At 33.5% G+C, this 72,089-nt stretch overlaps 1 protein-coding gene across 4 annotated transcripts; it reads left to right on the forward strand.

The window, feature by feature from the left end:
• Nucleotides 1–2,872: 2,872 nt before the first annotated feature.
• Nucleotides 2,873–52,960, forward strand: LOC132110390 (disrupted in schizophrenia 1 protein-like). 4 transcript variants are annotated; one of them, XR_009424641.1, is made up of 14 exons: nucleotides 2,873–3,445; nucleotides 10,224–11,053; nucleotides 11,699–11,768; nucleotides 14,445–14,598; nucleotides 15,934–16,024; nucleotides 19,160–19,371; nucleotides 21,600–21,654; nucleotides 23,916–24,018; nucleotides 26,395–26,583; nucleotides 35,233–35,293; nucleotides 43,217–43,457; nucleotides 44,730–44,768; nucleotides 46,194–46,238; nucleotides 52,668–52,761. XR_009424641.1 is itself a non-coding variant. In XM_059516952.1 (13 exons), exons 1-13 carry the CDS (start codon nucleotides 3,352–3,354, stop codon nucleotides 52,884–52,886), a joined length of 2,364 nt encoding a protein of 787 aa, XP_059372935.1. In that variant the 5' UTR covers nucleotides 2,873–3,351; the 3' UTR covers nucleotides 52,887–52,960. The 4 variants fall into 4 exon arrangements, 2 of the variants coding, with proteins under 2 accessions (XP_059372935.1, XP_059372937.1); XR_009424642.1 differs by having other exon boundaries at nucleotides 44,662–44,768; nucleotides 52,668–52,733; XM_059516952.1 differs by lacking the exon at nucleotides 44,730–44,768 and having other exon boundaries at nucleotides 52,668–52,960.
• Nucleotides 52,961–72,089: the final 19,129 nt, after the last annotated feature.

Genomic DNA, 72,089 nt, shown 5'->3' on the forward strand with positions numbered 1-72,089 from the left:
GGTTTGAGTGTGTTTTTGGTTAAATGGCTGAAGCAAGGTTTGCGGTGAACACAAGCTCGTATTTAAGCTTACAAATCCATAAAGGTTGATTTAATTTGTGAACATTTTTGTGATGGAAAAAAACATGTAAGAATGGGAAATGTACACAAAATCATTCATTTCAACAAATGTACTGTCAGTATAGACACTGTAGCCATTGTATTCGGCATGTTTTCTTACTCAGGGTTTCTGCAGATCTTAAAATCTTAAATCAGAGAAAGGCGTTATGGCATTCTATGCACTGAACAAATATCTTCGAATCCTTAAATCAAGTTAGATTTACATTTAAGACAAATTGAACATGAAGTCTTGTTTTCTGAGAAATGAAATGAGTTTAAAACAAGGACAGATATTACCTGTATTAACTTGTTTTCTCTTTGAATTAAGTTTGTGTTTAAACCATGAACTCACATTTTGATCAGTTTCGCATTAAACAAGACTTATGATCTCCTGTTGTATTTTTCTTTTCAAGTAAATGCATCTAGATTTTAAATCTTTGGACGTTTGCACATTAAAACGAGACAAAAATAGAGAAGGAGATCACTTTTTTCACAGTGTAGACAAAAGATACAGTCAAAATTATTTATTTTTGTAACATTAATATTAATTACAAATTACTGTGAAGTGTTGCTACAGTATTTCAAGACATTCACATTGACTTCCACAATATAGGGAGGGAAAACAATGCAATTCAACTGTTTGGTTACTGCTTGGCTATTCTTTAAAATATGTTCTTCTGTGTTTAACCAAGAGTGCAACATAAGGGTGACAAAATTATTTGGTCTCAGAAAGATCATAAAAAGGCTTAAATTTACCTTCATAAACCCTGTTATTTATGCCCTCAGCTCTGAAACGTGTGGTGTAAAGAAAGTTCAGTTTCCCATTCATAATTGCAATTTTTGGGGTGGTGTTCATGTGCATTCAACTCGTCAATGTTGAATGCACAAACGAAAACTAAATAAAATGGATGGAATTGATGAATGAAAAAGAAAATCTAATAAAAAAACATACAGTTTGCATAGTTGATGGCTGTAATATTCTCTCAGTCTTTACTGTATTATTCTCTCTAGGCATCTTTCCTCTGAGAGCTCGAGATTTTGCCTGAAGTTGTACAATACTGAAGCATAGTGGCTAATTCAAGTAATTGCACAAGCAGGAGAGATCATTGAAGTATACAAATATTACAGTATGATGAGTCAATATAACAACCGTGTTCAGGTCTGAAGCCATGTTTTGATGTTTTGAAGGTTTTTTTTTTTGATGTTTTGAAGTTTTGAAGACAATTTTTTTTAGTGCTATTGATTTATACTATGCCATTTGTGTTATATTGCATATAGGCTAGTTGTGATAACTTTACTAATATCCTAAAATGTGAAAACCAGACGTAATAAATAAAATCAAACTCTTAACTGGTATTCTTTGACTTTCATGTGTCGGCAAGAGTCAGAGGTTAAAGTAGCCTATTATATATTTATACCTCATAATCATGTTCACACCGCGTGTTAGTGTCTCCTGGGAAATATCACATATTCTTACACATCAAAAAACCTGCTTCAGTGGTTCACATTGGGCCTTAAAGTCATGAGATCAGATGTTAATTAGATTTAGCTGCTTCAGTAAGAGACTTTGATTGTGACGCTCTGGGCAGTTTAGCTCAATTAAACCATTATGAGACAAACACACAGGCCTCGAATGAGACTTTCCACTGGCTATAGAGCACAACACAAAGAGCGGCTCTGTTCTCACTGCTGCTTCCTGGGCCTGAACGAGACTAAAGACAGAAAGACACACAGCAGGAAAGCAGGGCTTGGATCAGATGTCTGATTATTCCAGTTCATAATTCATTCAACAGAATGAAAACCTCTCAGTTTAACATTCATGTAAATAAATAATATACCAGACAGTTCAACCCAGACTCCTGTTTAACACAACCTGACCTGCTAAAATCTGATCTGAAGCTTCAAATATACAGATAACCAATATAATAACTCAGATCACAGGCAATGTTCTCAGAACGTTCTGGCAACGTTCTCCCGGTAACATTAATAGAACGTTCGTTCAGAGTTACATTAACTCTACAGAAACATTGTTTATGGAACACTTCTTTGAAACATTGTAGTCGGATCTTCATCTAAGTAACATTCTCAAATGGAACGTTCCCTTAATGTTGTATTTAACAATTACATAACCAAGAGAAAACTTTTTTTTTATGGACGTTTTGAACATTCAGGAATAATGTTTTAGCAAAACGTTCTTAAAAATTATTTTAGTTTATGGATTTTATGGGAATGTCTTTTGACTTATTTTTTTACTTCTGTAGAAAGTGTATGGGAAAATAAAATAATATTGTATTACTTTATTGTACTTTTGAACATATAGTAAAGATTTTACATTTATTGTTTTGTTAAATCTAAAATAATATTCCAGTGTATCCTGCATGTTTATGAATGTCACTGATAAAATATTTAGTATCTGTGTTTATTAAGTGTATCTTCTTTTTTTCTTTTTTTTTCTCGTTGTCTTTGATCAGCTGGTGTTTTGGTCATTTTTAGTAGATATAGGAAGTCAGTTCTCCTCAAGTTCACACAGCTGTCCTAGCAAAGGCACCATTTCAGATGTCACTTTCAACACTATTTATAGCGAAATCAAATCTGAAAAACGTCTGTTTTGTGAAATGTTTTGTTTTGCATGTGCATCTTTCTTTCTTTACAATAAATGCCACTTGGTTTGGTATTTTGTCATGGTTTTCAGACATTTTAGAGCTCATAAGTCACATGAGCCCGTGCAGTATGAAGTGCATGGGAGTTTTGCTGTGGTGTGAACCAGTGAAGAATCGAGGAGTCAAATTCCAGCAGACGTCACAGAAACACACCGCGTAACGGGACAAAGTGCGGCTGCAATCCGGCTCTCGTCTGCTTCCTGACAGCAATGTGCTGCTGTGGCTTCATTTTCCAAGTGGACTTAATAAAATAACAAAACAAAGAACTTTGAAACATTCGCTATGGATTAAACAGAGGAACACAAGCGCGAGCTTTCTTCAGGTTTCCCTGTGGCAGGAAACTCGCCATTTGCGTCGCAGAGTTGGATATTTAATGGATCTATTTCATCCAAGCGTCGATTAAGATTACATATCTGAAAACCCCGGACTTTAAGTGGAAAGTGTACAAAAAAACTATTATTTTTCTGAAAGAAAGCGAACGCGCTCGGTTCACGCGTAAAGCGCACGCGCAGCCCATCTGAGAATGACGCGCGCGTCGTTTGGAGTTTAACTGACCGCAACTAGTTCCGTGGATTTACCGGTTTTAACCCGTCATGATGTTCGCAGGAATGATCATGGTGGAAACCAGCTCAAAAACACCCAAAACTAACTCTGACTCCGCGTGTCACCGCTGCGCTGTGAGGACAGGTAACACAAAATACCATGGTATTCCTTCATGTATCTTCTCACTGCATGCATGAAACAACAGCTTGGCACTGGGTTCGTGATATAGTGCTGTAATAAACTGAAACAACGAATTATCAAGATACCATGGTAGTACTGTATTTTATTAGACATGATATGCTGGAAGAAGTACTATGTTTATGGACATGTGATATCATGGTAAAGTAGCTTGTGATTACCATGGTGTTGGTAGTCACTGCATGAAAATAGTTTGACTTTTACAAGTTTTACAAGAAAATTTCAGTCTTTTTGCCTTAAAATAATGTGTTTCTGTGCAATCATGTGTGAAATTCACGAGCAATTTCAGTGGTTCCAAAGCCTTTTATTTGGTATATTTGATAAAAAGTAATTTAATTTCATGCTGGTACCAGATGAACCGTAATAAATTGAGACACTTACAAAAAAAAAATATAGGCCTACTAAAGGTACCATGATATTACTATGTTTTACTGGCCATGATATGATGGCTGAGCATGGGATTCTTTACAATAGCATGTGGATACCATGGTAAATGATAGTTATTCAGCACAATGGTGTATATCAATGTCCTATGATGATGTTACCTTGTTTTTGACCATGGCAATTAATTTAGTACCATGGTAATATATATACAGTATTTCAAAATACCATCTGATATCATCACTTTGCCACTTCAGCACTTCGTACTGTGTCTAATGGGATGTTTTCTGAACTTTAAGCCTCATGTTTTGATTTCTAATGTGCAATATGATATTTGGGAACGCATTTCTTTCGCTACAATCTCTTCCCACATCAAAGCTCAGCAAACAGTGTCAGAATACACGAGGATGGTTTAGCGGTTGGATTTATTTTTAGCCATCCATCAGAAGGTTAGATAAGTCTTCACTGAGTTTAACGAACCTTTCCAATCATAACAGCCCTTTGCATTCAGATTCAGATCTGGCTTTCAGACATAATATTGTTGGTACCCAAAGCCAGGCGGCTCTGGAGAAACGTGAAACTCATGTAAAACACACTCGATTTGGAGAGCAACTTGAGCAAACATTGAGAATGAGTCTAAAAATCCTGCCTTTTCACAATCTGTGTGTATTAAAATACTTACACGGCCGCTTTGCGAGTGTTTATTAGCTGTTGGCATGCTGCTAATTGGCATGACAGAGATTAGAGTCAGTAGAAGCTTCTTAGATAGATGCATATGTGTTGTCAATCTGTTTTCACATCCATAATTCAGGTATTTAGGCCAGTTTGAGCATCTCTATCAGTTTTTGCAATGACAAAATGTGTCATTATTTATTTACTCACCCTCTCTTCGCTCCGACCTTGTTATGTCTTGTTTTCTTCTGAAACACAAAATGAGATATTTTAGACCCTTTTCCATATTACTAAAGCGAAATGGGTCTAATTCTTGCTGAAAATGCCGCTTGACATCATTCATGTTTGGAACATTTAGGACAGAATTGTCGTTTTTGGGAGAACTTTTCCTGTAACTGTTATTTCGATTCAGTTTCTGTTAAAGTTTCATAGTTCGTGTTCTCTTTTATCATCAGATTTGTTGATGTTGTTCAAAGCTGTTTATGTTCAAATAATTTGCTCTCTTCACGTGGTTTATTGTGTGTGTATGTGATTTTCAGCTGGTTTGTGTCTCGAACAGGAAGTGCGTCGAGACGTTTGCCAGAACTTCAGCAGAAGTGCAGCTGCTAAATTTAAACACAGTACGGAGGTTTTCTTTTGTTTGTCAAATTCCCCTGTGCACAGGTCCCTAACTTATCAAAGTAGACCAGAAAGTGATCCTGTTCTCTGAGAAGCTGATGATTCATTAGTAGAGTTAAATATAGTTATATATATATAGTTATAGTTGAAATTACTTGTCTAATGAGCTGAATATACTCATGCATATACAAAAAAGAATCAAGTTAGATGGTTGCAAAATCAAAGTGCACTGCATACTATAATTAAAACATAAGCATCTCGTTGCACAGCATCTGAAATGTTGTTATGGTCGTTCTTAAATGCCTGAATAAAGTCTGTTGTCAAAGTACTAACATCTTAGCAGCATCATGACCACATTTATTGTGTTACATCTTCTGTAATACAATTGAATATAATTGAAAATGATTATATTCAGTGGCTTCTCCTACTTTACTTAGTGATATTTAGTGCAGGAAGTGATGATTTAGTGAAATTTAAACGGTGCTTTATTTGCAAATGCTTTATGCGATTTTTCCAATTGTGTGCATGAGTTAAATTCGCAACTTTGGATGGAAACAGAGCTAGAGTTATTTTTGTATTGTAGTTTTAATCACTATTTTGAATTCTCTGTAATAATTTTTTTTTTCAGTTTGCCGCTTTGTTGATTTATAGTTTTATTTTATTTCAGTTTTATCTTCATCTTTCAGCTATTTCAGCAACATTTCTAATTTTAGCTTATTTTCAGTTAACACCGATGTTTTAGTTTTTAGTCGACAGTAAAAACAGCTGTCAACATGCTGTTTGTGGGCACACAGAGAGCTGAGCTTGGTCTCACTGTTATCTTGGCTGTGTTAAAAAGGAAAAGACGTGCTGAAAATGACCGTCAAACTCTCACTTCCTCAAACGCTGCCGTCACTGGACGAGTCACACTATACGTGCATGTGTAAGTGTGGTGAATCAGCTCAAATGGTGAAGTGTTTCTGAAACGGTTTGGCGTTTTCTCCTTATGCATTCCCTTTTCCTCTTCATGAACTCCTCGGCGTACCGTCGTGTGTGAGAAGCGCTTGCTAGTGAAGCAGAAGTGTGTTTGGAGAAGGCCTCTCTAATCGACTAAGGTAAACACACGTTTCTCTCAGGGCTGTCAGCTCACTGAAAAACAGTGGCTTTTTTTAAATGCATGTCAATGTTGATTGAAGCTCGTGAGGTGTTTTTGTTAGTCCTTAAACCGTTTAGCAGTAGTGTTTTGCTTATGAGTCAAACATCTATTTCTCTTGCACATAGCCTACTTGTTGTTGATGTGATCAAACCTATTTGTGCTGCAGACATAAATAATTTTTCAAGCCATGTGTGTTGTTGAGCACCATTTTCACCTGCTGGATCATGAAACGGGTGAAAAAGTCACATAGACGCACCTTCATTTTGCAAAACAGACACCGTTGTCAAAATTGAGCTGAATGACACTATCACTTTCTGTCAAGCTGCTTTACAGCTATTTTTTTTTTAACCATGATGAATTTTGCAACATTAAAGGGTCAGTTCACCCAAAAATTAGGCAGTGTTTTAGTATCTCCCGAGGCATGGTGCATATGACTTTCTTCTTTCAGACGAATCCAGTCGGAGTTATATAAAAATGTGTCTTTGATCTTTCAAGCTCTATCATTGTAGTCAGTGGGTGTTGCATTGCTTCAGTCCAAAAGAAGTTAAATAAAAAGCGCCCATCCATAAAAAAAAGTATCTCACATGGCTCCGAGGAGTGAACAAAGGCCTCCTTTAATGAATTGAAGCATTTTTGCAAGAAAAATACCCATGCATTTTACAACATTCCTCTTTATTAACGTGAAGCGGTTTTGAAACGATCTGCATTGTGTAAAGCGCTACAGAAATAAATGCAACTTGACTGGAATTGACCAGAATGTGGATTATTTTCCCTTGAGATGGTAAGAAATCATCTAGTAACTTGACATTCTGGTTCTTTTGCATAGACACTTCTATATAAACAAACCCGTATACTTCTCATCTTTTTAAAGAGGGTTTCATCTCTTCTTTTAGGGAATTGTGACAAGCATGTGTTTTTACAGTCTTGTGAGTGTTTCCTTCCCCTTTGAGGAGAAGGCAGACCTTTAGTCGGCTCAGTGGTGTGGTATCTCTGTTACTAGTCATCTGTTGAAGGTTGAGTGATCTAATACCGTGTCCGTGACAGATGGTGGATGATGGTGCATCTCAGGTGTTGTGTAATAAGAGTGCAGGTGTTCACAGAGATGGACTCGTGTCATGCAAAAATGATCTGCATTGCATGTTTGCATTCATGTTGCTGTTTTCTGTGTATTCTTCAAAATATCTTCCTTAACTTTCCACTGAAGGAAAAACAACAACAACAACATAGTGAGTGAGTAATTTTAGGTAAAGTACAGGGTTTTCCAAACTGGGGAACTACAAAGGAGTTGATGAAAAGCTAATGATTAATTTCATCATATAAATAAAAGTGAGTTGAAATGTGAACATGAAATCATAAAAATATTGTATAAATTGTTATAGAATTAATAACTAGTTTAAATCATAAATAAAGGTGACTTGAAATGTGACTCAAAGAAAGCGGATGGAGAGCTAGGATTTAATAAAATCACAAAAATGTCAACAATCTGTATTGTATAAAGTCTTATAGAAATAAATAAATACAAGCATCTGCATTGTACTGTATAATGCATGATATAAATAAATTAAATTAAATTCTATAAATATAAAAAACGATCAAAACACCAACTAAAAGCATATAAAAACAAACACATAAAAGTTAGGTTTTAAAAGGCAATTCATTATTAAGTAATATTATTGATTTAAATGCACTAATGCTATTGTCTTCTGTAGAGCTGCTTTATAGCTGACAGTGAATTTGTTTCTTAATGAGTTCTGAGACATTAACACTGAAATTTTCCTCTCTTTTTTTTTGCAATGTGAAGCTGCTTTGAAAATCTGTATTGTACTGTATAAATAAAAGTGACTTGAAATGTGACTTAAATATAAAATGGGAGAAAATAAAACTTACTAAAACCATTCATTCGTAATAGGATTTAAAATAAAAGTAATATTTAGTAGTATCTATTTACCTGCACTGATTTTAACTGATCTGGGCTGAATAATGTCACTGACTTTGCAACATCTACACTGAACTGAATTCAGTCAAAATTGAACTGAACTGAATCGACAAGTGACTGTAAATATGACACACACACACACAAAAGTCAACATCAGAGAACTATGAACATGCAAATGTGTAAATTATTGAAATTTTTAACCACATCTCAGGTGAGACTTAGTCAATATTTGGTAACACTTTATTTTAAAGGCCATTTCTTACTATTAGCATGCATATAAGCATATTGTCTGTTTAATAGTGCATGTTATGCTCATATTAATAGTTATTCTGCATGACCATATTCTAAACCACTTAATACGACGGCCCAATACCAAAACTTAACAACTACCTCACTAACTATTAATAAGCAGCAGATTAGTAGTAGGAAACTCTTAGTGAATGTGTGTTTTCTGATCTGACGTGTCTGGTAGCAAAGGTTTGTGAATCCTTACTCTACTCGACTGTTCAATTACGTCCTTTTGTTCAAGTCTTCCAGAGGATGTGTCTCTTCCTCTCTCTGGAAAACATTCTTCAGCTGTGACTTCATCTGCTCTTCATTAGCTCGGTGTAAATCATGGTGAAAGACCGCAATGCCAGGAGATACAAAGAGATTTGTTCGTTTTTTTGAAAGGAAAGCATATGCACACAGTGAAATCAGTGATGCAAGCTTCTGTTTGAAACATTTCCTTCTTTTTTGGACGTCAGGTTTTGTCTCACAGGCGTGTGAATGGACTCTCTGTTATTTCTCTCATGTGAGTTGGTTTGTGTGTTTATGTTCGAAATCTCTGCGAGAGAGACGTTGAACTGCAGCTGTTCTCTCTCTGCAGTCGCTGCAGTGAGGGATTGTGGGAAATGTCTTTAAAGAGCCAATCACAGCTGCAGACAAAGAGTCCTTTGGAGAGTATTTCCACTGATCCCTCCCTGTCACCCTGAGAACAACAGACCGATGTGTTTCGTCGACTATAGAGATGTCGAGGGGTTGGTTTTGTCTCTGCTGTTTTGAGTTCATAATTTTATGATGGCTTGTCATTTATGCATTCATTTGGGCTCATCTTAAAGTCAGTTTTACTTGCACAGAGGAAACGTTTTATTGCGCAGATATTGCTTTTTTAGTTTAGAGAGAAGATGGATCTCATCTCATAAAGCATCAAATTAGTTAAACTTGTTTAATTTACTATGAAACAACTGATTACAATATTGCAATTGCAAATTGCAATATTTAATTTTAATTAATTTAATATTTATATCTAATATGATTTCTTTTTAAGTGAAAAATCTATATATATATATATATATAGATTATATTGTTATCAGAAACAACTGAGAAGCAGGAGTTATTAGCAGAATACCTCAGTTAGCTCATAAAAATGCATTGAAGTAAATGTATTATAAATAAAGTTTTGCTAAATATTAAGAATTAAATGTTTAAATTAATTTTCCTAATTAAATTATTTTCAGAAACACTACAGGGTTCTTTTGCCAGATAAAATAATCCATTTCAAATATTGGAACACTGAAAAATGTAAAAAAAAGAAAAAAAAAAAGAATAAAACACAATTAAGTTTAAAATGTGCAAAAAAAGTGCATTTTAGTATTTGTAAAAAATAAATTGTGCAAAATGTAAAAAAAATTAAAAATACATTTTTAAATGTAAAAATTTTTTTACGTGTAAAATGTACAGAAAAAATGCAATATTTAATGATGACTGTGTTATTAAAATATTTAAATATATCTTATATTTGTTTTTTTTCTGTGCATTTCCTAAAGTGCCCATCAGTTTTCATTTCTCGACAGCTGTATTGCATTTGACACATCGATCACAGGGAGATTTCATAGCTGAAACACATGACGACAGCTGTCATGGATGCCATTGTGAGAGTTTCTCCTTTCACGGTTAATTATCAAGACTAAGAGGTTTAATCAGTAATCTGTTTTCAACAGGTGGTGCGAGTCCGACCGCTGGAGCGGGAAACCATCACAGACGGCCGGGATATCATCCGCTTAACCAGTCATGTGACTCCAAAACTCCTGTTTCTGGCTCGCCTACTACTGAGAACACTCGAAAGAACACTAGAAAGAGCGCTTCGGGTTTACCCAGCGAGCAATGGCTTAAGGATGTTTACAAGAGAGACGACAGCCAGGATTCTACCAAAACTCAGTGTTTGCGAGACGCAGAGGAAAACTCCTTGATGCCATCGTGCAACGTTTTTAATTCGAGCTTCAGTTTCATTCAGCAGTCGCTAGAAACTAGTGATCTATTAGATGCGAGCACCAACATATCTGTGTGTAAACGGTCTGAATGGGAGCGAGTGAAGACGTGTGATGCTTTTAAACCACACACTGCTTTAGGAAATCACTCGAGCCAATCAGAGAGCAGCAGTGTTTCAGCTAGCCAATCAGAACATGAGGTTTTCTCATTAAGCAATTCGCCTTGCTCGATTGGTCAGTCGGTGCGACAGAAAGGGCTGTTATTGGACCGAGAGCTGTGGCTGGTGGATCTGGACGTACCCTGGCCACACCGGGACAGACAGATTTCGTCCTCCATGGCGTCTTACGTGAAAGAAAGCATCCAGGACCCAGATTCGAGCTCTCTGGACACTGAAGTCACGTCCTCGCTCTCGATTGACTCGTCAGACTCGACCTCGGCCTCATCGGTCACGTCGGGTTACGACAGCACAACCCCGTCCGCACATCAGAGTCGGGACGGTCTGATAAAAAAGTACGAGGATGTTCTGCAAGACTGTCTGCAGAGCAATCGCACAAACACCAAGGTCAGTGCCACACAAAATACATTTCACAGGACATCTTGTGTTCGTTAGTGCTTGCCAAGCTCATAACATTGCAGAAAATGATTTGCGTACTTGTTTATTAAGCATTTTTTCCCCACTACAAAATGTGCATGTGTTTTTTGTTTTGTATTATACTGTATTTGATATATCAGGCTTTTATGGATCATATAGTGAGAATATGAAGGAGCAATTCTGCTTAATTTTATTCAGAGGCTCAAATTGAGCAAAAAAATATGAAATTTGGTGCAGGAGCTGAAACCTATATGGCCAAAAAGTAGGAAGAATTCTGATATCTTTGAATGTAAATCAATGAGATGTTTATAATAGTTCATAAAATTATATGAATGTCACTCTTCACTCTATATCTTCAGTAATATGTCTTCGTAAGATAATATATTAAAATGGATCAAAACATAAATTGCAGTGCAATCCAATGATGATTGAGAGATGAACAAGATCCCGATGATTAGATTTGAAATGCACCGATTTTTATAAAAAATGATTGATGGAGAATCAAGTAAACCTTCATCTGGAAATATTACTAATCTCAATATCAAAGTCAACCGAGGATTTTTATGTGAAGTGATGTTTTTTCTAATGTCTCACAATGTTTTCCCCTCTGTATAGATTAAGTCCATAATGACGAAGCTTCAGAGATTGAAGCACAAAGCGGTTCTGGAGGACGACTTTGACACAGGTCAGATGTTTTACACGCTCAGTGTTGCTTTGATCAGTATTTGATGAAGCAGGATGGTTTCTCTAGCAAAAAGGCTGTGTATATTAAGTGTAAATACTAAAACAGAATTGATTTCTTGTTCTAAAATAGATTAATTCTTCATCTTTTACATCATATCTCTGAATTTCAGCCCAGGTTTGTGTCCAAATGTGTCCAAAGCTGATGACAGAACACAAAGACGGTTTCATCACATTCATGTGATGCTAACACACCCAAACACTCCCAGAGGATTGATAGTGACTTTAAACTTAGCCAAAAACATGAACTTGTGATTGCTGACTTCATAGCATCAGTATTCCCTTTTTACATCCCACGTGTTAGTTTGATTGGCAGTAGTTCCTGCTTATTTTCAGCTATTACATCTGGAAATGTTGTCAGTCTAATTATATTATTTCAGTGTGCACTGAATTTATTCTGAGTAGGATCCCGTTTGAAATGAGTATCTTTGCATTAGGATTATTAGTGTTATCTGAAACCAAAACCATTTAAAAAATAATTAAACTACTACTTATTTCTTAAAATACAAAAAAAGACTAAATACATGAATAAATAAATTAAATAAATTAAATAAATAAAAATTAATGAACAGTATTTAGACTATTTCAAAAGAAACGGAATAGAAATGTAAAAAAAAAACTGAATTACTAAAAATTTGTCCATTTAAAGAAGATATTTCCGTTACTTGAAAAAAAAATGTAAAATGTAAAAAAAAAAAAAAAAACTTAACTAATAAACAATATACAGACATATTAAATAAATAAATAAATACAAATGAAAAAAAAATGAAATTACAAAAAAAATTAACTTTCAGTACATTGAGAAAATAAAGTTTTATGTAACTTTCAGTACATAAAAAAACTAAATACATAAAAATAAATATTAAATAAACCAAAAAATTATGAACATTATTTAGACTATTTCAAAACAAACGGAATATAAAGGAAAATAAATTGTTATAATATTCCTAGGAAATATTATATATTCTTATAAAAATCTTGCCAATTATTACTCCTATTATTACAATTCTTTTTCATTACATGTTACCCCAAAAACTAATTAATATGCAAATGATATACAGTGTATAAATACATTATAAGTACATAATAGGACAAAGTGTTTATGGACATTTTACACACGTTGCATTAAGTAAGATGGTATATCAAATCATTCTGTTTTATCTTTCATAACATAGTTATGAATCATTTTTATACAAAGTTTGGTATAAAAAATAAAAATGGATTGGGGATTTAAAAAGAAAAATCACTGTTTTTGCATTTTCATATCTATTTGTGTCTTTTTATATGTTGTCCTCAACAGACGACATAGAATAACATGAATAAAATATAATTTTTCAAAAATGTAATTTCCAATTTTTTTCTCATGCTCTGAACAATGGAAGTATTAAAATATTAAACTTCTGGTAGTCAGGCAGATATATGAATATCAACAATTTGATAGTTTATAATAATAATATATATATATTTTAAAATGTTTATATTTAATAATCAAGATTATTTTTTGCCAAATAAAAATAAAACCATGAAAAAAATGTTCCTTGAATTAAAATAAACATTAGCTTATTAGAAATAATATAATGTATAATAAGTGAAATGTATTATTATTTTCAGATTTTCAGTTCCTAAGGCAACATTTCCCATTTATCTAAATAAATAAATAAATATTAAATGAACCTAAATAAATAAAACATTTATAAACATTATTTAGACTATTTCAAAAAATAAATTAAAAATAGAAATAACAAACAACAACAGAATTACTAAAACTTTGAAAACAGAAACAGAAAATATCAAGATATTAGTAAATATTATTTTATTGATAACCCCCCCTCCCCATAAAATATTAAGAAAGACTTTTGTAGTATACATTTAAAAGACTGTTACACCTGTGTGTCCCATGCATCAAACAGTATCAGTGTAACTCCATGGATCTGTGTTTCAGTGCTGAACAGCGCCACCTGCTGGTCACGAGCACACTTATCATTCAGGACAGTGTGCTGTTCATGGAGTCCTGCAGCTCTGTGTCCTGGATTTATTTGACTGTGTAACTCCTTCATCCTTTGCTTCATTACTCACACTGAGTTCCTGAACTCAAAAGCTTCCCTCTCTATCTTCAGTGTGTGTCTGGAGAAACGTCTTTTAAACTTCTTCTCCATCAGATCAGATGATTGACCTACATTCGTCAGCTGGAAGTCTTTTTTCCCCCTTTTGAGCATGAAAAACCTTGTGACTGATCTCTCTCTCTGTGTCTGTCTGTGTGTGTGTGTGTGTGTGTGTGTGTGTTTTATACTGTCTCTCTTACACTCACAAACACACACTCAGACATTTCCAGAAGTGTTTTAAATGCAGATTAGAGTGCAAGTGCTTCAGATTTTTGTTGAAGAATGGGTTTTAATTGATGCATCAATGTATCTTTATATAAATGTGGCTGTTTTTGAGATCAAATAAGTTAACTGTATTAACACCAAGGTACTTCATGAATAGCTTTTAGTATTTCTGTCATGCTTTTTAATTTATTTGGACCTAAATTGAATTTAAGCATGTGTGTATATGTGTGTCTTGACTTGTGGTTTCAGGCCATGAAAGAAAGTCTGTAAGTTTATATTGTGTTTGTGTTTAGCCGAGCGTTTTGGTAAGAAGCTAGAGGAGCTGAGGAGAGAGCGAGCGATGCTGAAGCCTGGTTTACCGTCCAGACGTCCGGAGCTCGCTGGATTTCTGGAGCGTCTCAGGACGGCCGTCCACAGCGTCATCCACAGGACACACACACACTGCAGGTCTCAACACATTCAAACCCCACTCAGATATTGAGAAATATTATTTCAGTTTCAAATAAGTGTTTTCTATGTGAATATGTTATAAACTGTCATTTATTTCTGTGATGTGCAGCTGTATTTCCAGCATCATTCCTCCAGTCTTCAGTGTCTTCAGAAATCATTCTGATATGCAGATTTGTGCTCAAGAAACATTTCTGATTATTATCAGTGCTCAAAACAAAAAACTATTTTTGTGGAAACAGTGATATATTTTATTTTCCAATAAAAGGTTCAAAAGAACAGCATTTATTTGAAATAGAATCTTTTGCAACATTATTAATATCTTCACTGTCACTTTTGATCAATTTTAATGCATCCTTACTGAATCAAAGTATTGATTTGTTTTGGTCATTTTCAATTGATTATTTAATATTCTATTAATTAATTTTTTTGGTTTGTTAAATATGTCTTTTGTTTTTTATTAAGTTGAAGCTTTTAGTTATTAGTGCATCTAGAGCTTTTTCTATATCATTTTTCTATTGTATTTTATTTCAGTTAATGTTGATTTAACGTTTTGGTTTCATTTCAGATAATGTTGATTTTTATTTTAATTATTTTTTTTTTTTTCAGGGTTTTGGTTTAGTTTTAGTTAACAGTGATAATCCTGGTTATAAACACATTTTTAATTCAAATAAATTAATTTATTATAATCATTGAGACACTCAATATATCTAATATTACTAATATAATACTTATATTTTATTAAATAACTCTTTGCTTTTGTTTAGTTCTCGGTTTAATTTCAGGTGATATTTTAGTAGTTTTTATGTGCTGTTGTATTTTTAAAAACAAAAAATTCTGTATTTGCTTCCTTTTTTATTCAGTTTCAGCATTATTCATTTTAGTATTTCAACTTCAGCTCATTTTATTTCATTTAGTTACCAAGGAAACATTTCTAATCTTTTACATTTAATATTCGTATCTAATACAGTATGTGTGTGTTTTATTCCAGCTTTATTTCAATTACTGAAAATGATTATTAATAGTTTTCGTTTACGGAAATTTTATATTAGTATAACTGACTATTAAATATATCTATCTAGTTTTTTTATTAATTTTTACTTTAGGTTTAGTTGTAGTTATTTTAGTACATCAGCTTAAACTAAATGAAAGTTAGAAATGTTGCCTTGGAAACTGAAATAAAATAAGTTATTATTTCGGTTAACAGTTTAACAGCTTTTTAAATGGTTTAAGTCATATTTAAGTACTGTATGAGAACCCTGGTGCTCAATAATAACACATTTCTAGTCATGATTTGCAGTGGCTTATTATAAATCTTTTTTTTTTTTTTTACAGGCAAAATGGTGAATTGAGTGACGATCAGGGATCAGGCAGCTCTCAACCTCGAACACGAGAGACGCTTTTAGAGGAAAAACAGAGGATTCAGGTGAACTGAAATATATGATCATCACTGAAACATGAATAAAGACAGCAGAAACTTTATATTAGTTTGTCACTTGATGTTTAACATTTAGAATATTTGACTGCAGTACATAAGCAGCAATAAGCCTTTGTTGCATGAGTGTTTAACATGCACAGATAAAGATTTTCATCTAATCGTTATGGATCACTTATGAAACACTTTAAATTGCAGAAATAATGTCATCCTTGCAGAAACATTCAACTTTTGACTATCAGCATGAAATCTAGTTGCTCGTTCTGGTTTGAGACTAGGAATGTAATGATTAACAGCGAGCTGATTGAAAATTTATTCAAATATCTGATGATTCAAATTGGTTGAGATGCTAAACAAATTCATTAAGGGCCAGGAGTTTATATGAACACATGTCTGAGGGGAACTTAATGTCTTTGGAAAAGTTTGGAAAATTTTCATCTTGCCTCTGTATGAAGCATATTAAAGTTTATAAGTGCAGCGCTGCTTTGTTTACAGCGGTAACCAAGGAAACGCTTTAAGCTCCACCTGCTGCAGTGTTCACAAGTGCTTTGTTTACAGCGGTAACCAAGGAAACGCTTTAAGCTCTACCTGCTGCAGTGTTCACAAGTGCTTTGTTTACAGCGGTAACCAAGGAAACGCTTTAAGCTCCACCTGCTGCGGTGTTCACAAGTGCTTTGTTTACAGCGGTAACCAAGGAAATGCTTTAAGCTCCACCTGCTGCGGTGTTCACAAGTGCTTTGTTTACAGCGGTAACCAAGGAAACGCTTTAAGCGCCACCTGCTGCGGTGTTCACAAGTGCTTTGTTTAGAGCGGTGACCAAGGAAACGCTTTAAGGTCCTCCCGCAGCGGCGCTCATAAGTGCTTTGTTTACAGCGGTGACCAAGGAAACGCTTTAAGGTCCTCCCGCAGCAGCGCTCATAAGTGCTTTTTTTACAGCGGTGACCAAGGAAACGCTTTAAGCTCCACCTGTTGCGGTGTTCATAAGTGCTTTGTTTACAGTGGTAACCAAGGAAACGCTTTAAGCTCCACCTGTTGCGGTGTTCATAAGTGCTTTGTTTACAGTGGTAACCAAGGAAACGCTTTAAGCTCCACCTGCTGCGGTGTTCACAAGTGCTTTGTTTAGAGCGGTGACCAAGGAAATGCTTTAAGCTCCACCTGCTGCGGTGTTCACAAGTGCTTTGTTTACAGCGGTAACCAAGGAAACGCTTTAAGCTCCACCTGCTGCGGTGTTCAAAAGTGCTTTGTTTACAGTGGTAACCAAGGAAACGCTTTAAGCTCCACCTGCTGCGGTGTTCACAAGTGCTTTGTTTAGAGTGGTGACCAAGGAAACGCTTTAAGGTCCTCCCGCAGCAGCGCTCATAAGTGCTTTGTTTACAGCGGTGACCAAGGAAACGCTTTAAGGTCCTCCCGCAGCAGCGCTCATAAGTGCTTTGTTTACAGCGGTGACCAAGGAAACGCTTTAAGCTCCACCTGTTGCGGTGTTCATAAGTGCTTTGTTTACAGTGGTAACCAAGGAAACGCTTTAAGCTCCACCTGTTGCGGTGTTCATAAGTGCTTTGTTTACAGCGGTAACCAAGGAAACGGTTTAAGCTCCACCTGCTGCGGTGTTCACAAGTGCTTTGTTTACAGCGGTAACCAAGGAAACGATTTAAGCTCCACCTGCTGCGGTGTTCACAAGTGCTTTGTTTAGAGCGGTGACCAAGGAAACGCTTTAAGGTCCTCCCGCAGCAGCGCTCATAAGTGCTTTGTTTACAGCGGTGACCAAGGAAACGCTTTAAGGTCCTCCCGCAGCAGCGCTCATAAGTGCTTTGTTTACAGTGGTAACAAAGGAAACGCTTTAAGGTCCTCCCGCAGCAGCGCTCATAAGTGCTTTGTTTACAGTGGTAACAAAGGAAACGCTTTAAGGTCCTCCCACAGCGGCGCTCATAAGTGCTTTGTTCACAGCGGTGACCAAGGAAACGCTTTAAGCTCCACCTGTTGCGGTGTTCATAAGTGCTTTGTTTACAGCAGTGACCAAGGAAACGCTTTAAGGTCCTCCCGCAGCAGCGCTCATAAGTGCTTTGTTTACAGCGGTAACCAAGGAAACGCTTTAAGGTCCTCCCGCAGCAGCGCTCATAAGTGCTTTGTTTACAGCGGTAACCAAGGAAACGCTTTAAGGTCCTCCCGCAGCGGCGCTCATAAGTGCTTTGTTCACAGCGGTGACCAAGGAAACGCTTTAAGCTCCACCTGTTGCGGTGTTCATAAGTGCTTTGTTTACAGCAGTGACCAAGGAAACGCTTTAAGGTCCTCCCGCAGCAGCGCTCATAAGTGCTTTGTTTACAGCGGTAACCAAGGAAACGCTTTAAGGTCCTCCCGCAGCAGCGCTCATAAGTGCTTTGTTTACAGCGGTAACCAAGGAAACGCTTTAAGGTCCTCCCGCAGCGGCGCTCATAAGTGCTTTGTTCACAGCGGTGACCAAGGAAATGCTTAAAGCTCCACCTGTTGCGGTGTTCACAAGTGCTTTGTTTACAGTGATAACCAAGGAATCGCTTTAAGCTCCACCTGTTGCGGTGTTCACAAGTGCTTTGTTTACAGTGGTAACCAAGGAAACGCTTTAAGCTCCACCTGTTGCGGTGTTCATAAGTGCTTTGTTTACAGTGGTAACCAGGGAAACGCTTTAAGCGCCACCTGCTGCGTTGTTCACAAGTGCTTTGTTTACAGTGGTAACCAAGGAAACGCTTTAAGCGCCACCTGCTGGCAGAGAGTGAATCTGCGTCTCATTCAGCTTGTCTGCTGTTTCATGCATTAAAATTTTAATTTAGTTTTGTTATTTACATTTACATTTACAAATTTTGTTATTTTGCATACTCTTTTATCCAAAGCGAGTAACAAATGAGGACAATAGAAGCAATCAAAACCAACAAAAGAGCAATAATATGCAAGTGGTATATTAGTATATTATTATAGTGCTATATTTCAATTTCACAAAGAAACGTGCAGCAGTTTGTCCAAACAATAATAAAAGGACACATTAAATTTGTCTTGTATCTCATGAGTTGAGTGAATCGTGAATCGTCTCCTACTGGAGAGCATATGACCGATCTGATGTTGATTTGAGCTCAGTAATAGGTTGTTGTGCTTCTTCAGAAGGAGATGTGTGATGTTCAGCGGAGGCTGGAGGAGCTGCGAGAGCGGAGCAGAGCTGTGGAGGAGCAGCTGGAGCAGCTGGAGCTGGAGGAGCCCGTCCTCGGTGGCTGTGATCCGGCTCAGATGCGGCTGATGGCTCGAGTGCTGGAGGACATGATCGGCTCTGAACACCGGGGCCAGATCAGTGCGTCTCCACCCGCAGAGATCATCAGGTGAGGGCAAACTGAGCAGCAAAATGTGGATAAACGTGAGGTCTCATAACTCATTCACACACGTTCAAACCTGCTAATGGTCGCATGATGTGTTCTGAGGCAACGTGGATGAAAAAAGTGCAGAGGCTTGGGAGATAAAATCATGCAGGTTTAGAAAAAGTCAATATAATGATTCCTTTAACCTCCTAAAATCAATATAACTCGTAGATTATTGATCCTGTAAAACTGCAGTGATGACGTTGTGTTCAAAACCTTTCATTTAAAGCGATAAATGGTAACACTTTATTTTAAGGTGTACATGTACTTATTATTATAATAACAATTAATTATGCATCGTTACATGCAAGTAACCCTAACACTAACCATATAATAAGTATTTAGTCAAGTAATATTACTAATATTATTATTTGCACTGTAACAAGGACACAATTGTAACCACTAATAATGATGATTAATAATGATAATAACAAAGATTAAATAATTTGTTATTATTGTTGTTATTATTTTTAATTATTGTCATTGATGATAGCAAAACACTAACATTAAAAATAATAATAATAATCATTATTATTAAAGAATGATGATGATGATTATGATCAATAACAACAATAATGATAATGTAAAAATGTATTACTATAATGGTTGACTATTGATTGAATATTATTTTTATTATCATTAATGAAGATGATAATTATTATTTATATAAATGTTTATATTTATATATAATGTTGATGATCTTTGATTTACTGTTGATTTAGTAGTATTATTAATATTACTATTATTATAATTGATAATAATATTTTTAATTCCGTTTATAATTAATATATCTATGGATATTAAGTGTTATTTATTTAAATATAATTTATTATTATTATTAGCATTAATAATATATAAATACATTTCAATCTATATGCATGTAATAATATATTTAATATATGTATATTAATTACTAATTATTGTTATTATTATTATTGATGTACATTTTATAGTCGTCCGTATATAAGCTCTTTTCTAAATCTTCTCTTCAGTGGACTGAGTTTTTGGAGGCGTTTCAGAGAGACGTTGCTGGTTGCTGGTGGTCATTTCTAGCGGCGATGAATCTGAGCAGAGAAATATTAAACTCTAGATTGCATGACTGTGTTTGGTCTCTCACAGATTGATTTTGATGCATATGTAGATTTATTGGAGGTAAAGTGCAGATTGAGGTCATAGCATTGAGCGCAGCTAAACAAACCCCGCTGAGAGATTGATTTCTTTTCTCCTGCACTGAGAGTTTTGAGGAGAAGCTGCATTCTCCATGCAATCCTCTCTATTTTATTGTATTTTCACCTGGCCCTTCTGGAAATGAGACACTCTTTTCAGCACGGTTATGAATTTATATTGCTTTCAGGCTTCACAGAGTTAATGCTTTCAGATGCTGGTGTGGACGAATATCAGATTTCTGTCCAAAACCTGTGTGTAATGCTTAAGAAGAATTGCTCGAGGCTCTTGATGATGTATATTACCTGTATATTTAATCACAGCTGTTATTTAAATATCATTTGTATACTGTTAATATCTTCTGTTTTAGTTTTAGTAATTTTGTTGTGTTTTATATTTTTTCACGTCAATGAAATATATGTATTTTTTATTAATCAGTTTTAAAAAAGTAATAAAATAGTAAACTTTTTGAACTTGATTTTTCTTATTTAAATGTCAATATTTTAGTTAACATTTTATTTCAAGTAATGAAAATATTTTTTGTTAATATTTTTATATCTTCTGTTTTAGTAATTTTGTTGAATGTTTTCATCATTTTTAGTATTTTTTATTTTCTCATGTCTATGAAATATAAAAAAAATATTACTTAGTTTTAGTACTTAAACTTAATGTAAATAAAAATGAGAAACTAGCTGAAATAAAATATTAAAAGTTTTGAGTTTTAAACAAAATTTTTCTTATTTAAACAAACTTTTTAAATTTCAATATTTTAGTTAACATTTTATTTCAAGTAATGAAAATATTTCATTTCAATATTTTCTATTTTATGTTATTTCTTGTAATAATAACCCTGAATATATTGCATGAATATTGCATGATAACCTGCATTATTAGCAGTGTTTGCTAAGTCAAGCATCATTATTACTATTCCTCAAAGTTGGCATCATTTTTTAATGTACAATTTATGACTTTACTGTTCAAATCTCATTTCAGCATCACTGATATTTATAATTAACTTTTATTTCCAGACTTCAGGAGCAAGAGCGAGCGCTGAGTTTATCTGTCAAAGAGGCAACGGCTAAAGTAAGTCCACATTTCAATCACATATTAATCATCTGTTCTTTCCCTAAGCATTTTACTTGTTTAGGATTCTCTAAAAACAACAACAAAAAAGACAAAAAAAAAAAAAACAATTGTGGCTGAATTTTAAAGTATTTAAAGTCATATTTTATTTTATTTGTTTTATTTTGTTTTGTATTATTTTAAGATTAATCTCTTTTTTTTTTTTTGTATTAAAAGATTTTTATTTATTAAGATTCTCTTGAAAAAATAATTGACAAAAAAAATTGTGGTATTTAAAATTGTGTTTTATTTGCTTTATTTTATTTTAAGATTAATTCTTAAAAAGGTTTATGTGGCAAAAAAATGTTGTATTACTTTTTTATTTTTTATTTTATGTTATTATGATTAAAAGAAATGTGTGGCTCAAATGTATGTAGTATTTAATAAAAAAAAATATATATATATATTATTTTATGATGATCTCTTAAAAAAGTTTATATGTCAAAAAGTTTTTTTAGCTAGTAACCAGTCAATATTAAATCTTATTAAATATAATTTCACCTTCAGACTGAACAATCCTGTTATTGTTTTAAATATTGTTGCTGTTATGTGGAAGTTGGGTGAGATGTGTCTAGTTTATATATATATATATATATATATATATATATATATGTGTGTGTGTGTGTGTGTGTGTGTGTATGTACTTGTTTTAAGCATAAACCTAATTAAATCATAAGTGAAAGCGCCAATGAAACAAGACAACAATTCTCTAAGATCTCACAGTCTCAGGTAAATTCATGCCCTTTCTTGTTTTTTTTTTTACTGTAAAACAAGAAAAAAGATGCTGATGTGGAAGTGTATAATAGAATAACATACTATCATGCTACTCACACTATTATACACTATAAGAGATACTCTATCCCACAATGCAATGCACTCAACTTTCCAGTCTTTCTTTCCATTTCCAGTTTGACTAATGAACCGTAAATGATATTAGACATAATTTTTATCTACTAATTTAATTATACTGGCCAAAATTTTTTTTTTTTATTTCATGTAATTCAAAAAAAAATTGAAATATCCATTCTGATAACTGGATCTGGAATAAGGCCATATGACAACAATATAGCATTCTTACATTCACAAACAGCAGTCATTGCATAATTTTTAAGCAGCATGTAACTTAATTTCTGGTAAGTCTTATTTTATTAACTAAGTTGCATCGGGTCAAAATTGTTGCTCTCCTCCTGAGTGTGTGTGTGAGTGTGTGTGTGTGTGTGTGTGTGTGTGTGTGTGTGTGTGTGTGGGTGTTTTCACCGCGGGTGGAGATGAGAGGAGATGAACTGCCTGAAAAATGGCACAGTGTGACTTTGTCCTCTGATGCACGATTATCTGATGACAGAGCACACAACCGCCTTCACCAGTGTGTCATCATTACTGCCTTCCAGAATGCTCAGTGCCCTTTATTTTGTTTTATTTTATTTTATTTTATTTTATTTTATTTTATTTTATTTTATTTTATTTTATTTTATTTTATTTTATTTTATTTTATTTTATTTTATTTTTATTTATTTATTTATTTATTTATTTATTTATTTATTTATTACATTTATTTTATTTTAAAGATTTTCTTTAAAAAAATTTGTGGCACAAATGTGTGTTGTATTTAAGATTTTTATTTTATATTATTTAAGATATATTATCTTAAAAATATTTATGTGGAACAAATGTATGTTGCGTTTAAGTTTTTTCTGTTACTATATCATTTTCATTTAAGATAATCTCTTTTAAAAAGTTTGTGGCACAAATTTGTGGTATTTATTTATTTTTTTGTTAGGTATTATCTTACAAATGTTTATGTGGCACAAATGCATGTTGTATTTAAGATTTTTATTTTCTTTTGTTTACAATATTCTCTTAACAAAAAAAGTTTGTGGCACAAATGTAATATGTATTTCATTTTATATTTTGTTTATTTATTTTATGCTCTTTTTATTTTAGCTATTATAAATGTATATTTTATTTTTGATATTAAAACCTCTTCATCATGTTTACATTTTCTACATGTATAAGCATCTAAACATTATCAGCTGTCGTGCATTAGCATTCAGTACTCAAACCTCAATCTGAAGATGAGAGCTGATGTGAAATGTGATGACCAAATGATGGAGCAAATGAAAAATGTGTCACATTTAGTAGTTTTTTTTAACTCCCTTCAAGCTCAGTGAGTTGAGTGACTGCTCTTTTCCTCAGGTGTCTAATCTCTGTTTCTCGTGGTTCAGGTGCTGTTGAGTCAGAGACTGGGATGTAGTCTGCGTCGGAAGGTCAGCGAGAGTGAAACACAGCTGCTGGCCCTTCATGAAGCCAAGCTCGTGGCCATCTCAGGTACATCCGCACCTCTGGGCTCATCTGTTTCACATGTCACTGTCACTTTGTGCTCCAAAGCACTGGACAGTACAGACTGACAGGCTTCTCCACTGGGATACCTAAGCACTGCATACACACACTAGCACAAGTCTCTTCTGCTCAACAAGGCTGAATTTATTTAATCAAAAATACAGGAAAATTGTGAAATATTATTATGATTTCAAAATAGCTTCATTCTATTTGAATATATGTTAAAATGTAATTTATTCCTGTGATCAAAGTTGTATTTTCGTCATCATTCCTCCAGTCTTCAGTGTCACATGATCTTCAGAAATCATTCTAATATGATGATTTGCTCCTCAAGAAACATTTATTATTATCATTAATGTTGAAAACTATGGAGACTTCTTAATAAAAGAAAAATGTTTTTTTTTTCCACTATTCAGACTTATAAAACATTTAAGAGTTGTGAGATTTTATTTTATTCTATTTAATTGTATTTTTTTATTTTATGTTCTCTTAACCAAAAGTTTATCGGGCACTTTTTTGTTTTTTAAAGATTGTTAGTTGAGTTTATTATTTCATTTAAAGTTCTCTTAAAGGTCCGGTTTTTCCCGCTTTTTTGAAGCTTTGATTGGGTTTACAGTGTGCAATATAACGTGTGTTCTTGTTTCGCGTGTAAAAAAACACAGTATTTTTCACACAGTTCACCTATCTGTATTCACTGTCATAAAAACGGGCTGATGACTTCCTTGTTCTATGAAGCCCCTCCTTCACAAACACTTAACAAGTTCTGATTGGGTCAGCGGTTCCTGTGTTGTGATTCGACAGCAGCTGAGCGCGCGCTACCCTCCTGGAAACACGATTGGACTAGTTTTGAGAAGCAAGTGTGCAGGAGCATGTGCTGGAGATGTACTTATAATCACAGGAGCATTTTTACTGACGAGAAGCGCATGAAAATCACATTCAATTTTTTTGCACAGCCCTAACATCTAGTTAAAAAAGCTAAACAGCGTTGCCCTTTGTGTAATAAGTTACAGAAACTGTTAAACGCACCAACTTAAATAATAAAATACACTGGTTGTGGTCCATAAACAACGCCTTCTCCAGACAAAGAGGGAACTGCTCCATCTTTCAGGAATAATCTTTGTGCGAATCCGGCATTAAACTGATTGAGATTGAGGAAGCTGTCCTCAGCAAAATGTGCTGCACATAGTTTTACTTGTGGATAATAATTTTCGGGAACCGAGTTAAACATAAATTGTAACCATTAATCTCCAAGTACAGCGTCCCTGGGAAGGACAAACAAAGATGATTGGACTACGAGATGAAAATAACAGCGTTTCGACGACATGGCCACAAACACAAACGCAGCTCTTCCTCTTCTCCGTCGGAGCGCAACAAGGCCACGCCCCCTTTTTGTGAATTAATGTGGGCGGAGTTTAGTCAAAAAACTGTTTTAGTGACGTCATTACTGCAGGAACTAGAGGGATGTAGTCCAAACGGGTCGTTTTTTTGTAGACGAATTCTGTTAAATAAAATATCTCGCTTGGCATTGAGCTTAGAGCTTTAGAATTTTACAGATATTATTTATACTCTAACAACAACATTACACACTAACTAAAGTTTAAAACATGGGATCACGAAGAACGGGACCTTTAATAAGTTGTAGTTATCTGTTTTATTACTTTATTCTGTGACGGAAACAAACACGACTTTTTCCTCACACTTCCGAGTTTGTCACAATTATAAAAATAAAAAAAAGGCAGAATTGTGGGATATTACAAAAAAAAAAAAAAATTCAGATTGATGAGAAAATAGTTCCTCTTTTTATTTTTTACTCCGTGCTTGTGCTGCTTCATTTTTTTGTATAAACCGTGACACATTTTATTTTGCAGGATTCTCTGATGATTAGACAGCATTTATTCTAAATAAAAATATATTTTGTAACATCATGTGTTTACTGTCACTTTTAATCAATTTAATGCATCCTTGCTGATTAAAAAATATACCCCCCCCCCCAAAAAAAATCCTACAAGCCCCAAAGTCTTGAGCATTAGTATACTTTTATTTCGTATTTACTAAAGCATCACTATAAATATTTCATATACATCCCTAAACACTGAGTATTATTCTTTTGCACACAACTCCAAATAGCAACTTGCATTTTCTTGAGAAAAAAAACGTAGTAAACATTTGTCAATATCTCAGACTGCTTTTTAAATTGCATGCTCTCTGTATTATTTAGCATGTGAGTTTTTAGTATGTCACAGATCTTAGTAAGCTGAAAACAGTATGCAGTATGGATAGTGCTGTTATTTCTGGTGGCTTTCTGCCGTTTTGATGTCTGTTTCTCATCTAATATTCTGCGTCTGTGATTGATTCTCGCTGCAGGAAATGACTTCAGCAGCGCGAAGGAGCTGAAGACTGAAATCAGGAGCGCGTACGGCGAGAGAGATCGTCTGGAGGGTCTGAAGAGGAAGCTGAAGACTCTGAGCACAGGAAGTGGATATGATCTGAGCCGCATGAAGGAGCAACACAACCAGATCAAAGTGGAGCTGCAGGAGAGAGAAGCCCAGTACGGTGAGTAACACGGCCTTCATAGAGACTCAAGAGCGGACACATGGGGGAGCCGTCTCTTCATGGACATCCAGAGATGTTTTCTAGGTTACAGTCTTGATTTCTGTAGAGAGGACATCTCTGTTCCTCACTTCTGCTGTCAGTGTCTCTCTGAATCGTGCGTGTTTCGGTCAAATAACAGAATAAATTGTCCCTTGATAGTGAATCCTTATTGTTTAAGTATAATACGACAGCAGCTCTGTTATTATTGATTATGTTGACTTATATATGAATATATTTAAAATATATTTGTAATATATGCATAATATGTTAATACGTGCATAAAGAGAATGAAGAAATATAATAATAATAATAATACATAAAATAAAAAAAACTTTTTTCATTTTGACATTTTCATGACAATTACTGTCATGCATTAATTAAAATCATACTTTCCAGACACACACATTATTTAAAATCAGCATGAATTAAATTAAGTGTACAAATATTATTATAACGTATAAATGCTTTGGGATTTATTTATTCATTTAGCTTTTTTAAATTCAATAATGTTAATTATTTTGCAGGAGGCTTTCATTTTAATTTATATTTTATTTATTTATTTATTTTTACTTTTATCCCAATATCCAGATACATGATTTCTTATTTATTAATTTTTAAATCAGCGAATTCAATTCCGTGTATAAAAACTGCTATGATGTATGAATATTTCAGAATTTATTTATTAATTTAGCTTTTTAATTCAATAATGTTAATTATTTTGCAGGAGGCTTTCATTTTTATTTTTTATTTGACTTTTATCACATGGATGAAAACCATCCTATCCAGATACATGATTAATTATATATTTATTTTTAAATCAGCAAATTAAATTCAGTGTATAAATACTACTATAATCTATGAATACTTCAGAATTTATTTATTACATTTTTTTTTACTATCAACCGCCAACAAACAATGGTGCCAAGCCAAAAACAAATCTTCACTGCAATTTAGCATTTCTTACGAATCACGGTTAGGTCTCTGAAGTTTGAGCTTTTTCTGCTCTGTTAAGTAATGGTTTTCTGAGGATGAGATCATGACAACAGCTCTGTTTCTGCACAAGCCGGGGCAAATACTATTTAATATGAGTAAATACATTCTTAATTACAAAAGTGCAAACCATAACCCCAGTGTAACAAGTGATGCATGCAAACCATTTTCCGTATGCCCAAAAACAGTGGCAGTAATGTGGCAAACACATGTTATTACACGAGAGGATGAAGACAGGCTAATAAGAGCCTAGCATGAGCAGCCCGTTCATGTCAAAGATCTTCTGTGTCCTGTATCATATTCGCCCTCTTTGCATATTTAGCATCAACGCTCAGGCTATCATTAGCTCACAATCTCTCGCACAAAGACGCAGCTAAGCCAAACTCTTTGTTGAGCAAAATGTGTGTGTGTGTCGAATTAAACAGGCGAGTGTAATCCGTCTAACGGCTGGCTGGAGTCCCGTTGGCTCCTCCTGTTGTTGGATTATATTGCATCTCAGAGACGAAAGGACAAAAACAAAGAAATTATAATTTGCATGAAGTAAATGAAACCTATTGTATGATAATTCACATTAGTGAAAATGAAATTAAGTAAATGAATCGATTCTGAAGTGTGCATTATGACAGTATTTGTACAATTAATTTAATTCATGCTTATTTAAGATAAATAAAAATATGTGTCTGCAGAGGATGGTTTTCACTCATGCAAAAAAGATTAAATTATATTTTGCATGAAGAAATGAAGCCTATTGTATGAATATTATTTAAAAACTAAAACTTTTTTATTGATTCAACATGTTATTGAATACGAATAAGAGGTGGGATCTATGCTCAAAGCAATGGAAATACACTCACAGTATGTGTGAGGACTGCAGAGAGAACGTCAATATAAAAACAAAGCCAAAACCCAGACATTTCAGACGATTTAGAAATAAAAAAAGGACATATGGTCACCCTGGAGAAGACAGTTTGTGCCTGGAAAAGTCTTAATGTTGTAAAAGGGGACATCGGATGCAAAATTGACTTTTACATGCCTACAATGATAAAATTCAATTCACTCCTTTTTTTATCTCCCCCAAAAACTTAAACAGTCTCAGTAATCAAGCGGTTTTGAGTTTCTGAGACATTATATTGTTCAGGCCTCTGGTTTATTGCTCGGGTAAAGAGCAAGTAAAGGTGTTGTTTTACACAACCTTTGAGGATTTTTATTATTCTTTTATTTCATGAAGAATAGACCGTGAAGAATCATAGCAACTTGTGGAAAATGGCCATCTGATGTCCCTTTTAAAGCCTTTTGCACTAGCCAGCAACAGTGGCCTAAGAGAGAGTGTAGAAAATGCAATTTTTGTGAACTTTATTCATGTTTGTTGCTTTAGAAAAGTCTATTCTGAAGCCGTGTAATGTACCTCGTCAGTGAGTATCTTGGTAGCGTCTGTAGTGACTGCTGAAGGTTTGATGCATGTGATTCTGTTTACATCCATTAATGCTGTAGTGCTCCTGCTCTGTGAAGGGGTTTTGTCCACAGGAAGAGATTTAATTAGAGACGGAGTAAATGGAGCGGAGATGTGAGCAGGTGACGAGGCTTTGTTTGTGTTTGCTGTGCTTCATCTCTGGGTTTCTGCAAAGATTCACTCACCAAAATAAACTCTAATGCGTCTCTTTTTGTGCTCTCCACTCCTGAAGGGACAGACCTTTCATTTCTTTTTGACGAGACTCTTGTTTACGCGTCGCTGTGTGCTGTTTCCTCCTTTGGTTTGCCAGGAAATGTAAAGCAGTGTTATTTTAGTATCATATTATAGTTTTTTTTTATTAATATATTGATTATATAATAATATATATACTAATCGTTTACATTTTTATATTTTGCATTTTCATTTTAATCGGAAGGTTTTGGTAAATTTGTGTGTTTTTGTCATTTTTATCAGTCTGTAGTTTTTTTATGTCTATATTTTTTTTTATTAATGTTTTTATTTATTTTTTAATTTTTCATTAAAATTAAGTTTGTCAAATTTTTTTTTTTTGTTATTTTGTTATGTCGTTTTTAAACGTCTGTTGTTATTATTAATATTTTGAATTAGTATATCATTTTAAATTTTGTGGTTAATTTTAATTTAATTAAGTCTTTAGTAAATTTGTATGTTTTTAGAGATTTTGGCGTTTAAGTTTTGGTAACTTGTTTTATTTTTTGTGTTTTTGACAATTTATTTATTTTTAAACATATATATATATATATATATCTATATATATATATATATATATATATATATATATATATATGTGTGTGTACATTTATATTTTTAATACATTTTGTAAGCTTTTTCTATTTAATTAAATATTTAATATGTAATATTTTTAATGAAGAATTTTAATGTAATATTTTGGTGTGTGCCCCCTCCCCAATTGAATTATTATTATTTTTTTTTTTAAATATATGTATTTATTCAAAAAATAATTTGAAAAGGTTTTTATTTTTATATTTTGTGTTCATTTTCATTTAAATTTAAAAATATAATTTTGATATTCTTTTTTTTTTGTCAATTTAATTTTCTTAAAACATCTCTATGATATGATATCCTGAATGCACTGTAAGTCGCTTTGGATAAAAGCGTCTGCTAAATCCATAAATTTAATTTTAATTTTAATTTAATCTATATCATTTTTTAATACATTTTATTTCAGTTTTAGTCATTTTCGTACTTAAATTTAAAATGAAAATTGGATTGGAAATTTTAAATTAATTAAAATACCTACATTAATGAATTAATTAATATGGCCATGAAGCAAAGTATTTTATTTCCCCCTTTTCATTTCAGTTAACATCTATATGATTTCAAAAAAACCACATTTTTTTATGGTTTTAGTTTTAGTTAATGGTAATAAGCCTGACGCAAAGTATCACTAGTACTATATAGTCCTTGAAAATACCTCAAAAGGTCATGCAATTACTTTTTTGCCATTAGTTTAGCATATTGCTTTGAATTCAAAGCACATTATTGTCAAATATCACATGTCTGTGCATCTGTAAGTGCTGACTAAGATGCTTTTGTGCATCTCTCTCCGTGATGTTGTGCTGAAACTCTCACAGAGACCCATTAATCACAGCCGTCTCCTCTGACTCAATTAAAACGACAGACTATTCTTCTTACTGCACCAGCGTTTCATGCCCACACATCTGCACCGAAACACACGGCTGCAGGTGTAGCATCTGCTTTTGAGGTCTATTATTGCTGTATAATAGAGGCTTTGTGTTATTTTACACATGGCAATAATTACCAGCTTTCTCTGAAATAAATGCATGCACTTTTTGCGATCATTAGCTCATGAGCGTCCTTCAGATGCATTAGCAGGATGTTTGTGTTTGTGTTCACACCACACCGCATGATAGTTTGATTCGTAAGCTGTCAGAAAAGTGCTAATTAATGAAATAATTTCAGACACATCTAAGCTTACCTTAATAATGAGGGAAGAAGATCAGCTCCTAACAGCAAGAAAAATACATGCTTTCTGTTGTTTTAATACCTCCAGGTGATGTTATGCATGCTTTTCTCACTTTTTATTAACAATCTGAATGATCAGAATTGCAATCTATCATACTGCTCCTACTATTTCTGCAGTATAAATACTGTACACAGTATGTAAATGTGGTTTGCATGGGATATTGTTTGCAAAAACGTGCAGTATACAATAATAAAGAGCACTTTACTGTAAATTGTACTGCATGATGCAATTCTCTCACATATATTTGTGTAGGTCTTGGTTTTACAATGTTTTTCTTTGTTTTTAAAAACTGCAAATGCTTCTCACTCAGCATTTGATTATCAAGAATGTCTCTGGCTGGATTTGAACCTACAGTTCTCATATGAGCACCACAGCTTGTGTGTGTGCACAGACTGCTTGGCCGTGACTCCAGCAGCGTTATATTTGCGTTCTCACATTATTTTCCACTCTCTGATGGTTAACAGATTGCTGCATGATCTACTGTCCAAAAAATCCCCAAAGCATGCATCACTTCTTCACTATGTGCCACTATCACCATCTGCTGCTGAAGAGACTCTCATCTCTGCTGTATGTCCCAGACAGCATCTCACACCAGAAACACATTGACTCGCTCGTCTGTGGCTCTATCTGAGGGACGAGGGTGACGTATATAGAGCAGTGGACCGTATTACAGCACATTTCAGTGATGGAATCTGAATTCATGTCTGCCATGAGATCTGAATCAGGGCTAAAATGCCCAGATTTTTCTCTGTGTGTGGGTTTTGAGGTCTGTGTGTGTTGTTGTAGTTGTGCACACACTTACTCAACACAGAGAGCCACGTGCTGTTCAGTGGAGATTGTGCTTTAACAATAGTGAACTCATTGTTTGACATTAACATGCAGATTTATTACTGAAACAGTGGCTATCGATGGTTGTGTATAAGAGTGAATGATACCGGTTAGGAGGTTTTAACTCTTGCATTAAGCTTAGTTTTTAGGATCATTGTTTTTTTTTCATGTGTGTATATATATATATAGACACACACACACACACACACACACACGTATGTATATATTAGACATTAAAAACAATTGTTTGGCCAGTTGTTCAGGACTGTTTTTTTCCAGTGGAAAAGCATTTTAGGCAGCAACTTTCATTAAGACTATGTTTCTTACACACACACTTTTAATATAAAAGGTTAAAGAACAAAAACGATATAAATATATGCTGTATATGTGTGTGTGTGTGTGCATGTAGATGTGTATATATATATATATATATATATATATATATATATATTAGGGGTGGTCACGGTTTTTGGTATGGTTCTGTCTATTTTTTTAGGTAGGTCTTAGGTATTCGTTTTTTAGGTACACAAATTGAATAAAGTAATCAAATGTAAAACAGCATCGCATATTTGACTGTATAAATTAAAGATTAGTCTTTATTAAAGTTATAAAAGCTTTTTAATCAAGAGCAATGAGTGATTTCTTTGTTGTTGCTGTTCGATTAATATAAAGACTGCCACTTTAAGAGAATGCACTGATACAGCAGGCCGACGTTCAGCTGGCTATGTCTGCTGTAGGATATTTACCAAGACGGGCATTTTTACATAATTTTTGTGTGAATTTGTCCATTTAAACACAATAGGGCTTGGGCGCCGAGTTGCATTCTGGGACGTGGCGGCCATGTTGCTTGCCTCGCGAATGTAAACGTACAGAGCTGGGAGAGTTGGGAGAAAGAAAAAAGATGTTAAAATTGTGAAAAGGTTGTGGGATTTATAGGGATACGCTAAATAGGGATGTCAGAGACCGGTATGTGGACAAAATCTGCACTATTAACGGTTTGGATCCATATGAGTGGAGTAACTGTTACAGATGACTTGCTGCCGCACCTTTGCATTACAGATATCTTCGGCTACCTTGTTTGTTTTGTGAGCGATATCAATGTATCTTAGCTCTGAAGAGCGCTCTCAACGTGCAAGGTTATAAACGCTCGCCCAGTTTCCACGCACTTTTCCCGAAAACTTTACTTGACATGAACGCGTTCTACGTGCTATTTAAGAGTCGCTGTCCATTTGCGAAATTCATGCTGAAATATAACCTATGGAATCGTATTCTGAACGTTCAACTTAATAATCTTCTTCTGTTGTGAATTAGCAATCATAGAAGTCTATTATAAAGCACTGACAAAATGGCTGAACAAAAACACAAGAAAAGATACCTTTCAAAAATATAGAGGCAAATAAATATGTTGTTTTTAATAGATGTAAAGGACACCATAGTAATAAGGAAAAACAAAACATCTGGGAGGACAAGAAATGCCCAATAAATGGCTAGTTTTCGTGCACGTCAGCAGCAAGTTATTGACAGATTTTTTGGATTTCATCCCTATTTTGCCCAGTCTTTGAAGCATATTTCCCACATTACTCCTTTTATGATTTTTTTGTTCAATCATTTAATTTAGATGTGTATTTAAATTTTTCTTCCCTTTTTTAATTATTTAATTTATAAATTCATTTAAACAAAAAACAAGTACAATATTTTGTATTAATTTATTATTATACTATATAAATTATGTCACTGTGTGCGTGTGGTGGTGGTGGTGGGGGGGGGGGGGGGGGGGGTAAGTGCACCGTATAGTTTCCTGCTTTTTTGTCCTTTGTCGATCACACCTATGATACAGTAATCCGGTATGCTGCGCTCTACCTAGCTTCTAGTTTAGTAACAGTTAGTGCTAACAACCATTCACACATGGACTTTTAACAATGTGTTTCAAAAGTGTAGTTAGTAGCGGTCAACCCTCCCGTTTTTTTCCGGGGTTCTCACGTATTTGAGCTCTTTTCCCGCTGTCTTCCCGTTTTAGTATTTTCCTGTAAAATATCCCGTTAGCCCCTCCATCAGACCTGTCAAGTCTCTGTGTTGTTGTCCTGTTGCTACTCCTTGCCCTTCCAGCGAAACAGATGTTTTCAAAGCATCGTTTCGCTTACTTGAAAGCAGCCTTAGTGTGATGTTGGGCTTTTTAAGATAGCGTGGTTGTTGTGAGAGCACGATTTCACGCCAATCTGTAACTAAAGTCACGTTATTTACGAATTTTTGCTGTCAGCAGAGGGATAGCAACAAAAAGATGAATGTTGAAATTTCCCGTATTTTGGATGAGTAACCTGAGAAATTTCCCTTATTTTCAATGTTGACTTTAGCTATATAAATTAATATTCAGATGTTATGGTCTCCGTGGTCGCGCCTCCAAGCAGGAAAGCGGTGTAAAGTTAATCCATTCTCATTTTATTTTCCCCATGGCGATTATGTGTTGCACTATTACACCCCACAATACAGCAACTGTTTACCATGGTTGAAATAAATTTTTAATTAATCAAATTAAGACACACGGATGAGAGGGAGTATGTCTAAACACTGCGCAGTAGTCCGAGTAGCAGTAAAGGAGGCCATCAACGTGGCATCTACGCCAAGTAATGACGTCACGACGCCCAAGCCCTATACTTCAGAGAGATCTTATATTTGCGCGCTTTCTGAGGCGAGGGTTTGCGCACTTTGGATGAGCGCATGCACAAATCTTCTTACTGCACGCGCACGAGCTCGCGTCCTTTGGCTCTTAAATGTTTAAACTGACAAAGCTTAAATGAGTTCAGGTCTCATCTGTGCGCGCGTGCTATCAGCACCCGGGTGATGATGGAAGTAATAAATGACAGCATGCAATCCAGAATGCGCATGCATCAACAGAAACATATATTAGCTGAACCCTATTTGTTTTACGTGTTATTTATACCAAACCATATTATAGATGCTTTGTCAGATTTAAGTTGAACCGCGGTCCCAGCGCGTGCCGAACCGTGTGGGGTGAACTGAACTGTTCGGTTTTTTTTTAGCGAACCGTGTCACCCCTAATATATACATACATTGATATATATATTTAAAAAAAAATGGTGCAATAATGACAATCACAAAGAACACTGTGAATTACAAAGACAATAAATTATGAAATGTCCACACATAACTGTCATTGAAACGTGGCCTGGACATGTTTTTGTGAGTTTCATCCCGTATATTCCCGGACATGAATGATATGAATATGAATGATATGCGGATATCTCTCTGATGTACATCATGTTTTCCTCCTCAACAGAGCGCAGTTTAAAGGAGAACACTCTGAAGTACATTGAGCTTCTGGAGGACAGACTTCACAGGTAATGGATATTTCTCATCTCTCTTTCACACAAACAGTCCCTTATTATTTAAATAGTTCACACTGTCTGGCCTTACTTCAGTTCTGTTTCAGTGTATTAAATCATTCAGGTCTGCACTATATAAGTAATCTTACATTTTATTTAGGGATGGTTTTATCCATAATAATAATAATAATAGTTATTATAATATATATAATATTTTAAACCTTGATATCCTTTAAATATATAATAAAAATATACATATTTAACATTTTAAATATTAAGTAATTATATAATCATGCTGTCAGATTTATTATTGTTGTTAACGTTATTTTTTAAATATACACTTATTTTATAGATAAACCTATAGTTAACTAAAACAGAAACTAATATTAGATCTATAAAAAACATTTTGTTACTTAAAATAAAATAAATGTTAACTGAAATATATATATATATATATATATATATATATATTTATATATATATATATACATGAAGGAACGTTTTATTTTATTATTATTAATATTATATTTAGTAATTATAATATTGAATTGAATTTATAATATTTAGTAATAATATTATTGTTAATAACAACAATAATAGTAATGTAACAAGTATTATTTATTATAGTAATATTAATAATTATTACAAATTACAAATTAACATTGCAAATATATATATATACGTGTATTCGTACCGGACCGTTTCGGTACAGGGCTTTCGGTACGGAAATCTGAGCAGGTCTAAAAACTGAAACTGTTGATGCTGCAACTTTACACTTTGGAAAAGTTATATATATATTTTAAATATGAGCAGGCCTACAAGCTGGGATTGGTAATGCTGCACTGTAATCATAGTTATTTATTTATATTTTTCATTATATTTTATTAAATGATATTGGTTTGAGACTGAGAGTATTTTATTTAGTGGAGAACTTTGCAGCAGTATTTTATTTCTTATTCTTTTTTTATTTTATATATATTTTTACCTGGATATACAGGAAATATATAATGCAAAAATATATCAATATAGAAAAACAATGCTAAACAAAATTATTTTATGTGACATAATTTAGCATGCTGTTTAATGCATTATTAATAATACAATTTCTATGAGAAACAATTATGGGACGCCATTTGATGTCCAGTTTAAAATCTGGATCCTGAAGCAAAACCGAATGAGAAGCACTGGTTTAATTAATGTGAAAATGGAAACACAATCCTGCCCTCTTATTTCTGACCTTGTGATACTGAGTCCACATGATGGGAGGACCAGAAGCTGTAAATTTCATGCATAGTAATGGAGATGAAAGGTTAAACGAATGCCAGACTTTCCTTCACCGCAAAATCCAGCTGCAAATCTCCATGAGCGATGTTGTTTTATTTAGCATCGCTCTCGACATAAATACAACACAAATTGGTATAATTGAATGAGTTATTAGTTGCCGCACTCAGCCGTAGAAATTTAGCATTCATTACATTTCAATAAAACACTATGGGTGGCCATCTGGAGGGAAGGATGGCATATGGTTTACCGTTCGCTCCTTTGCAAAAGCACATGCTCGGATGCCAGAAGCGCTGTCTGTTGCCAAGCTGATTACTGTATGGGTTCCTGAAACCCTCACTTCTCGCTTTCCTTCACTTTATTTGAGCCGGTGTGATTTTTCTCCTTGTTGCTTACCATGTAAACCTACCTGTGATGACTCTGAAAGCAACTAGGCATTAGCCAGTGGTCACACTCAACCCCGTCATGGTTCTTTTGTTAGCCGCGCTCAAATAAGTGGACTCTCCCTTTTTATTTTTCTGCAAATGTGAGTATTAAAGGAATAGTTTGGCCAAAAATGAAAATATACCATTCGCTCACTCCCATTGACTTATTTTTTCTGTTCAGTCGTCTGTTCAGAACATCCTCACTGACAGACACACACCATAAGAGTCACACTTAGAAAAAAAGAATTACATAAAAAGCAGCATTTAAAGTACCTTTTATGTCATTTTGGATTCTATGGTGATTATAAGTATGAAAAAATAATGTGAACATTCTCCTAAATTGATTTTTGTGGTCGACAGAAAAAAAAGCATGTGTTTTTTTTATATTTAAAATGTTCATTCTTATTATTAATATAAAAAAATTAGACTGAGTAGTCAGACTATATAAGCTGAAAGTTTAGAATAAATGCATTTTATTATTATTATTATTCTGCTCACCAAGGATGCATTTTTTTGATCTAAAATACAATAAAAACAGTAATATTGTGAAAAATTATTTCCATTTGGAATAAATTCTTTCAATTTGAACGTGTTGTAAAATGCAATTTATTTCTGTGATGCACAGCTGTATTTGAATTGCATGAATTACAGCTCAAGAAACATTTATTATTATTATTATCAATTTTGAAAACAGTTGAGCTGCTTCATATTTTTTGGAAACCATGATCCACTATTCAAAAGTTTGGGGTAAGAAAAATGTAAAAAGATTTTTTTTGAAGATAAATTCAAATGATAAAGGTAACAAGAAAGACATTTATAATGTTACAAAACTATCTATTTCAAATGAATGCTGTTCTTTAGAACTTGCTATTCATCAAATAATCCTAAAATGTATTAAAGTTTCCACAAAAATATGAAGCTGCAGCAGTTTCCAACATTGATGATAATCAATGCATCGATGCATTACAGGCATATAAATTACATTTTACAAAACACAAACAGACATTTTAAATTCAAATAATTTTCAACACTGTTTTTACTAGATTTTTGATCACATAAATGCATGTTTTGAACACCAGCACCACTGTCACATGCTCATCTCTCACTCAAGGCCATTAAAAAGCAACAGTTGTGGGATTTGAGGGGTACAATGAGGTTATCTGTATTATTTTCCCCGTCACCCCCTCTATTAGGGGATTCCTCTCTGTTTGTATACATGTAGACTTAGAGGTAATTGACCAGTTTCCCCACGCGTGGGTTGTGAGTTCACTAGCTCTTTTTCCTGCGGGAGGATCCTGTCAATCAGATTACTGCATCTGTTTGATTTCAGAAAACACAGAGAGATGATTGTTGCTCTTTTTTGGTGGTGCCATCAATCATTTTTTTCCTTTAAAACATCAATTATAGTCAAAAGTCATCTTGTCATAATCACCAAAGGCCTGCTTTACTAAGCTTTAAACAAAGCAACACTTCAAAAAAAAAAAATCTGTTTTTACTAAATTCTATTATACCTAGCAGTGATGCGTGTTGTGAATTTTAGCAACATTCTATCATAAATTCTATTGGAATCCAAGATTTTAGCAACATTTCTAAAACATAAAATTCTATTGGTATCTAATGTTTTAGAAATATTCTAACATGTCAAAATCTATTGGAATCCAAAAAATTGTATTTATTCTAACACATCAAAATTTATTGGAATCCAACATTTTTGCAACATTCTAACACGTCAAATTCTATTGGAATCCAACATTTTAGCAACATTATAACTCGTCAAATTCTATTGGAATCCAGCCTTTTAACAACATTATAACACAACAAATTCTATTGGAATCCAACATTTTAGCAACATTCTAACACATTAAATTCTATTGGAATCCAGCATTTTAACAACATTATAACACGTCAAATTCTATTGGAATCCAACATTTTAGCAACATTCTAACACGTCAAATTCTATTGGAATCCAGCATTTTAACAACATTATAACACGTCAAATTCTATTGGAATCCAACATTTTAGCAACATTCTAACACGTCAAATTCTATTGGAATCCAACATTTTAACAACATTATAACACGTCAAATTCTATTGGAATCCAACATTTTAGCAACATTCTAACACGTCAAATTCTATTGGAATCCAGCATTTTAGCAATATTATAACACGTCAAATTCTATTGGAATCCAGCATTTTAGCAACATTCTAACGCATTAAAATCTATTGGAATCCAACATTTTAGAATCATTCTAACATGTAAAATTTGACGAATCCAACATTTGAGCAAAATTCTAAAACATCAAATTCTATTGGAATCCAACATTTTATCAACATTCTAACACATAAAATTTTATTGGAATCCAACATTTTATCAACATTCTAACACGTCAAATTCTACTGGAATCCAAAATTTTTGCATCATTCTAGCTTGTTAGATTTTATTGGTATCTGTTGTGAGTCATGCAGAGATCCTTAATGCTTTTATTTTACCCTCTTAGCTCTTCATGATGCATGAAACCAAACACAAACATGTAAATTAATATCTGTAGGTTTTGAGGTCAGCTGAATGAAATCACCAGGAGGTGCAAAGTTGGCTTTTTTGGGGGGAGGGTACAACATTGTCCGCTATCGCTTTAGGAAGCTGTCTGTCTCTAGAGACACAGGTGCGAAGATCGTAATTATCATCCTCTCTGTGCGCTCTCACAGTTTCGTAGACTGTAGGAGGCAGTAGGGAGCTTTAGTGCATCTATATAGTAACATTTATGAAGTTGAAGAAAAAAGAGTCCAACCCGGTCTATTGTGGTTCCTTCTCCAGTGTAAGTCTGAGATGTTTTTAATCTGCCAGTGAACACCACTAATGACATGGCATTAAATTAGATACCTTATAGCATTGAAAGAGCTCTCCAATGTGCTGAAATGTGATATTTTACAACTAGTAACTATAATGTTTTGTGCTGTGATTGAATAGTAGTTCATTAAATAGTTTTTTATAATGTACTGTTTAAACATGAAAGGTTTGTAAGATTTTTTATGTTTTTAAAAAGAAGTCTCTTCTAAGGAAGTCCTAAAAGGCCATGGATTATTAATATTTTTCTTGTTTTCTCATTATCACGACTTAATATTTTCTTGTGGTCACGACAACAAAAGTAGTTTTCTTGTTATTAAAACTTAATTTTCTCGTGATCTCGACATAACAAAAGTTGTTTTGTCGTTATTATGATTTATTATTTTCTCGTGATCTCGACTTAAAAGTTTTTTTTTAGCTTTATTACGATTTATTATTTTCTAGATCTAGACATAATAAAAGTTGTTTTATCGCTATTACGATTTATTATTTTCTCGTGATCTTGACATAACAAAAGTTGTTTTATCATTATTACGATTTATAAATTTCTCGTGATCTCGACATAACAAAAGTTGTTTTATTGTTATTAAGATTTATCATTTTCTCGATCTCGACACAACAGAATTTGTTTTATTGTTATTACAATTTATTTTCTCGAGATCTCTGCATAGCAATAGCTGTTTTATCGTCATTACGATTGATTATTTTTCCCTAGATCTTGACATAAAAGTTGTTTTATCGTTATTACGATTGATTATTTTTCCCTAGATCTTGACATAAAAGTTGTTTTATCGTTATTACAATTTATTTATTTCTCGTGATCTCGACAGGAAAAAAGTTGTTTTAGCATTATTATGATTTATTATTTTCTCGTGATCTCGACACAACAGAAGTTGTTTTATTGTTACTACAATTTATTATTTTCTCCTGATCTCGACACAACAAAAGTAATTTTATCTTTATTACGATTTATTATTTGCTCGTGATCACGACACAACAAAAGTTGTTTTATTGTTACTACAATTTATTATTTTCTCCTGATCTCGACACAACAAAAGTAATTTTATCTTTATTACGATTTATTATTTGCTCGTGATCACGACACAACAAAAGTTGTTTTATCGTTATTACGATTTATTATTTTCTCGTGATTATGACATAACAGAAGTTGTTTTATCGTTATTACGAATTATTATTTTCTTGATCTCGACAAAACAAAAGTTGTTTTATCGTTATTACGATTTATTAATTTCTCGTGATCTCGACATAAAAAAAGTTGATTTATCGTTTTTACGATTTATTATTTTCTCGTGATCTCGACATAAAAGTTGTTTTATCGTTATTACAATTTATTATTTTTTCCTGTGATCTCGACACAAAAGTTGTTTTATCGTTATTACGATTTATTAATTTCTCGTGATCTCGACATAACAAAAGTTGATTTATCGTTTTTACGATTTATTAATTTCTCGTGATCTCGACATAAAAGTTGTTTTATCACTATTAAGATTTATTATTTGCTTGTGATCTCGACACAGCAAAAGTTGTTTTATCGTTATTACGATTTATTATTTTCTCGTGATTATGACATAACAGAAGTTGTTTTATCGTTATTACGATTTATTAATTTCTCGTGATCTTGACAAAAGTTGTTTTATCGTTATTACGATTTATTATTTGCTCGTGATCTCGACACAACAAAAGTTGTTTTATCGGTATTATGATTTATTATTTTCTCGTGATCTCGACATAGCAAAAGTTGTTTTATCATTATTACAATTTATTATTTTTTCCTGTGATCTCGACATAAAAGTTGTTTTATCGTTATTACAATTTATTCGTTTCCCGTGATCTTGACATAAAAGTTGTTTTATCATTATTACGATTGATTATTTTCTCGTGATCTCGACATAACAGAAGTTGTTTTATCGTTATTACAATTTATTATTTTTTCCTGTGATCTCGACACAAAAGTTGTTTTATCGTTATTACGATTTATTAATTTCTCGTGATCTCGACATAACAAAAGTTGATTTATCATTATTACGATTTATTAATTTCTCGTGATCTCGACATAAAAGTTGTTTTATCACTATTACGATTTATTATTTGCTTGTGATCTCGACACAGCAAAAGTTGTTTTATTGTATTACGATTTATTATTTTCTCGTGATTACGACATAACAGAAGTTGTTTTATCGTTATTATGATTTATTATTTTCTTGATCTCGACAAAACAAAAGTTGTTTTATCGTTATTACGATTTATTATTTGCTCGTGATCTCGACATAGCAAAAGTTGTTTTATCGTTATTACAATTTATTATTTTTTCCTGTGATCTCGACATAAAAGTTGTTTTATCGTTATTACTATTTATTAATTTCTTGTGATCTCGACATAACAAAAGTTGTTTTATCGTTATTACGATTTATTAATTTCTCGGCATAACCAAAGTTTGATTGTTTGATCTACTGTTGCTATAGTAACGAACACACCTTTGACGCATCTGATTGTTTTTGTTTCTTTAATTAACATGTTTAAATGGTCAAAGCAACACCACAAACACAGCCAAAGTGCCTTCAGAAGTATGCAGAGAACTATTCTAAAATCTTTTAGAGCTGCTCGGATTCTACTCTCATTCAATTTTCCTTTTATTTGAAATAATATTATACATAACTTATAATTTTTATTAGTCATGCAGGATATGCTGTGACTGATATCATGTGCATTACTGGAGATGCTGTTTGAATTCCACAGAGAACTGTAAAAAATACAAAAGATTACAACACTGTAGAATATCACTGAATTAAATTAAATGTGAAATATTATTACAAATCAAAATAACTGTTTGCTATATGAATATATTGTAAAATATAAGTTATTCCTTTGATTTCAAAGCTGAATTATCAGCATCATTCCTCCAGTCTTCAGTGTCACATGATCCTTCAGAAATCATTGTCATGTGCTGATTTGTGCTCAAGAAACATTTATTATTATTAATGTTGAAAACAATTCATATTTTTGTGGAAACAATGATTTTTTTGTTTTATGTAGTTTTATGTTCTTTTTTAGAATTGATTTTAATGCAGCTAAATGATGCTGCAAAAGCTTCAAGCAAGGAAGAAATGTCTGATTTCATGAATATAAATCCTTTTCATTGATGCATTGTTTTTTTATTTTTCATAAAAATGCTCTAACTAATGGAAAGACTAGTAGTTTGTTATATCAGGTTTGACAGTACTTTAGATTACTTAACGTATCACTTCCTCTATACCACAGATTTGTCTTTAAAGTATCAGTGCACTTAAGTCTTAAAGTGTCTGAATATTACTACATATACTTGCAAAACATCAAAGCAAGTGTTATTTGTTGTATTTCTCTCTGTAGCTGTGGAGGTCCGGTGCTGGAACACATTTGGGAGGCAGATTTGGAAGCTTGTCATCTGCTCCTGAAAAGCCTCGATCAGCACACATCCATTATCTCCGAAACCGAGGATCTGCCCTCTGTTCCTGGATCGGTTTCAGATGTCCTGCTGTTCAGTAAAGAGGAATCGGACTGCGCCATGTTGACCGCTCTTGGGGGCCGCTGGTGCCTCGAGGCCAACCTCCAACACTCAGAGTTCACTAAGGTAAAAACACAACACATTAAATATCACCAAAATCTACACAAAATCTACTTTAATGCATGTTCATGGTCTAAAAATGTTTGTCTTTGTATATTTCATTTTTTCGATTGAATGCATCTAGGCCACTTGGCGAGTATTGGGTAAAATGAACCATGTAAAGCCTGAAATAATATAATCTGTTTGAAAATGGAAGTTTATTTAAAACTTAGACAATCTAATTAAATAAATATGTTGTTTGTTGAGTATCATAATTAACACATCAGGCCTCTGTGGCCCATATAGTATTATGACAACAAAAATACATTTTCAAAGGTTCAAACTGAGCAAAAATATGCAATTTGATGCAGATGCTGATATATCTGTGAACGAAAAGTAATGAAATATGGATGCTTGCAATGTGAATCAGTGAGAACTTGCATAAAATAATATAAATATCAGTCGTCACTCACATTAGTAAGAATATATTTAAATGCTTAGTGCATGATCAAAACATAAAGCAATGCAATGATGATTGAGAGATGAACAAACAAACGCTCCTCTTAAGATCCTGAGGATCAATAGTACTTGATAAAAAAAACTGGATACTTTTTGTTAGTTTAATAATAGACATATTTAATGTACTTTTGAGAGTTTTACATTTATGTAACCCTGGAACACAAAAGCAGTCTGGGGTATATTTGTATATAAGACAAAAATATAGATTTTTCTTCTATGACAAAAATCATTAGGATATTAAGTAAAGATAATGTTCCATGAAGATATTAGGTACATTTCCAACTGTAAATACATCAACATTTTTGATTCGTAATATGCATTGCTAAGAACTTAATTTGGACAACTTTTAAAGGTGTTTTTCTCAATATCTAGATTTTTTTGCACCATCAGGATTTCAAATAGTTTATCTCGGCCAAATATTTACATATATATCTTATAAATCTTAATTTCGGAAAAATGTACACTTAAGACTGGTTTTGTGGTCCAGGAGCACGTGTGTGTGTGTGTGTGTGTGTCATCGTTGACTGAATTGAATCTGATGAGTACAACACTATCTCACACTGGAATACAAAGAAAATGAGAAACTAAAAATAGAAACCCTTTTCCTTCGGCTCCCTTCATTTCCATAAAAACCATCCATTTGCTGAATGACTCTAATTTCCTCTCTGTTCTTCTTCCTTCGCTGCCCTTCTTGTTCATAACTTTCTGGAAGTCGTACTAATATCTTTCAGCTCAGCAGGGCTCTGTTGTCTCTACTGTTTTGTCTTTTGTCTGTTGAAGATCATCCACTCTTCCTAACACTCGTCCAGGACTCAGAAGGTGAGGTGATGCTGTTTTCCTCTTCTCTCTCATCTCTCACTCACTGCTCTTCATCCTCAATACATCTGTTCTCACATAGAAAACACAGCACAGTATTTATGTGTAATATTTGTCTAACAAACCTAAATAATGTTAATATAATAAAAGCAGTATACTATTATTATTAAATGAAATACAAATTTTATAATGATTATATAAGTAAGTGGAAGTGTGTTTGAATAGCATAAATAATTAGTAGTAGTAATTATAATAATTATAGACATGTATAATACTTTTGTTGTATTATATTATATATTATTAATAATTAATGTACAATAATGTATACTAAAAATATGGATCTTATTATAATTATTATGTATGCTATTTGGACACACTTGCACATATGTATGTATTGTAATAAATTATATTAATACTAATGATAATTGTACTATAAAAGAGGTATTATAATTAATAATATAATTTAATATACATAAAATATTAATGAATACAAATTTAATTAATAACAGCAGTACTAGAAAATTATTATAATATTACTATAATATATGTAATATATATATATATATATATATATATATATATATATATATATATATATATATATATATAGTAAATTACTGTATAGTTAGTAATAATAAAAATAATAATCATCATACTTTTCTAGTACTAATGTTGTTGACGATGATTAATAATAATAATAATATATATAATATAATAATATAGTAGCTGTTATTATAGATACATTATAGTTAGAATGTATAGTTACAAAAATGATAATAATAGAAATGTGCATTATTACTATTATTATTAATTTTCTAATAATTATATAATTATAATGGCTATAATTTACTAACTTATTATTAATGTTATATTTTATTAATATATTATGGTATTGGGCACACTTTTCTCTCTCTCTCTCTCTCTCTCTCTCTCTCTCTCTATATATATATATATATATATATGTATATGTGTGTGTGTGTGTGTGTGTGTGTGTGCTAATATACTTTTTGCCTGCAGCCATCTATTTCTTATGAATATATTGCTTTAGCAATAAACCATTGACTTTTTTGACAAGCTAAATATGATTTTAGACCCGGTCAAAATCTAATAAAAGAGGCAACCTGGGACACTTTAATATTGCTCCTGCTTTTCCTGAGGTCGACTCCCATCAGCTCCAGTTAAACTCCTAGATCTGTCACTGTGAGCTAATTATTGTCTGCTTTAGCACACAACTCCTGAATGCAATCATTACCCACACAGATGGGCCGAACCCGTTCAATTATTCTGCTTCTTGTCAGCCGTAATGACGAGTTATTGCACACTTCCCGTAATGTCAGTGCACTGAGTGCTTTTTAATAAAAGATGAGGTTTATTGTTTTGTTTTAATCTTCTGCTAAAGTGACTCATTCGTCCTTCTGTGTCTTGCAGAAATTAGAGGAGTTTCTCTTCTGTTTGGAGGATGCTTCCCCTGAGGTGAGTGATGGCTGCTGTATTTACACAAATCTGATGTTAAAAATATGAGTCTTTAAACTTCACACGACAAAAGAAGCTCTCATCATTTCCATTTCCATCTGTCCATCACGTAATGTCATCATTTGACTTTAGAGTATACTCTATAAAAAGTGTGGGCTTCGTTTATTGCACATTTCGTCATTCTTTGACCTTTACAATGCCTTTTTTATTCACTTTTGTAAGTAAGAAAATCATGTGTTCAGAATAAGATTAGAGAAAGTAAATGACAGGAGATGGGTTTATCGTCTTAATCTCTGATCTAACAGATGTTTTAACCCCGTCATAAAAAGGACTGCATTGTGACAGAATTAAAGCAGTTCTATTTTAGTTATTTTAGTTCTATTTTCTGTTTTCAGTTTAATTTTAGTTAAAGTTTTAGAAGTGTTTTTGTCTTTTTTTTATATTTCTGTTTATTTATATATATTTTTTTATTTCCAGTTCATAATTTTAGTTAAACTTTAACTTTAGTCATTTACCAAGGCATCATTTCTAATTATATATATATATATATATATATATATATCATTTTGTAATGTGCTTTTAAAATTTTTATTACTATTTTTGCTTAATTTGTACTTACTCTTTTTTGTTATTATTTCAGTATCATTTATTTTTCTTTCGGTTTTAGTTTTGATTTATTTCCAGTTCTTAATTGTAGTTCTTCAGCTTATTTCAGGTAGATGCCGAGGCATAATGTCTAATTTTGTTTAGTTTAATTTTTTTACATTTTGCTATGTTAAAAAAATAATAATTATATATATATATATATATATATATATTACTATCCATATTTCATTGTATTTTTTTTTTTTTTTTTTTTACTATTTAAGCTTAATATTTTACATTTAATTTTTTTCTTATTTTCTCGTTTTGTTTCAATTTATTTTTACTTAAGTTTTAGTTCTATTTTAATATTTTCTGTTCATGCTTTTCATCTAATATTTTTAATTTAATGTTACTTCAGCTTAATTTAAATTAACAAAAATGTTTTTAGTATCTGTATAGTTTTTATTAATTTTTATTTATTAGTTTATTAATCTTAGGTTTAATAGTTATTAAATATTAAGTATTAGTTTTAGCACTTAAAGTTAAACAACAAAAATGAGGAATGTTCCCTTGGCAACTAAATAAAAATTATATATATATATATATATATATATATATATATATATATATTTTTTTTTTTTTTTCAATATATATATATTGAGTTAACATTTATTTGATTTCAAGCAATGATGTAAGTAATGGTCTTATATTTTAGTTTCATTTTAGCTAACTATAATAACCTTAAGTTAATGCAGGTCGGTCTCGCAATCGGCATTAGAGCCCTTTTGCATAATGCCTACAGCATTGCATTGTGGGAAATGGAAAAATCAAACCTGTAATGAGGTTTGCATGCGCAGGGATTTAATTAAAGCCACCCTGACCTCTCCATCAACATTTAAACTTCAGCACCTGACTGTGTGAACGATGTTCAATCAATAGCCAGTCCGTCAATCCATTTATTCAGTGCAGCGTTTGTGTCAGCCTCCACAAAGCGATACCAGAGTTACAGCAATTACAGTCTTTCTGAACCAGGAACCAGGTATAAGTGCTTAGAGATGTCACTGACACAAGTAGCAAATCAACTCCAAATACCAATAGCTATAGAAAATATCTCACAGGAAAGAATTTAGTTTGTCAATCCATTGCAATCAGTCTGATATAGTTTGACTGGTTCTTTAATGACCTTTAGGAGATGAGGTAGAGGTCAGTATTGTGTCTGGAGCAAGAAAAGGCTTTTGTTACAGCAGCACAGAATGGATAATATAGTCTCTTCTCACATTTAAGGTCTTTTTAGTGGTTTGTGACCATTAGTTGATCATTAGTTCTTATTTTAAATGCTCTTTATAGACAGCAACTTGACTCAATTGATTCCAGTGAAGTTTGATGGATTGGTCCACAGTGTTATTTTTGTATTAATTACATCTATTATAATTTATATTCATATTTAAATGTATTTAAATATATATATATATATATATATTCAGTTTTCATTTAAATTTTAGTTAAATTTGTTGTAATTTTGTTCTGTGCTTTTGACATTTTCATTTGTTTTAATTTATTTTTATTTAGGTTTAATTAATTAATTTTACATCTAATATTTGTATTTTATTTCAGATTTCAATTAACACAATTTAAAAAAAATGTAGCTTTAGCTTTTTTATATTTTCAGTTTTCATTTAAATTTTAGTTACATTTTTTAAATTTTGTTATACTTTTTATATATGTATATATATATAGGTACTATTTGTTTATTTTGATTCTTTTTTTAACTATTTAAGTTTAAATAATTTTATTAGTTTTTCTTTATTTTACTATTAATATTTATTTTTAGTTCATTTTTTGTCTGTTTTTAGCTCAGTTTATGTTTTTCATCTTCTTTCAGCTTTATTTCAATTAACACATTTTTTTTAATAGGTGTTGTTGTAAATGTCTAGTTTTAGGTTTTATTTTCTACATTTCTTAAGCTTCTAGTCATTTTTATACCATCATAGGTTCAGTTTTTATTTTAGTTTAATGTTTAGTAATTCTATTATGTGATTTTATTATTTTAAATATTACTATTTAGGCTTAATTTATTTTCATTTCAGTTTTAGTTTCATTTAAATTTGCACATTTTTCATCTTATATTCATAATTTATTACTACTTAAAACCTTTTTTTTTTTTTTTTTTTTTAGTTTTTGTTCTAGTTAAGGATAATAACCTGGATGGTGCCCTATGATGTTGTCTAGTCAGGGAGCTCAGTAGGATTTTCCTTTATATTCTCCATTTCTTGCTCGTATAGTCAGTGCTAGAGGACCATTAACCAAACCTCACATTAAATAGCCTGAAAATGTCTTCGTAAATACTAGTGTTGTCATGGTACCAAAATTTCAGTATTCGGTACCGATACCAGTGAAAATCAACGGTTCTCGGTACCAATTTCGGTACCAAAGCATAACACTAAAATATGCTAATTAAAAAAATATTTACTTTTCAGCACTAAAAGTAAAACCAATGCCATTCTTTATACTTATTTACAATTGTGTTTAAAGTTTTTCTACAAGTTATATAATTATGCAAAACAGTAAACAAGTTTCACCCAAATTTAATTTGTCTTTTAATTTATGAAATTTAAACACATTTTATTTTTGGTAAATAAAGGGGATTTGCTATTCAAATTAAAACGTGGAAGAAATATTGTGATTTATTTCTTTAAAAAATAAAGTTTTATAATTTTTTTCAACAGTAGTAGCAGTATCACATACATTTTACTAAATAATAGTAATATTTCTAGCACAATGCCTTTATGTAAAAATTAACTTTTAGGTCTAATGAATGCATATTTGTCATTTTAACTGAACTTAAGACTGGTGGTGATGCTTAAGATATTTTTGGTCATTGAGGGTTTCTGTAAAAAAAATAGTAATAGATCATATTAATTATTATTAAAAGATAATACTACTTCTAATTCTACTATCATACTAATGTATATCCAATGCACTATGAATTGATGAGCTGCTGGGCTCATGAATATTAATCACGTTGTCTGCGTTCGGTCAAAATGATTTGCTGAAATCAAAACAGGGACGGTACTAGATCAGCGCCAGCCAATGACATTGCCATTTGCGCATTAGCTCCGCCCACTACCGGAGAAACCGGTATGTCTTCTGCTTGTTCGAAAATGAATATGAATAATTCTAAATGAACTCCATTATTTTGACAGGAGAAGACAACAAAGAATAGTTTACATATAGTGTGTCGATTCAGCGTGGTAAGACTCTCGCTCGCTCTCTCTTTGCATGTGTGAGAAACAGTGCTATCAGTAAAGCGACGGTGAGTCGTGCTCCTTCACGAAGAGTTTACAGATCATCAAATACAGGTGCGCTGTGCGTCCATTGAGATGAACTGAACAGTTCAGATCGCTTGATGGAGAGAGAACTCTGAAGCTCAGATGCTGAAATTAATGCAAGCGTCATGCGCTTCAGTCTATGTAGTAAACAAACCCGCACGTCTCTGCCATTCATTAATTCACACAGAGACGCGCAGAACACGGATTCATATTTCTAACAACTTTTGCGGCTTAACATTTACAGATACTGGTCCATATGGAGATTTGATTTGATTAATTTATGCTAACTTTGACAAATTCCATGACTGTCCATATTAAAATGTCAGTTTCATTTTCATGACTGGATTTTGAGATTCTGTCCTCGTTTTTTGCTTCGCGGAAATCATAGCGCTGAACCGGGTTTGAACGGGACCTCGGTACTACCGGTACTTAAAGAAACCTGGTACAGTCACATTTAAATTTTTTTAATACCGACTTGGTACCGAAGTACCGGGTCTTTTGACAACACTAGTAAATAGGAACAGTGCATTTGATACAATCAGAATTATACTAATATTCCCTTTGTGAAGGATTTTTGTAGTAATATGTATCTCATGATTATCACAAGGGTACAATTTGTGCAGTCTATAAGCAGACTGCGTCCTTTTAAACACATTAAAGCGATCGCGGTGACCTTTAAGAACATACGCCCAGCATGATTTCCATTACACCTCAATAACTGTATCACTCAGGCCATTTGGTGCGGCTGTTTTATCCCGAATGTGTCCCTGGAGACTCCAGCCTCTTTCAGAAGTGCTTTAATTCACCCGCACTGTGATGTTGGCATTTATAAGCCTGTGTGGGGGGTCTAAGAATAGACTGCAGGCCTCAGTAAAGTGACAAGAGGCCGTTCCTGAGAGAAACGGGCGGATGTGAGTCAGTCGAACACCTCGAGATGCTCTCTGACTCTGAGCGCCGGAGAAAAAGTTTGAATCATGCTTTGATGGAACTGGGACGGAGCCGATCGTGTGGATCTGTCCCACTTACCTGGTGGCACTAAACGGTTGGGTGAAGTCATTAAAAGTGTCATATGATGCAAAGACTAAAGTCTCAAACCCAAAGAGATATTCTTTATAAAGGTTAAGTCAACCACGCCCCCCAAAACACTTGTTTAAACACGCCCCCACATGTCTATGTCACAATGTGGGAAGATTTGCATAACTCCGCCCAAATGTTCACGCAATGAAAGCAGGTGTAACTTTTATTCTCACTGTTGCCATGTCGTGAAGACAATGTTTCATTGTAAGAGTTGCCTACAATATTGGTGTCTGTTTCTTTAAAGTGTTGCAATTCCAACTATGCAAGGAACAGTCTGCCGTTTCTGACACAGCGTGTAAGTATGTTTTCATATTTAAAAGATTTGCCACTGATGATTCAAACGCGAGTTTTGAACGGTGTAGAGTAGTGCTTGTGTGTCGTTTCTCTGATCACAAATGCACACATGGTTTTATGTTTATGCAGCGCGATATGCAACAACGCGTAAAAAGACAGTATAAGTCATTATATTCAGTAATTATGTCCCCACTGGATGCAACAAAAGACTTTTATAGTGGATTTTATCTCGTCGCGCCGGGACACACAGCATCATAGTATAGTAAGGGGCATAACATTTCCATCACACGCTTGATGAATTCGGCCAATCACAATGCACTGTATAGCTGGCCAATCAGAGCAAACCTTGCTTTTCAAACCGATGATTATTGAAAAAAGTGACGCATTTCAGAAAGGCGGGGCATAGAGGAGCAACAATAATGAACATTGTGTGGAAAATGTGTTTTTTGAACATTAAACTGGATACACACATTGCATTACATCAAATACACAAAATAATGTTTGTTTTTTGCGACGTCATGTGACTCCTTTAATGCGTCACGGAGGAACACGCTGTCGGTTCTGGACTCAGATGAGGGAAATTGACAGATTAACATCATCATCTATACTTCTCTGCTTTAATATTAGCAAATTGAGATTATGGATTCTTTCACCGTTTTTCATGAATGACCCAGTTAACACACGCCAGTGTATTTAGCTTTATTTTATTTCAGTTTGTTTAGAAATCTTAGTACTTTAATATAAACTAGTTGCAAAGTTTTTCAAGAAATTTAAATTTATCAGAAATACAGTTTGCTGTGTTCCAGATTAAACTAACCTGGCTCTTTCTACAGTACACCCTAAAAACACTGCTTATATTTGGGAAAAAATAAACTCGATTTTAAACACCATCACCGCTTTTTCTAGCATACAAACAAACCAGTAAGAACAGATTCACTGATATTTTAAATCATGAATGCTGTGTAAACATCTGCTGCATGTTGTTTTAACTTCAGACTGCTTTCCATCCATGTATTTTAGTGACAAAAATTGACACACATTGCGGTGCCAGATGTGTGAGAAAAACCATTACCAGGATATTAGCGCCATTCTTGAGCAGCAGTGGGTGTTTTGCAGGTTTAATTGGTGTGTTTTCGTGTCTCAGGATCTGTGCGGAGAGACGACAGAGCTGACAGAGCGATGTGAACTCATCAGTGAGCGACTGCATTATCTGGAAGACCGGCTTCAGACTGCTATAGACCACCATGACAAGGACCTCACTCATATCCTTACAGAGCTTTGTGTGTGTGTGTGTGTGTGTGTGTGCCACTCTTTTAAGTGCTCCGTTCTCATGTTCTCGCTCGGGCTTTATAAAAATTCATGAGTGGAGAGGAAATGACAGGTACACGTCTCACACGATCATTAGAGCCACTAATGTAACCTGCCCGTCACTTTAACCCTCCTAAAGAGCTCCTTCATGGAAACCATTTGATTTGACAGCACACGATGCTCTCTTCTGGACAGGACTTAAGGATGAGACTGAACGGATCGCTGGCCATTTCTTTTTTCAGTGATACTGAATATGAGGGATGGGATTTTAGTTAGAAGAGAAATTCAGGGCTCAGCAAAGTTTGAAAGAAGGCGACAGACAGAGAAAAGGGAAATGGAGACAGACTAGAGGAAAAGGTATAGATGAGATTGATCTTCATTCCATCCAACTTCATTTGACTTTGTTCCTTTATAGCGATAATTCTCACACTTCAGGATCAAGGTTTTACATAAGATATCAACAGGCACTAATTTGGATTATTTACTGCTGTTTACAAATATTGTGAACCACTGCTTTGCTTTGTGTTATATATTTCCGTATTTGAATATAAATTATTATTTAAATGTTAATATTTGTAATGTATAATTAATGATTATTTATTATAAGTAATATATTATAATAATGTATTAATTATTTATAAAAAAATATATATAAGGAATATCTCACATTAGTGCATTATTTTATTAATATATATATTTATTATTTTATATTTTTGTCAATTAATAAATACACCATAAATACATAAATTAACAAATTGTTATATTAAATTCTATACATACATAGATAATTACATTATTGTTGAATTAGATTATTTCAATTCAATTATCTTTAGAAATGTATAATTAATACATAATTATTTATAAATATTGTATAAAAAAATTTATAATTATAACTTATAAAAAATATAGTAGGAATATCCCACATTGCATTGTTTATATATAATAATAACATATATATATAAATATTTATGTAATATTTTATTATATTATATTGTTTATAAATTATATTATTAAAATATAAATTATTTATATATTTCTAGAGTATAAATATTTTCTTAATTTTATATATTTATTATTCATTTTATTATTTAATTGAATCCTATTATACATAAATAAATATATATATATATATATACTTGGATTAAAGCGTCTGTGTGTGTATATATATATATATATATATATATATATATATATATTTATATATATATTTAAGTATACATTGGCATCCCAGGTAAACTTTTAAACGCAAATTTGTGGCCCACTAATTAAAAAAGACGTGAATGAAGCGCTGCATTAACTAACCGTGTAATTAAAAATGCCATCATGCTAATGATTTGTTAGCTCCATAATGTCTTGCTCTGTTGAAAACACAAATCAAACCTTGACAGAATATTATGAATCATAATGTCAGAATCATATGCTCAGATATGCAAAATATTAATAAACCAAACAATCTTATTTAATCTTGTTTGTTTTTGGTATGTGTATGAGGGGTAAATGAAACCTCCCGCAGTGTCTCGTCTCAAAGACTTTCATTATTCGTGCATGAGGTTTGGTTTTCATGTAGATGACAAAAATAGTAATTAAACCCACAGTAACTTGAGCAACACACAAAGCTGGTTTGATTACACTGGTTAAGCAGATAGATGAGCAAATAAACATAAGTCGAGGTTTGTGTCTGAGGATGATCTTACTAATCCTTTTTCATATTTCATGAAGCGCTCTTTAACGGCTATTAATTATGAATGGGGACAATCTGGGGCCATTTGGAGAGAAAACATGCCTGTCAGGCCACAAGAGGTGTCCCTTTAATTTTCCACTTATACCGGACGCTTAGTGATCGTATAATTGTGCAATCTGTGTCAGATGTTCAGGCCAAACATAATGAAAATCTTTTAAGATGGGTTGTTCTGGTATGTGTCAGAAGAATGATGTGAACTGCGTCCAAACATTTTTTGTCACACCAGCTAATGGTGGATGAACTGAAAAAAACATTATTATTATTTTTAAAAAAATATTTTAATAATAATAATAATGCATGGCTGCTAAGAATTATATATATTTTTGTATCAAAATAAAAATAGTTATTTTTTATCATTATTAAAGTAATGCATATATAATAAAAAATAATGCATATATAATATAATAAAAAAAATATATTGAATTAAATAATTTGATAATAATTACTTTAATTAATAAATATCATAATTAATGGCCAGTAACAATTATAGTTTTCTTTATTAAAATAACTGTATTAAATTGTTATTTAAATAGTAATAGTGCTAATAATGATTATTTTATGTATTTATGAATTTCTTATGGCCGGTCCTGCATTTATATATTACTATAATATATATATTACTATTTTCCTATATATATATATATATATTTATATATATATATTTTTTTTTTCTTTTCTTAAAAGTGTATTTTTGTTTGTTTTGACAATTGAACCCTGAAGCCTCTGAGTTTTTAGGCATGTTAACATATTTAAAAACAACAACAAAAACAAAACTCTGGTCATGTTTTCTTTAACTCTAATGCCCACTGTCTTTAGAGAAAGAGGTTCAGGAAGTGAAGGCTGCTCTTCAAGAGATGCTGTCACAGCTGAAGGAGGAAGAAGATGAAGGAAAGTATTGTGATGTAGAAGAAGAACAGGTTGAAGATGAAGAGCTAGAAGAGGAGCATTACTTCAGTGACAGCTGGGAAATCTGAACAGACTCATGATTTATAGAAGTCTGTTTTCATGCTATCCTCTCGCACTGAGCACTTAAAGAGAATAGTTTCTACTTTCATCTACTTGCTCACATGTAATTTGAAAAAAGCATTTGCTCTTTGTTTACTCTATGCTACGTTTCGTCTTTTGTCGAGGTTGCCAGTACAAACCACTGTCCACTTTCATTGAAAAGTGTCATAAATTTCAGTTTCATGCAAGTAAGAAAATAGTGTTTGGAATGACATGTGGGTGAGTAAATTATTTCATGATTAGGATCACTAAAATATAATTCACATCTCAGTGTTGCCAACCACTATTTTATTCTTGTCCTGTTTATTTATTTAACTTACTATATTTTGCAGCAGTTTCTTTGCTTTTACATCACATCGCAGAGGCCTGATTTTGGAGCTTCAGGTTATTTTAGTATATTTAACAGCATGGCATCCTATCTATTTATTTAAATTGCTTTGATATATCATTATATATGCCTGGGACCAATTTTATTTTTTATATAGATATAAAGACCAATAAATCTGAAAAAGGTGAATAAAAAAGTACCCGTCGGTTCAGACTATGAGCTCACGATTGTAATGTAACCTTAATTTATTTCCGCCGTACAATTGAACCCTGAACAGTGTTTTCAGGTTCATGACAGAAGTATGTGGTGCTTTGACTGTATTTCTGTCCTGCTGATGATTTGTGAATTATAAGGGCCATGTAGCATCAAGATGATGCTAAAAAAAATTTTTAACCATCTCCTTATTTGAAGCACAAAACAGGTGGTTTTTTTTTTTAAATATATTTATTTCACTTTTTTAAAGAAAGCACTTTTAAAATGCAATGTTTTTGTCTTTGTTACCTGTGGATTTTCACCTGTACTGAAAATGTCATTGTTTGTACTAATCCCACAAATGTATATTTGCATGTTCATAATCTGGTTTTACTCACCATTTTTTTATTTTATATATATTATATATATATATATATATATATATATATATACAGTATGCCAATTCTTAAGTTGTTAGTATGATATTTTTATTGTTTTTAAATACATTGGATACTCTTGCAAAAATGCCTTTGTATTTCTTCCCCCCATAAAACACCCAAGTTTAGTTTGTAAAACATGACACCAGACGACACAAAATGCTAACAAAAGGCATCTTAAATGAATAAAGTCGTTATGAAAAGAGATTCAGCATGAGTTTGTGTAATATAAATCATAAAAAAGATGTGGAGAAATGTAGCCTTGCATCACTTGCTCAAGAGTGGATGCTCTGCAGTGAATGGGTGCCGTCAGAATGAGAGTCCAAACAGCTGATAAATACATCACAATAATCCACAGCACTCCAGTCCATCAGTTAATGTCTTATGAAGCCAAAAGCTGTGTGTTTGTTTTGGACTTTTATGGCTTGTAAACAAAGCTTGATCTGTGCAGATTTCTCTCCTGATTCAGACCAGATGGCTTTACTTCACTGGAGGAAGCGTTATTATGGATTATGGACTCTTAGTTTATGTGGAAGAAAGTTGTAAACGTCCTAATGATAGATTTGCTTCTTACAAACATGCAGATTTTATCTTCAGATTTTATGTTAACTGATGGACTGGAGTGCTGTGGATTACTTGAGGATTATTGTGATGTGTTTATCAGCTGTTTGGACTCTCATTCTGACGGCACCTATTCACTTCAGAGCATCCATTGCTGAGACATTGATGCAATGCTACATTTCTCCAAATCTAAAGAACATACAAACTCATCTACATCATGGATGGCCAGAGGGTGAGTACACTTGCAGCAAATCTTAATTTTGGGGCGAACTGTTCCTTTAACAATCCATCTCAAACCTTTAGTCTGAAGGCTATAAGTAACCTATATACCTCTCTATTATAGATCATTGGTCTTTATTGGGTGACTTCTGATATGCCCTCTTTATGCTTGGGATATCTAAATGTTTAATTTTTTCCGGTTTTGGCTTTGTTTTCCTATTGTTCTCACACTAGCTGAAGATAAGGGGAAGTCGTGGCCTAATGGTTAGAGAATCGGACTCCCAATCGAAAGGTTGTGAGTTCGAGTCCCGGGCCGGCAGGAATTGTGGGTGGGGGGAGTGCATGTACAGTTCTCTCTCCACCTTCAATACCACGACTTAGGTGCCCTTGAGCAAGGCATCGAACCCCCAACTGCTCCCTGGGCGCCGCAGCATAAATGGCTGCCCACTGCTCCGGGTGTGTGTTCACAGTGTGTGTGTGTGTGTGTGTGTGTGTGTGTGTGTGTGTGTTCACTGCTTTGTGTGTGTGCATTTCGGATGGGTTAAATGCAGAGCACAAATTCTGAGTATGGGTCACCATACTTGGCTGAATGTCACGTCACTTTCACTAATGACTGAAAAGTAGTTTGTCCAATAGCGTGCAGGCGTTGTACGTAATCGACCAATCGTGGCGTGCAAGAAGGCGGGATCTACAGAGAACGGTAGAACAATGCAAACACACGCATATATAATGTGTAAGACTAAAGAGGATTGTCAGAGGAAAGATAAGGTGAAAATGGTCATTTTCGTCAATTTAGAACCGGGAAAAAGAGGACATATGGTCACCTTATTTTTAATGGTTTAAAATGCTGTTTCCTACTATCTCAATTTACTGTGCAGATATAACTAAGTCATCCATTGTTTGACCTAAAAATGAACCTGAAAACGAACTAAAGCTGGAACTGTCATACCAAAAAGGGTTGCCAGGTTTTTAACTCCCAATTCCTAACCCAACTGCAATACAAAACTAGGCCAAATGCTTTTTGGGGGGTTCCAATTCATCCCCAGTGTTTTAGCAGGGTTCCCTTTGTAAAAGTCGCATTCCAGGGGCTAAATACCAAAGTAGGTGTTAAAGTAGCCCAATTCGACAGAAAGACCGCGGACCTGGCAACCCTGACACCAAAGCCATTGAAAAGACATGTTGGTCTTATTTGCTCAAGTTGTGGGCTGGGCTACATGTATGTCTGACCAACCTACTCAGCATTATTTTATCATTATTTGTGTACTTATATATATATATATATATATATATATATTTTAAAAAAATTACTTTTTTTTGCATTTCAATTTTAGTTTAAGTTTAAGCGATGTTATGTGCTTTTATTATTATTATTATTATTATTATTTAAAGAATATGTTTTCAGCCTCATTGGGCATTCTAACACGGTTCCGACAAGTGCACCTCAAATAAAGGGAATAATAATAATGATGAATGCAATAAAACTGCCGTCACATTCCATAAAATGCCATAAATAAGTGACTGCATCAGTATCATCCTCGGACTCTGGCTCAATTTGATGATTTTTTTTTTTTAAATTTTACCCTTTTAAGTAAAAAAAATATAAATAAAAAATCAATTATTGTAATGGCCGTTTAGTTTCCAGCACGCGTTGTACACAGGAAGACCAATCACAACAGACTTGCCCAGCTGACCAATCAGAGTAAAGCAGGATTATGGAAGGGATGATTTTTACAGACCAGGGGCCCGTTCTTCATACGTCGCTTATTACATCCGAGATCAAATGACACATCCAAGATGATATCATCGTGCTAATCATGATCCGGCTAATTGGGTTCTTCGAACACACCTGTTGTTTATGATTAGTATCGCTGGATTGAGTTATCTGAGATAATTGCGCGTTCATGTGTTGGCTTAAAAGGGGATATGTATCGATACTCGAAACCATGATCAGCAGTGCAGCGATTGGCTGGTGGCAAGACGGCAATGTAATGACGTCATATAATTTAAAACGACACCTGACGAAAAACTTGACAAATTTCTGGACTTTTATAAGGAAACAGCCAAGCAAACAAAACTACATAAATGTTATAATAGATATATGAAACAGATACATGTTTTTATTTTTTCAGAATTTTTTTCATGATTCCCAATTATTTAGATTCGCAATTTATAATAGTTGTACAGTCTTTACATTTTAATTTCAATGTAGAAATTATCTATTCATTTCATTTTATATTTGGACATATTTGTTACGTGACAGCATTAATGAAAGTTTCTTAAGGGTCGATATCATGTTATCTGCATCTCCTGCGCTCCATCAAGCCACTGCTTATAATAGCAGTCATCACTCAAAATAATGCACGACTCTATTATCTGTATAGCATGTGTGTAAGACTCTAATACAATTATGAAGTAATACTTTTATGACAAATAAATATTTCAGTGAGTAAAACTGGCTGTGTCTATAGTAGGCTGTTATGGACTACACAGCATTTTTATATTATTTTTAAATATTTTTTTAATGATTATTATTTTAAATTATTGTCCCTGGATCAGTACGATACTCTTGTAATAAAGTAGCGGTGGTAGCAGACATATTTTGAGTATCAGTTCTGGTTGAAAAGAAGCGATCTAATCCTGTTTACATGAAATAAGCTGCTCCCGAGCAGGTTTAAGCTTACGGACCTGTTGCTATGACAGCAGCTCCGGGATGAGCTTCGAAGAACCAAACGATCCAAGATAACGCCAAATCGTCAACATTCAAATCCAGCTAACTGAGTTAGCGACGTACGAAGAACGGGCCCCAGCTTTGAACGAATCGTTTTGAAATCATTGAAAAATTATATATTAAATGCATATTCTGAGAAAAGCTTTCTGATCCTAGATGCATTTAAACCTGTTGTAGGGGGCTCCAGCAACACAATATTAATATGACCTGCTCTTTAATATTTCTAGTTAGCTCTTTTTTTTGTTTTTTTAATTTTAGTAACTGTAGAACTTGAAATTTTCAGTTAGTTACCAGTGCAACATTTCTAATATTCATGCTTTAGTTTTTTTTCATCTAATACTTAATATTTCAGTTAACAAAACAGCTTTTTATTTAGTTTTAGTAAATGACCTTTGGTCTGGAGAGACCAGATGAATCCAGATCAATTAGGTTTTTCTCATCTGTCTCTAGTCCCAGTTGTCTGTTGAACGTTAAATTCGTAAATTAGATCTTTTCGAGGCTTCACAGTCCCTGATTGTGATTGAATACAAGGAAACATTTGAAGGGAAAAACATTGAAAATGACCATTTAATTTGAAGAGAAGTGTTCAAGGACTTAATGAGTGTTCAGAAGGTCTACAGCCGTCAGTGTGTGCACGAGATGAGACGAGGACAGGGCCGAGGGATGAACGAGAGCAGAAATGGTTTCCTCTCATTCTTATTCCATCATTCTGTCGGTGGAAATCACACTTAATTATGAGCACAGTACCGATGGGAGCAGTGTGCCCCACACACACACACACACACACACACACACACACACACACACACACACACACACGTCATTTAGGGCTAGATGAGATCTGGATGAGATGTGAAAGGCTGCCTGCTAATGGCACAAATCCTGAGCTGCCATTGTTTCACCAACAGCTTCTTTACTTTACCACTTATCTTCACGTCTCTATATGTGTGTGTGTATGTGTGTGTGTGTGTTACATAAATACACAGAAAAGTTGTGTATATGACAATTTTTGTTTTTGAAAGAAGTCTTCTGCTCTCCAAGGCTGCATTTATTTGATTAAAAATACAGTAAATACAGTAAAACTGAAATATTGTGAAATATTATTACAAGTTATATGTTTTAAAAGGTGATTTATTTCTGTGTTGCACAGCTGTATTTTCAGCATCATTCCTCCAGTCTTCAGTGTCACATGACCTTCAGAAATCATTCTGATATACTGATTTAGTGCTCAAGAAACATTTACAATTATTATCAATGTTGAAAACAGTTGTGCTGCACAATATTTTTGTGGAAACCGAAATAGAATACTTTTGAACAGTACAGTACATGTTGTTATAATGGAACCTGGCATAAAAATGCTCAATATAATAACTGTTTAACTATTATGACACATAATTCATAAAAAAGCAGATCGTACCCCTCATATAATTTTTTTTTTTTGTAAATGGTCCAATTGTGTCTTACAGGAAGTGACATCATTGGAATTAAATGGAGAGAAAACAAGTTAGAACTCTTTGATGTTGTTTCTAACACAAATTTGAACCCTATCACCAACGTCAGAGTGAGAACAAATGAACATGAACCAAATGAGCTTGCCCCTAGTTTTAATACTTTCAACTCAATTTCAGTAAATGAACAGACTGAAAAATCTATATCAATAAGGAGGATTCATGACTGCCATTCAGTGATTTTCAGATGAACCAGGATTAAACGCTTGAATGAAATGTTTTCAAAATCACCAAGCTTGTATCTAATTAACACTAAATATAATGTCAACCTAATGTGATTTTTTTCCATTTGAAGTGTGCACTAAAAAATACTAAGTAAAATTTACTTAATTTTTCTATTGTAAGTTTTTGCACATATTTAAAGTAAAATTATATTATGGAATTAAGTACAATCTAGTTAATTAAGTTATGTAAAATTAGCAAAGGAAATAAGTAAATTTAACGCGGCCAGTTAGAGTTTGATGAGTAATTTCTACTTAATTTACTCTGCAATAGGCTTACTCAAGTACATTTCTTTCAGTCACAGTTTGTAAACTCTACTCAAACAATGCAATACTGAAAAAAATCATACTTTAGAAGCATGTGGATTCTTACAAACATGTAAGTAAACAAGTAGACAGCTTGATATCTGTTTAAAGACAATATGTCTGCTATATATATATATATATATATATATATATATGTGTGTGTGTGTGTGTGTGTTTGAGCGTTTCAGTGTGTGTGTGTGTGTGTGTGGGTGTATATATATATATATATATATATAGATAGATAGATATCCAAAGATGAATAATAATCCATTTCAAACAGTAATATGCTACATGGTTGCTATATGACCTCATTATGTTTTATGCTTAAGTTTAATTTATTGTGTGGCATCCTATATCTTAGATATGAATTATAATAAAATAAATAATAAAATGCCTAAACTTTTGTCAGTAAGATCAAATATTGAGTCAAAATGATGTAAATGTTCAAACTTTCAGCATTTAGTTTGTCATTAAGTCAATGGAAGTTAAGTGAAGTTGCATTGTTAAAGTTGCAAATTAAGTCAAAGTAAGTGTGTTGCATCGTAGGGTACAGTATCTCATGCAGTGTGTAAGGCTGTATACTGCACATTTTGGCAAATATAGTGAAAGTTATATGCATGCATACTGCTTTCTTTTAAAAACAGCTATGACGTTTGAAACGGTTCCCTGTTGTGTTGATTCAGTGTTTTGATTCATATCTGGTTGTAAAGTGAAGCAGTTTTGAGCCTTCAGCTCACTTTGGCTTTGGGAACGTCACCTTTGGGCTGAAATATAACTGTCTCTCCTCGATCTGCTCCACACGATGGGGCCGGATCACACACACACACACACACACACACACACACACACACACACCAGAAGAGGCGATCGATAGAGCTGATGGATGAGGATGCTGGCCTTTGACAGCCACATGGAGAATAAACTACAGAGGGATTCGCACGTCACCTTCCCCAACGGAGAGCAGCCCGAGTGGCCTGATGAGATTCACACGGCTTTCTCTCTATGAAGGTGAAGCTGCAGGTTCCCTAAGCAGATTATATGAAGACATTATACTGTAAATAATAGGGTGCATTATTAGACACTCTTCATCTGTATTAAATTCTCTCCCAGGGTTATGCTGAAGTCCTTTTTAAGTCAGGCAGGTTCACCCAGAGGTCATCATGATCCACTGAAGCTTGTTTATCTGCTGAATAGGAGAAACCAAAATATCCAAATCACTTCAAGAAAGCTTACATTTAAGAAAAATACGTTTGTGGTGCTAACCTGTTTAGTAGTTTAGTTTTTTCTTTTTATTCATTTATCAAAAGACAATAGAACTTTTATTCAGCAAAGATGCATTGATTTGATCAAAAGTGACAGTAAAGACAATTATAATGTACTGAGAATTTAATAAATGCTGAACTTTCTATTCATCAAAGAGTTCTGAAAAATAAAATGTATCATAGTTTTCACAAAAACATGAAGCAGCACAACTGAAAATAATCAGACATGTTTCTGGAGCAGCAAATCCGAATTTTAGAATGATTTCTAAATCATGGAGTAATGATGTTGAAAAATCAGCCGCGCATCACAGAAATTCACATAGAAAACTGTTATTTTAAATTGTACAAATATTTCTAAATTTTACTGTATTTTTTGCTCAAATAAATGCTTTTTAAAATGTTATACTTTTTTTTTTTTTGGTCTTTGTCAGCTAAAGATGAGTATAACTAAATATGCTGTTTTATTTTATAGATCTCTCAGCTCTTCCATCATTTGAAGCATCACCTGTCCTCATCAGGACGTCTGGACCCTGTTACTGACCCTAGCTTTAAAGCTGATGTGTTGAGGACACGCTGACCTTCAGCTATTTTCCAGCTCACAGGAGCATAACGGCGGTCAGGAGGGAGTGAAATCACAGGCCGTGTGATGAGCTTTCAGTTTAAGAGCTTGACAAGACACTGCTGGCCAGATGTTCACACGCGCACCGGGACAAAACAAGGAAATCTTTCCATGCACAGACACACACACACACACGCTCTCGGGGACGATAAGTGGGCCTGGCCAACACCAGAGGGATCGAGTTGACTCTTGGCTCTCATGAATCGCTGAAGCGTTGCAGTGTTAATCTTTTTGCATGATGTGATAATGAGTCTATCGCTCACGGGAAGATGCTTTTAAATGCAGTGGGTTGTTATAATTAACGCACGCAACAAACACAATCCAAAGCGACATTTAGATTGTATTGTGTCTACAAATTTGCACACAATTAAATTTTCAATTTATACTTCATGTGCTTATCTTTCAAATGATTACCTTTATCATATTTAGAAAAGGAATAAATCAACTTTTGCACCAGACTGATATGAAACTTAAAGACTGTTTCTAGGTTATATTTCACCCCTAAAATCAAAAGACAAATAAGTTTTGCATATATTGTAATTTTTTCCCCCATAAAATAGTAATAAAGCTCTTTTTTCTAGAACTATTAAGATTTTTAATGTTTTAGTTATTCTGTCTACAAATGATTACAAAATTAAATGATTAAATCTCTGCCAGACGATATCTTTTATTATATTTATTTATTTTAATAATTTATATTAAAATATTTACATTTATAATACATAAAACAACTTTTGCACCAGTCTCATGTTATGACCAACTTCTTGGTGGGAAATTTTAATGATAGCATGCCCATTTCACTTCTTATACCAAAAGAAAAAAAATGATAATATTTTGCATAAATTAATAATAATTAGAGCTTCTTTTATAACTATTTTATTTAAGTTTAGGCTATGTTCTGATATAAGCTGATTTTCCAAATGATCAAATCAGTCAGATTTTTGATCTTTTATAATATTTACTTTACACAATAAATAAAACCAGTCTTTTGCACCAGTCTGATTTCTATGTGAAATTTACAAAAAAAAAACAGTTGTATTTTGCATAAATGAATTAAAAAAATACTATTAATATATAGAGAGTAATATATCTAGTGGTTTAGGCATAAAAAAACAAGTTACCAATATTTTAAACATTACTTTTTGTGAACCCGATTATGTTGATACGTGTTTTATGACATAATGACAAATTACACTCTATAACTTTTTTTTTTACTTTTTACATTTTAAATGAACATTTAAATAAGCAAGTACATCATAAAACGATATTCCAACCCTAATCACTATAGATTTATTTCTATTTCAGAGTTGTCAGGATGGATTTACCACATCATTTCTTCTTTTTATCTTTTTCCTCAGAGCATGTACACATTTATAGAAATGAGGTAAACACGTTTAGATGAGTGAATCTGTCCTGACAACAAAATAATGTATAAATAATTAAAGACTTAGTGACAAAAAAGGGTTAGAAGAGTTTCATGATGTGTATAAATCTTTAATTTCTAATAGCTTAGTAGCTTTAATTGTCATTACGCACCCAGATAGCACATTTGCAAGATATCTGTTAAAGATCTGGAAAGCATCGTTTTATGTACATTCTAAATCATAAACATATTAAAGACATCTTCTAAATGCCTATTTGATATCTGATAGAAAACGTGAGCCCAGTCTCATAAAAATGCATATAAATAGTACGCCAAATAAAAACGAAAACTCAAGTTATTTTGTTTGGCATACATGTAATATGCATATGTAATATTTCAGTTTGGCATACATGTAATATGCATTTTTCGCGTGCATATGATCCACATCTCTCCCACAACCTTAAATCTACCCATCTTGTAGCATATGCATGACAAAGTCCATTTTTGAGAGTTTTCATGAGATCGGGTTAGAAATGTCATATAGATGTATTGCAGATGAGCAAACATTCTAAAACTATGTCTTAAAGATGTAAATGCAGACGTCTCTGTGATGAGTGCTATCAGGGTAGCCTTCAAAATAATTCACAAGATCTTAATGGTCCTTAAATAGGCCAAATTTTCTTTAGGCAAAATATTTCATCTAGACATATGACCTGAAAATGTCTTTGAGAGAGAGTCTTTCGTGAGATTCTACCCAAGAAAAGTTGTAGGATGGACGTGAGAGACGGCCCACTGTGACCACATCACAGCCAGACAGATCATAGCCGGAGGAGAGACAGCGCTGCTGCTGTGGGACTCCAAGGACAGAGAGAGAGAATAAAGGTTGGGAAAACCACAGATGGTGACTCAGTACCTGCAGGGAGGGAATCTAAAACTAAAATGAGCTTTGCCCTTTGTGGAGAAGAGGAATACTTGCTGCATTAGAAACCATGGGACACTTACCATAATCTGCTTTTCTGCCATCCATTGTGTTGAGGACAGTGTGTTCATTTAGATGCTAGGAACTATCACCATTTTCCCTTTAATAAATGCTTTCAGTGCACTGTAAAGGCTCAAGTATAGGCTAAGGCTACTTGATTTTCCATGAGCAGTTGAGTGCGCAAGCCTTTCATAAACTAAGTTAACTTTGAACTTGGAAAGACATGCACTATTGTATAATTTAGCTTTTTTATGAATGACAAATAATTTCGTTCAGTAAGAAAATGTTGCAATTCTAAACTTGTATTGTATTGTAACTTAATTTTAAAAACGCTTGCAGAAAAAACAGTATTGCAAGAGTTTAGGTCTGATTTTGGTGGGGACATAACATCAGACAATAAATGTAATTGTTCGATCAAAAATTACTTCTAGGAACAGTTTAGTATTAGCTGGATATTGGCATTTCATAGCATCCCTACTAAATTCTTAGCCCTGATAAGTGTGTGATTAAAATCACACAAAAAGGGTGTGATTAATCTAATTAACGATTTTAATCTACTGAAATTTAATCTTCATCTACGATTCTTAATCTACTTATTTTGGGTGAAAAATAAAGTTATAGTGTTGTAAGCAAAGGTTGTTTTTTAGCAACCTTTAAATTGCATTATAATCATGGCAAGAAGGAGATTTGGAGAGATTAGGAGATTTGTTCTCACATTCTCTAACCGGTTGTCTGTGTTGCGTCTCATAATGACTTAGCCTTAGCTAATTATACATTTTTGTTCAATTAATAACATGCAGCATTATCATTCTAAACAGTGGTACACACTTGCACGCTCTCTATAGGGACCGACGTAATGCTAATTAGTCTGAAATGCATAATGACTCTGTACTTCATTATTGAATCAGGCTTCTCATTTAGTTTTCTCTGGTTTCCCGTCGGAAGTGATTAATGCACCCATCTAGGCCTGTGTAGATCTATTCAAATCATGCCTTTTTAAAACAACAAGGCTGTTTGATCATTTCTGTTCTGTATTTTCCATCAAATCCTCTAAAAACAAAAGCATAGAATATATGTGCATTTTGAGTGATTTAAACCACACGTCCCAGTGGTTATATAGAGGCTCCAGTAATCTGCAACCCATGACCATAATCTTGCATGTTAACCCTGATTTAACCTCTTCTCGACTGGAGCGAAGTGCAGCCAACATGAGGTTTTTGTGTCATTTAGTCCCATGCACATCAATAATACAAGCATTCACTCATATGCAGGCTCAAGTTTTACACATTTGATGGTGTACTACATACATAGGCGCCGATTTATGTTTTTCTCCGTGGGTGCTCAAGGGTGCACGCCATTTAAAAAATAAAAAAAATAGACTAGGCTATTCAAAAAATATTGCATTTCAGAACCTTAGGCTAATGGACAGCGGCCGATACAAACAAACACAACAGCGTCACTTCTCAAAAATACAAACAGGATTGGAGATGAAAAGTTTAACTGACACGTAACCGCTAATGCGTTCAGCTTCTTGGGAAATTAATGTTTTGTAAATATTGATTAAAAGACTATTGCGAAAGGACAGCGTTTCCATTAACCGATTGTTGCGACTAAAATAATGAGTTTCTGGGAATGTCTACCTCATTTATGTTTCGAGGTTTCTTTTGATAGTGGCATGGCTTTTCTTTGAGGTTTCGAATCCATTATTCATATAGGCTAAAAAAATATTTTTTTATTTTATGTATTTAACAAAGAACTCGTATTCTGTCCAAAAGTAGGCTACTTTTGTGTCCATTAGTTTTTCCTCTTTTAAACCGTATATAGGCCTATACTTGAGCAGAAAAATGTTCCCATTTAAACCCTGTTACGAACTTTAAGGAGTCTAGGGAATGTACCGTAACATTTACATATTAACGTACTGCTGGGTATGAAATGAGGTGGAAGAACATGACAGACAAAACTTTGAAAGAGAAAAAATACTGGACGTTTATTCACAAAAAGCCAAAGCCACTAGACCCAGTAAAATAATGTTGATATATCAATATTAATAGGTTTTTTTTTTTTTATAACAAATCTGTCCATTTTAGTCTGATTAATGATTAGTGATTACGGAAAGCAGTAAATGATTACATACTCGCACGGCACTGTATAGTGGGGGATGGGACGTTTTCAGAAACGCTGTGATTGGTGGATAGGATATGGAACATGCATGCGACTGGTTATGTCACTGTCACTGACAACAACATAACCAATCACAGTGTGGCAGACGCTTCATAGCGCCAACTGCAATGTTTAATTTTAAATAAATGTAGCCTACTGGCAGTCTGGCACTGGCACACGTGGGTGCTCATTTTCCGTGGGTACTCGGTATTTTCCGTGGGTGCTCGAGCCCCGGAGCACCCACGGTATCGGCGCCTATGACTACATATAATTTTGCAGAAAGGATTCTAATATATTAAAATGTTTTAAAGGATTAAGATTTCAACTCCTTTTTTTAAGTAGAATTTATGGCTACATTAGTGCAATTACAATGGAAGTACACAACATTAGACAATTGCATCACTTGCTTATGCGTGCTAAAATTGCTTTGTAACTTCTGCTCATGGCAGGTAAGCTAATATACTGATAAACCTAGTAGCTTTTACTATGCATGTAGTTTTTTTTCTTGTTTTCCAGTATCTAACATTTTTAAATCTAGATACATTTACTTAAGAAAATGATTATTTTAAGCTAAAAACAAGAAAAATAATCTGAATTTACAGGGATAACAAGATTACGTTTCTATATTCTTGTTTTAGCATGAACTACATTTTTGAAACATTTTACATAAAACAGGTTTTTATCATAACATTTACCCTCTCATGTGTCTTGATTTAAAGAGGACCTATTATGCCCCTTTAAACAAGGTATAATATAAGGCTTTACCCTTACAAATCATTTATCTGACCATTTTGAATATGCCCATTTTGAGTTGTTTTCGTGCATGTATCTTTAAATGCCAGTGAGCTGCCTAGGCCTTTAGCTTGTTCCGGATTGCACTTTTTATCATCATGAAAGCTTATTATTTGCATGTGTTTTAAAGCCATATCAGTTTAAACTTCTGACATAGTGTTTTCTGAGCACACAGAAAGTGTCTGTCGCAGTGCACGTGAGAACTAAACTATGTTCTCCTTCGTATCTTATTGCGCTTAAACTGTCAAAAGCACACCAAGTTGAAATAAACACAATCGGTTAAGTCTGGGAACGTTTAAGGAGTTTTCCGGAGTGATGATATTAATGTGCCGAGGTCGAAGTGCTGCGAAGTGCTCTTCAGCCATACATTATAGTCATCATTTTTATCCTCTTAAATCGTCACTGTTTATTTTGTGCCAACATACTTACTCTTGTAACTACTCATGTAACCTTCTTTAAATAGGGAAAACATGGAAGTGTTTGGTAGCTTCTAAATTCATCCCTGTTTGCATCCTAGAGAATGAATGGTGCTATGGTAACGCGAGCATAGTGATGCACAATATTACAACTAACACAACACATTTATGTTAGTGCATGTTGTTTGATAATGCCCAGTGATTTTATCTTTGTATATTTAAAAGCTTGTTCTTGATGCAAAATATAGTGCATTTGCGTGGATCACATGAACCAACTCTCTCTTTCTGCATTCTGCTTTTCATCTCCATCTAAAGGCTCTGAAGACAATAGGATGTGAGTTTGTCACTGAATGACATGAGAGGTAATCTGTGCTTTAGATTAGAAGAAAAACATGTGGCATCTCTTTAATGACGTTGACAGCGTCCCCAGAGGGCTGTGTGTGTCAGTGTGGAGCTCAGGAGATCCTCAACCCTTCTGCTCATGGCTATAAATGCTGTGTGAATTTGAAGTGTCTGCTCGCTTTTTCACTGACCTGGTTTTGTAGAGATATGCTAATGCATCTAATGTGACTGTGGGTTTTCAGAGACGGGTGGACTTAAGCGCAGATCGCTGTTCACAGTTTACGTGCAAAGTGTGAAATATTATAATCTGCCTACTCAGCAGTGTCTGTCAGAAATGACTGCCAGAAGTCAACAATATTGCCAATATAGTAATTATTGTATATGTGCACTAGCAATACTAGATCTTTATTTATCTGATTTCGTCAGGAGAAAAAGGGAAAGGAAAAAATATTTTGCATATAGAAATTGGGGCTATCTTACACTAGTTCAAGACTATTTAGATTTTTGCATTGCAGTGAGAAACATTTGATCTTAATTTCATTATAAGAACATGCCCGCCATACAGGGTTATTACAGTTAACTAAAACTGAAATAAAATAAAATATAAAAAGCTTAAAACTTTCTTTATTTCAGTTAGTAGCCAAAGCAGTATTTCTCTTTTTAATTTAGTTTAAAGGGATAGTTCACTCAATAATCTAAATTTGCCTTATGAGCTAGAGATTACAGTAGGGCTGTGCAATTAATCGAAATCGAAATAAAATCGAGTTTTGTGTGTTCGCGATTTCTAAATCGCTTTATAGCACGATTTTCCGCGGTCATGACCTCCCGCAGTATGTTTACTGAACCAATCAGGATGCAGCGCGCCTAAGTGGAGCGCGAGAACAGAGCAGACTGGGCATATGCCTAACTCCAGGTTCACACACTCTGTCTGTGATGCAAGTGATTTTTTCGAGCCCATGTTAACGGATCAGAGCGTTCACACTGCACGCGGTAAAAGATGAGAACAGAAAAGGTTATAAATAGAAAGGTGCGAAAAGATTTAATATCTTGCAACTGAGCACAGAGAGAGTTGTTAGTGCACAGGACACAGGTTGAGCGAGAGGAGACACGTTGTAAGGCAGCGTGTATCTGAGCCTTATACGGTCTATGATCTGAGTGCGAGCGGATAGATTCGCGCTCGTGCATTATTTTAATGTGCTTTCGCGTTACAATAATGCGCTCTCGTTGCTGCTTCTGAACCGCGTACACATAACTTACTGCAGATGGAGTACGTGTGAACCTTGGGCAATAAAAATATTGGGCAAAACATATGACACCTGAGGCACCGCTACAGTGAGCTTTATGAACAATGCATGGAAAAAAAAACTAACAAAAAAACAAACAATCCCTAAACATGGGTTTTATTAAATTTTTTTAATATTACTTTTTGCCATATGTCTAGATTTAGTTTGACATCTTTACTTAGTGATTATTTTGACTTTTCTAGAGACATGTTACAACTTTTTGATAAAGCTCTCATTGTTTTTCTTTTGGAAATATGTTTCAAATTTATACTGAAGGCATTTATGACTGTAAAGCATGTCTGTGTGTGTGTGTGTGTGTCAAAATCGAGATTAAAATCCAAATCGCAAAATTAATCAAAAAATCGTGATCAGTGTTTTTTGTCCGTATCGCACAGCCCTAGATTACAGTTCAAGTAGTTTTAAATATGGTTTTCACAAATCCATCAATTTGCTTCAGGAGGCCATGTGGAGTACTTTTTATGATTAATGGATGCACTTATTTTGCCTCAAAATCTAGACCCCCATTCACTGCCATTATAAAGCTTGAAAGAGCCAGAACATTTTTAAATATAACTCAGACTGGATTCATCTGAAAGAAGAAAGCCAGATACACCTAGGATTGCTTGAGGGTAAATCATGGGTAAATCATGGGCTAATTTTCATTTTTGGGTGAAATTTTTTGGGTAAATTTTTATGAAGGATGAGGACTGTTTCCTGAACCAGTAACCTACAGTGCTTCTGTACTCAAAGGCTGTTTCTATAAAGTGGGGCAATTCCAACTTTGCAAGGACACACA

The sequence above is a fragment of the Carassius carassius genome, chromosome 30 (assembly GCF_963082965.1).
Source record: "Carassius carassius chromosome 30, fCarCar2.1, whole genome shotgun sequence".
Taxonomy (NCBI): Eukaryota; Metazoa; Chordata; class Actinopteri; order Cypriniformes; family Cyprinidae; genus Carassius; species Carassius carassius.

What these genes read in the sequence shown, in the direction of transcription:
- LOC132110390 (XM_059516952.1), top strand. Translation starts at nt 3,352, where the DNA reads ATGATGTTCGCAGGAATGATCATGGTGGAAACCAGCTCAAAAACACCC. An exon ending in AGGACACACACACACTGCAG is followed by an intron (nt 14,599 to 15,933) that starts GTCTCAACACAT and finishes TTTTTTTTACAG; the next exon opens with GCAAAATGGTGAATTGAGTG. An exon ending in CTGGAGGACAGACTTCACAG is followed by an intron (nt 35,294 to 43,216) that starts GTAATGGATATT and finishes TTCTCTCTGTAG; the next exon opens with CTGTGGAGGTCCGGTGCTGG.